Source organism: Equus quagga, chromosome 16 (assembly GCF_021613505.1).
Source record: "Equus quagga isolate Etosha38 chromosome 16, UCLA_HA_Equagga_1.0, whole genome shotgun sequence".
Lineage (NCBI taxonomy): Eukaryota > Metazoa > Chordata > Mammalia > Perissodactyla > Equidae > Equus > Equus quagga.
Genome location: NC_060282.1, coordinates 9,713,042 through 9,783,591, shown reverse-complemented (window position 1 = coordinate 9,783,591; position 70,550 = coordinate 9,713,042). Strand labels below are relative to the sequence as shown.

At 52.6% G+C, this 70,550-nt stretch overlaps 2 protein-coding genes across 4 annotated transcripts in view; one reads left to right on the top strand and one right to left on the bottom strand.

The window, feature by feature from the left end:
- Positions 1–11,386: 11,386 nt before the first annotated feature.
- On the top strand, positions 11,387–45,883 carry CCN4 (cellular communication network factor 4). Of its 2 annotated transcripts, none has more exons than XM_046642452.1 (5): positions 11,387–11,651; positions 31,323–31,602; positions 37,961–38,191; positions 41,681–41,874; positions 43,680–45,883. In XM_046642452.1, the coding sequence occupies exons 1-5, from the start codon at positions 11,583–11,585 to the stop codon at positions 43,977–43,979; spliced, it is 1,074 nt and encodes a 357-aa protein (XP_046498408.1). In that variant the 5' UTR covers positions 11,387–11,582; the 3' UTR covers positions 43,980–45,883. The 2 variants fall into 2 exon arrangements, with proteins under 2 accessions (XP_046498408.1, XP_046498407.1); XM_046642451.1 differs by having other exon boundaries at positions 37,961–38,224.
- An 8,039-nt stretch (positions 45,884–53,922) lies between these two features.
- Positions 53,923–70,550, bottom strand: part of NDRG1 (N-myc downstream regulated 1) — a 55,659-nt gene continuing 39,031 nt past the window's right edge. For both annotated transcript variants that reach the window (XM_046641571.1, XM_046641573.1), the window contains 8 exons: positions 70,251–70,307; positions 67,368–67,471; positions 66,822–66,878; positions 65,980–66,031; positions 64,715–64,762; positions 62,306–62,341; positions 59,051–59,102; positions 53,923–55,833 (listed from right to left, as the gene is read on the bottom strand). In XM_046641571.1, coding sequence (XP_046497527.1) covers positions 55,622–55,833; positions 59,051–59,102; positions 62,306–62,341; positions 64,715–64,762; positions 65,980–66,031; positions 66,822–66,878; positions 67,368–67,471; positions 70,251–70,307 — 618 coding nt within the window. In that variant the 3' untranslated portion in view covers positions 53,923–55,621. The remainder of the gene's footprint in view (positions 55,834–59,050; positions 59,103–62,305; positions 62,342–64,714; positions 64,763–65,979; positions 66,032–66,821; positions 66,879–67,367; positions 67,472–70,250; positions 70,308–70,550) is intronic.

Genomic DNA, 70,550 nt, shown 5'->3' with positions numbered 1-70,550 from the left:
CTCCAGAACTGTGAGAAAATGACTTCCTGTTATTTAAGCCCAGCCCTGGGTCTGCAGTACGTTGTCATGGCTGACTCATACTGTGTGGGCTCCCCGAGCCTCAGCTTCCCCAGCTCTACAATGGGCATCCTAATACCTGGTGTTGTGAAGTTATTGTGAGAACGGAGTAAGTCATGAATTTGAAAGTGCCTGGAACATGGGAGATTTCCCCAAATTCGACTTCCTCTCCCTTTCCTTTCTGTGACCCATTGCTCACGTGCTCTGTGTTATTGTTGAATGGCAGTCCACGGAACGGCTGGACCACTGTTGGTTTAAACACTCACCTTCTGTAGGGCATTTGGGTTGTTCCCAGTTTGGGGCTGTTGCATAGAAAGCTGCCCGGAGCGGCCCTGGAGAGCTTTCTGTGCAAACACCGTGTTCTCCTTCCTCTGCGCTGCCCCCTGCTTCCTCCTTCCTTTTCTTCTCCTCCTCCTCCTGCGTCAATTTCTCTTAAGTTGGTTTTGTTGCCCTGGGGCACAGACGGGGAGGTTAACTGCATTTTCCAGTCTGCGGCTCGATGGCTCCCGTCAGTGCTTCCAGACTCCTCTCTCGGTCATCTCCTTCCTCTTCCTCCCATTCCCCTCTCCCTCGCAGCCCCGGCAGCATCTCTAGCATGTATCTTGAATCCATACGTGTACTTGTAAAAAGAGAAGTGTGACCGTGTGCATCTGTCTTTAATTCACAGCAGTGGTGCCGGCCAGATGCCTTGTTCCCATTTCACATCTTTCGTTCAACTCTGAGTTGTAGCTTCTTTCCCTGTTGCTCTGTGCACATCTGTGTGTGGTTTCTGACTGCCACACGGGACTCCACGGTATGCATCATGCACAGTTTATTTCCCCGTTTTCCCAAGGTGGACACCAGGTGGCCTCCAGCCCCTCATCACTGCAAGCAAAACCTGGATGAATGTCTTCCCATGGATCCCTTTATAGTCCTTGGGAAAATGGCTCCGGGGCATATACACAGGAGTGGGGTTGCTGGGCTGTAGGACATATTCTTCTTCTATTTCATTTACTTTATTAAGCACTGCCAGATTGCTCTGCAGAACGGCTGCCCCAGCCTACACTGGGAGGGAGTGCGGCCGCACAGGCTTCGTTTTGAGTGGATCATCTCCAGGAAGCAGAGGAAGTGGTGGACGTGGCTTGAAGAAGGCAATGACTCCCAGCTCTTGGTCTCAAGCATCCAACAGTTGACAGAGAGGACCACTCATGGCAGACACCCACATTCCCCATCTAGAGCTTGGGAGAACTGGAATACAGCAGAATGTCATGTGTCTAGCATGTTTTTCTCTCTAGAACAAAGGGTGTAAACCAGCAGGAGGGGTGTGTGTGTATGTGTGTGTGTGTGCATGCATGCGCATGCTTCTACTGTGGTCCTGAAAGGAATCCTGTCGTTTGTAGCCACAGGGCGAGATTTCTGAAAGCTGAACCCAACAAATCCTGAGGTGGCTGAATTATAACGCAAATTCAACTCACAGCCTTGTAAGGAAGGAGGAATTGGGAGAGTGGGACCCTCAATATCGAGATGGGGACACATGGGCGTATTCTGATGAATCTGAGGACTGTGAACTCCCCAGTTCTATAAGTCTCCTTCTCGAGCTGAAACAACCCTCGCTCCCCATCTGAGAGGGTAATCTTCCCCTGTCTGTAGAGCTTAATACAAAATGCCCTGAGCTACCAGCATCCAGGGCTGTTGGTCCACCCCAAGATCCACCTGCACCACCTCTTACTCCTTCTAGATTTATAACCTGTTCCAATTTCCAGCAGCTCTAGGGGATATGATCTGTCACCTACCAAATTCTGCCAGTTTATATCAACAGGCACCTGGGTCATATACATTCAAATGATTCATAAGGATGTTGGATGAGTGTGAGAGGAATGCGATATTGGATCAGGCCTTATTTCTTGATATGAGCTCATTATCTAGAAATTCTGGATTCGGTGAGTCTGCTCAAGCAACTAGGGGTGGTTCTAAGTGTCTGTTTGACAGTCACTGAAACCTGGGCCCCAAGGTGGCCAAGATGGAGTGAAGTTGAAATGCCAGAACTTCCTTGGTGTTCCACAGTAGACTTAGGGGGATTGGATTTCTGGACTAAGTTTTTGATATAATTGTTCACCTGCGCCTGAGTTATACCCCTAGAAGTTTCCAGAGGACACGCCCTTCTCCAAGCCCTTGGGATATATACTGGTGAGCATCCTTGAAAGTGTCTGCAGTGGACGTCCTCTGCCAGCCAGTGCTGACAGTGGGAGGCATCCCATCAAATGGGCTTCTTGAATTTAATGAGGATGATGGAGTCCAAGAGTGGTACCTGCAGAGCCCGGGTGGATGTGGGTATCACAGTGGGCCACAGGGTCAAACCAAAACCTGATGGCTGATTAGGGACTGTTCTCTGACCCCCTCCCCTCCAACACACACTCCCTCCTCCCAGATGCTCACTGGCCCAGTTCAACACTCATTTGTGTAAACTCTAATGCCAGAAATTCCACAAACAAATTCCTAAGTGCAATAAATGGAATCCATTATTCCCATGACATTTGTGGTGGCTCTTTTTTCCCTCATTGAGTCACGAGTGATACAGAAGCTTCCTGGACAACATAAACCCTGAGCAGAACCTTGCAGAGTGAGTAAGAGTTTGCAGCAAAGAGCCTGCCGTAGGGCACCTGGGAAGAGCCGGGGCACGGGGTGCAGTCGGCCCCGTGGGAACTCCAGGGGCTCCAGCCTGGCCTGAGCTGAGAGAAGGGAGAAGGTGTGTGTGGTGGGAGATGAGGCTGGGATGTAGTCAGAGATGGTCTTGGGCACAAGGTTAAGGAACTTGGTCTCTCGTGTCTAGAAAAACCCCACTTCCTACTGGAGCTCTTAATAGTCTCCCTTTCTCCTGAGCAAACACTGCCTGTACAACAGAGACGCGTCACTCGAACACAGAGCCATGTGGCCTCGAAGCTGCAGAGTGGAGGCCTCCTCTTCCTTGCATAGATGAGGAACTGAGGCCTGGGGGTGGCGCTGATCTGCCCAACTCCCCTTAGGAAATGGTGAGCAACTGGACTCATTCTCAAAGCCCAGCTCCCCCGTGGGCCAGCCAGGAGAAGGCCCCAAGTTCCACCAAGGCCACCGCCCTCTATCTGTGTGTCCAGCCTCAGCCATCAAAGTAGACACCCGGCTTGTCTCAAGATGGCCACTCTCCTGGGGGAGACACTATTCCTGGTGACCCTAGGTCACAGGTCCTGCGTGCTGGCAGTGGAGGTGGTGAGACGTGATAAGGTTGTCCATTTATTTTGAAGGTGGAGATAACAGGGTTTACCAAGAGAGAAACAGAAAGGAGTGGGTGGAGGAGATTCACATTTATTGAGCCTTCGTTATGCCCCAGGCATTAAACTCAGAGTTTTCATCGATGTCACAGTGGTGGGCTAAACGGTGACAGCCAACAAGATACGTCCACATCGTAAACTCCAGAACCTGTGAATGTGATCTTATTTGGGAAAAGCGTCTTTAAAGATGTAGTTAAGTTGAAGATTTCAAGACGAGATCATCCTGGATGGTTTGAGAGGGCCCTGAATCCAATGACGAGTGTCCTTATAAGAGACACACAGAGAACAGACACGTGGAAGGAAGAGAAGTTCATGATGGAAGCAAAGACTAGATTCAAGCAACCACAAGCCAAGGAATGCCTGGGGCCACCAGAAGCTGGAAGAGGCAAGGTGAGATTCTTCCCCAGAAACTTTGGAGGGCGTGCAGCCTGGCCAACATCTTGATTTCTGATTTCTGGACTCCAGAACCATCAGGGAATAGATTTCCGTCGTTTCAAGCCACCAAGTTTATGGTAATTTGTTAAAAAGCCCTAGGAAACCAACACAGTTGCTTCATTTCATCCTCACGACCCCCGGCAGCCCATCTTTTCACCTCATTTTGCAGATGAGAAATCAGATGCTCAGAGAATGTAAACAGCTCCAAAGATGAATTGCTGGGGGAGCTGGAATCGGATTCAGATGGTCTGCATCCACGGCAGGTGCTTGCTGCCTCCGCCCTATTCCTCAGCGCGGGCTCTGAGGAAGCCCTCCCACAGATTCACCAGGAAGTGTTCATCCAGCAGCAAATTTGCAAGCCCCCCCCCCCCCAGCAGCACTGACTCAGAGCCTCTGGGTTGCCATCCTGGGACTCTGCACGTTTTAAAAGCTTTCATGTGAATCCCATGCCCGATTACTTTTGAGAAGGCCTAATCAACGCTAGGCTTCCTCAGAGGCTGGTTGGACGCCCAGGAGCTAAAGAGTGAAGACAGTCCCACCACCGGCCTGACCTAGCCCCCGCCTGGCTCCCGGGGTGTGGCTCAGATGCTGGGGTGTCTCCTGGCATAGTGGCTTTCAACAGGCTTTTCTGATGTTCCTTCCACAGGTGCTTTCGGAAGCCTTGGTGCCAAGGATGAGGGTGACATTAGGCTCTTTTCCACAGCAGGGAGGCCCACTGCTTCCCTGCCTGGAGCCCTGCTTCCTTGCTGCCCGCTGCCAACCCAAACCCAGCACCACCTCCACGACCCTGTGTGGACCCAGCTCTTCTGCCCAGGACTCCAGAGCCTCCTGCTCTGACCATTTGAGAGCCCACAAGCCCTGAGGGCCCCTTGTTCAGAGAGGTATAAACCTGGACTGGGCACCGGCATTCTGGGGTCCAAACCCCAGCTCCACCCCTCACGTGACTTTGGGTCATTACTTACCTCTGTGAACCCAAGTTTCTGCCTCGGTGAAATGTGGATGATGTTAGCACTGCCTCACCCAGTGGCCCTGAGGGGATGAATTAAAACATGGGGAGGGATTAAAACAACAAGGAGATACCACTACACACCTATTAGAATGGCCCAGATCCAGAACATTGATGACACCAGTGCTGGAGAGGATGGGGAGGGTGTGGAGGTACTCTCGCTCATTCACTGCTGGTGGGGATGCAAAGTGGTCCAGCCGCTTTGGAAGACAGGCTGATGGTTTCTTACAAAACTAAACATACTCTTACCATACGACTCAACCATCATGCTCCTTGGGATTTACCCAAAGGAGCTGAACAGTTATGGCCACACAAAAACCTGCACAAGGATGTTCATAGCAGCTTTATCCATAATTGCCAAAACTTGGAAGCAACGAAGAAGTCCTTTAGCAGGTGATGGATAAGTAAGCTGTGGTCCATCCAAACAATGGGATATTATTCAGTGCTCAAAAGAAATGAGCTGTCGAGTCGTGAAAAGACGTAGAGACCTTAAACGCATATCACTAAGAGAAAGAAGCCAATGTGAAAAGGCTACAATGGTATGATTCCCACTATATGACATTCTGGGAAAGGCAAGACCCTGGAGACAGTGAAAGATGAACGGCTGCCAGAGGTTGGTGGGGGGTAGGATGAATAGGCAAAGCACAGAGGATTTTTAGGGCAGTGAAAATACTCTGTATGATATTTTAGTGATGAACGTATGCCATTACACATTTGTCCACACCCATAGAATGTACACCAAGAGCGAACTCTGATGTCACTATGGACTTTGGGTGACTATGATGTGTCAACGTAGGTTCGTCCTTGGTAACAAACGTACCACTCTGGTGAGCGATGCTGATAATGGGGAAGGCTATGCGTGTGTGGGGGCAGGGGGCATGTGGGAAATCTATGTATCTTCCTTTAAATTTTATTGTAAATCTAAAACTTCTCTAAAAAAATAAAGTCTTTAAAAAAACCATGGCTAGGGCGAGCAGCCAGCACAGGGGAGCGGCCAGTGAAAGCTTCTCTCACAGCGATCTGAGACACAGAGAGGCACACACTGTCTTTGATTTAATACTCAGAAAAGCCCCATGAGGTAGACAGCACTGTCCTCTTATAAGGTGAGGGAGCTTTATTTTTATAACTAACATCTGTTGAGTGACTATTGCATGCAAGGCACAGGGCCAGCTCGCAAGGGGCATGGAGATGAAGAGTGTGCTGTGGTCCTGGAAGATTTTCCCTGCCGCCACCCACGGCAGCTACCTTGCATCCAGCCAGGAATCCTCAGGAACGACCGGCTGGACACAGAGGCAGAGGCCGTGCTGGAGCCCCACGGCAGAGGAAAGGGCCGGGCCCCAAGGCGAGGGTCGGAGGCTCATCAGAACTGGACAGCAGAAATACAGTGGACCTCAACGCCCTGCAAACCCAACCACTACTACTGGCAGGGAGCACACGGGTGACTGCCACAGACACAATGTGGAGCCGGGAAACCGAATAAAAGAGCATGAACTGCCTGCTTCCGCATGCACGGAGCTTCAGAGGAGACACAGTGACAGTGAATCCACCACGATGGAAGTCATCGCTGTGATTTCTGGACATGGGTGTCAAGTGAGGACAGGGGCACGAGGAAGCCTTCCTACCCTGATCTCGGTGAGGAGCACACGGCACACTCAAAGCTCATGTGTAAAATTTACCAAGCTGTACACTTAAGATTTGTGCATTTTCGCATCTGTTAGACTTTAATTGTTTTTAAAAGAAGAATGAGCAGCCCACGTGTCTGTCTGAGATTGCCCATGGAGCAGGCAGAGCCTGTGGGCCCCGTGCCCTGGTCTGGGAGGCCTGGAGACGCGAAGGATGCTCCAAGCCAAGGGCCCCCAGAGACCCTACAAGTTCAGGGCAGGAGAGGGTCTCCGGGAAAAGAGCTCAGGAGGTATTTGCTTCTGTTCCAAAGCAGACTGGGGTGAGCTGGCCTTGCCTTCGCTTTAGAAGAGAAGCCCCATCAGCTGCCAGGACCCTTGAGGAGTGAGTCAGACCAGGGGGCACTGCTTTCTCTGCCCTATCATCATCATTCCTTTTTCCTCATCTGCTCACAACCCCAATTAATTTCAGCAAAGGGTCCCACAGAAACACTCGCCCTGAGGCCTGGGAAGACTAGATTTCACGGGAGGGGGCAGGGACAGTGAAGAAGGAGGGACAGTGTGCTCCAAACCACAGCCATGCTGAGGAGAGGAGACTCAGAGGGAGCCAGCAGTGGGATCAAGGTGACCCAGGCCGGGGACCCAGGCAGAGTCCCTATGATGGAAAGCAAAGAAGACTATTAATAACAACCATTCATCCAGCATCTCCCACATGCTGAGCGCAGACTCAGTCTTCACCACAATGCTAGGAGGTAGATATCATTGTTACCCCCATTTTACAGACAGGAAAACTGAGGCTCAGGGACGTGAAGTGGCTCCCCTAAGATCTCCCAGCTGGTATGTAACAAAGCAAGAGTTTGATGCAGGCCCGCCTGGCCCCGAAGCCCTTGCTTTTCTCTCCACCTTCCCAGGTGAGAAGTGGGGGGTCCTGGAGGTGGAGGTGAGCTCTTGCCCACATCAGGCATGCCTCAAAAGAAGAGTAGCAAGCAGAGCAGCTGGAGGGGGCTGCCCAGGGGTTCCAGCCTCCCTGCTGGACCTAGCTGTTTAGGCTGGACGTGAGGAGAGTCACCCCGACCCCTTGGCCTCTGAGCAGACCTGGAGCCCAAGGTGACCCCTCAGAGGTTCTCCATTCTTGCTTGGGCCCCAGGAAGAGGGGCAGAGCCCCCTGCACCACTGAGCCAGCCCAGCAGGATGGCAGAAGGCAGAGCAGACCCACGTCCATCCTCCTCTTCCTTCCGAAGCAGCCAGGTTGTTCAGCAGCAGTGGCGTCTGCCACCCAGGCAAGGGTGCGACGTGACATCTGCGTAGCCCCAGGAACTGGCATCATGGACCGTGTGGGCTGCGCACACGTTCACGGGACAAACCAATGACAAACAGGCTGCAAGCAGATCGGGGACTTCCTGGGCCCCTGGTCTTCTGTGCATCTGGCTCTGGCCAAGGCAGCCTTCTGTTTGGCACAGGAATGCTCTCGCCTGGCCTCTGTTCTCGAACCCCCTCCACCAGCCCCTCTCTGGAATTTATTTGCAGCTGTTCCGGGAGGTCTGTGAGAGAAGGCGCAGGAAGCTGTGCTCGGGCTGCGGGAGGACAGACACACAGCTGGAGGCAGGGACCCCGCCAGGCTGGGAGAGGCAGGAGGGGAGGCCCCGTCTCCACTGGGAATGAGGCCCCAGCCCAAACCCCACCTCTGCCACAGCGTCCCTGACCTTCGCCATGCACATCTGAAGCACCTACTGTGTGTAAGGCAGGAGGCAGGACACAGACATGACCTAGTCCAGACCCTGCCCTTGAGGTGCTCCCAGCACGGAGGCCAGGTAAGAGTATTCGTCATAGATGAGGAGTTTTGTGGAGCACTGACTATGTGCCAAGCTTGATTAGTACACCTTGACACAGCGCTCACTCTGCGCCAGGAGCCGTTCAGAGCGATCAGTACCCTCTCATCCCCATTTTAGAGACCAGGAAACCAGCACACAGAGAGGTTATGTAACTTCTCTAAAGATACACAGCAGATCAGTGGCAGGAGGCAGGAGTCCAACCTAGGCCTGTGCAGGCAGCACTGAACCATCTGCCACACAGGAATGACATCAGCTATGGTGACAACGAACGAGGAGGCCTGAATCCCAAAGAAATCCCCCAGCAGGCCTGTAAGGGGATGTGTCTGGGCCTGTTGGTGCAAAGGCGGAGGGAACGTGAGGACCCCTCAGTAGGGAGATGGGATGAGGGCGAAACTGAAGATTGCACACTGGGGAAACCGAGGCAACAGCAGAAGCCACACACCAGGAAGCGGCAGCCAGAGAGATCTGAAGAATGTAAGACTGAGTGGAGAAAAGGAGACTGGATGGAGGCCACAGCATCTTGCCCTCCACCTACGGAAACACTCACGGGTGTGCAGAGCTCCGAAGCCCAGTCCGTGGTCTCGAACCTGCACTCTGCTCCGACTTCAAGCAATGTCCTTTCATCTCTGTGCCTCGATTTCCCCAGATATAAAGCAGGGGTGATATGAGCACCCACCTGCGAATGACTCAGAGCAGTGCGTGCTCCGAGCGTGATTATTAAATTAACAACCGCACCACATACATAGTACACACAGACAAATGGCACGAGTAGAAGACACAGAGCCTGCGGTCTGGGGAGAACGGAGGAGAGTCGTGGGAAGCAGAGGGAAATGGGAGTGGGCAGATGGATGCTAAGTTCGGAGGGGGCTCTGTGCAGGCTTGGCAGCGGGCCACGAACCCTCTGCAGCATAGGTAGAAACAAATTGCCCGCGACATTGGAAATAACAAACGCTGTGACGCCCCTGGGCCTCAGGCCTGGGAAAATGCAGGCCATCACCCCCAGCCCCACTCGCACATTCCTGCTATCTCTGGGCTTGCCAGGACCCTGCCCAGCTTCCTCTTTCCTTTACTCCCTGGCTCACGCTGTCGGCAAGCGGATTCTGAACCTACTGGGGGCTGTGCATTCTTCCCGGCACCTTGGGGAGCGCAGAGTGGCCTGAGAGACGTGGACATGTTTACCTCCCCTCCAGGCATTCCCTCCTGCCTTCACCGATTCGTACATCCCCTCACCCCCTCATGCATCTGCTTGGTTCATCCATTTGGCCATTCACTGTAAGTCTGTAGAGAGGAAGATGTGGGGCTGTCCTGCCCTCGGACCTCACAAGCTACGTGGGAGACAGTCCATAACTAAACGATGGCCACTGGGCTGGGGGCTGAGAAGGAGGCAAATGGGTTATTGAGCTAGAGACCAACCAGGGGCCCATTTAAGAGGAGTGATCAGGGAAGAGGGACCTGGATGTGGAAAACTAAAGACCCGGAGCCCATCCTGGGAAGAAAGACCTGGGAAATGGCAGATTCCCAACAGTGGTACCATCTCCCCACACACTCATCCATTCATCCGTGTGCCCATCCACGTGTCATTTATTCACTTATTTGTCTAACACATACGGCAGCTTGGTCTACCTGAAAAAAAATCATTTTGGAGCCACACAGGTTTGAGTTCTGATTGCAATTTTGCCATGCCCTAGCGGGATGGCTGGGGGAAGTTATTTGATCTCTACGTGCCTCAGTTTCCTCTTCTGTAGAGCGGGGATGATGATATCTAGTGGGAGACCGGGTGTGAGGGTGAACTGAAATGAGGATTCGGTGAGGTAACAAGGGTTCCCCGGAACATGGCGGATGATCCCTAAATGGCGGCTATTCTTCCCGTCACCACCAGCCGGTCTCTTAGAGATTGCCCAGTTCAGGTGCCTGGTCCTGGACCACCACTCTGGTCTGTATACTGACCCCAGCCATACACCCAGGCTGCATCACAAGTTCCCCCAAGATGCCTACCCCCTGACACAGGATGGACGTAGGACAACCCAATCGTGCCAGCCTAGGCCGCAGCGCATGCTGGTCTCTTAATTCACAAATACTGGGACACACCTAATTGTCTCCTTCGGGCCTCCTGATGACCCTATAGGGTAGGCACTAATGTGACCCTGTTTCTTCAAATGAGGGAAACTGAGGCACAGAGAGACTGTTGGTTGTCCAAGGCCCACGAGTAAGTGGCAGGGCTGGAGTGGCACCCCAGGCCTTGTGCCTCCTGACCCACTGCCCTGTCAGGGTCACCGTGTCACCTTTCTCCAGGTTTCGCTATACTGCAAATAGCAGCGGCCAGTGGGGCCAGCGGGGCTGTCAGAGGTTCTAACAGCAGGTATGAGCAGTCAGCATTTCCATCATGCTTTGGGCATCTGTTCCAATTGCTCCTCACAATCAGATGTTCTAAAACCCATCCCGGCATTCTCCAGGGTCCTCATGGCTCCATCACAGAGCATCAAGAGGCTTTGGCAGGTCAAGCTGGCTTGGAAGCGTCCGGTCCTGACCCTGTGCCCTGTCAGGGTTCAGAGACTTTGGTTTCAGCCCCAAGACTGCCACCAAGTTTGTGTCCACTCTGAAATCGCCTGGCGTCTCCGTGGGCAGACCGCTCCAGCACCAAAGGGCCTGGCGGCTGAGCAGGCACAGGGCACTCCCGCAAACGGCTCATTTACAGGGATGAGAACACCAGCCCCAGAGCCGAGCTCATTTGCAAATTCCTATCATTTCTAGATAGCTGCCCTTCGAGCCATCCTCCTTTGCTTGCAGCCAGTGAGGGAAGACTGAGAGATGACAAATCAAAACCAGAAGTAGGAGCAGCCCGAAGAAATGGGAGGGAGGTTCCTTTCCCAGTTGGGAGCCCTTTCGAAGCCCCCCCGCCTGCCTGCCAGCCCAGCCCAGTAACTCTATCTCCCCCTCCGCCCGCACCCGCCACCGTCTCCCCCTCCCCAGCTTTGTGAAACACCCTGGCAGGCTGACCCCAGCTCCTTCGGTGAGAACTCACCGCCCCCATGTGAAATCACAGCCCTGTAACTTTCCCTTTAAGAACTGTCAGAGCTGGGGAGGCCAGCCAAGCCCAGGCTGGAGGTGGGGACAGAGGGAAGGAAGAAAAAAAGAGAGAGAGAGGCAGGAAAAGTTTTTTCAGAGGAAAATGCAGGGCTTGTCCTTAACCCTGACGTCAGATCTTGCTTTAATAAAACCCCCCAAAGGCTGCGGGAAGAAGCATATCTGGTGCTCCTCATGGGCCAGGCCAGTCTCGGCCCAGCTCCCCCGAGAGGTGGCCGGATCCTCTGGGCTGCTCGGTCGATGCCTTTGCCACTGACTTCCAGGCATGAGGTGGTTCCTGCCCTGGACGCTGGCAGTGGTGACAGCAGCAGCTGCAGGCAGCGCCCTGGCCACGGTGAGTCCTGTCTGGAGGGGCTCGGAGAGGGGCCCCAGATCCCTTCTCCCCCGGGCTGCTCCGTGAGTGGGCAGGATGAGAGGGCCCAGACCGGACTGGTGGGGAAAAAGGCGTGGCCCAAGGTGAGGTGTAGGGCTGTGGGGGGTCAGCAGATCCCGGCAGGGTGAGGAGGAAGGGGCAGCATGCGGAGAAATAAAACAAGCAGGTCCTCTATGCCCTTCTTTCCCACCTGAAACAGCAGAAAGGGCACTAGGTGGAACTGGGAGTCAGGGGCCTGGACTCCAGGCTGAGCTCTGCCCAGATTAGCTGTGTGACCTTGGACTTGTCACTCACCCTCTCTGAGCAGCGTAAAGTAAGAAAGTTGTTAGGAGGTTTCTAGAGTCTTTGAGTTTGGAAAATGAGTCTCCAAGTGTTGGAGATACTATAAGGAGGGGAGATGGAAAATGCCAAGAAAAGTTGGAAAGGGAAATGCCAGCTTTCAACCAAAGCGCCTCCCTTGAGCAAACAGCACTTGGGCTGGTTTTCTACCCTCATCTGCTGCCGCCTTGGGCTTGCACAACCCTCTACAGTGCACGACACGTGCACATTGGGTCCTGAATATAAAGCTGCTGTTTCAGGGGCCTCCTGAGGGTTCTCTCTCTCCCACCTCCATCCCAGGAGAAGCCAGACACGTGGCAGCACCTAACCAGCCGCTGGCTCCGGGTGCAGAGGCGGGCAGGCAGGAGGTGGGCAGCTGGGAAGAGCTTCTGAAGTCGAGCTCCCACAGGCCGGCCAGGGACTGCTGCCAGGGTCAAAGCCAAGAGTCAGTGGGAAGATGGCAAGAAGGGTTTATTACACCCACTCACGCTGACAGCTTCTTTTGGGACAAATGTGTCCCATTCATGATGAGAAACTGAGGTTCGGGGTAAGCTACCTATCAGTGGGCTCGGAGACACTGGTTCTGATTTACCCAGATCCGAGGCTGATGAGCCGACCACAGGCTGGTTGCCTCGTGGGGTAATAGGTACCCTCCCGGAGCCCTGGTAAGCATCAGGAGGGCAGGGCGTGCGTCTGTGCGATTCATCGTTAAATTCTCTATACCTTGCGCCGTGCCTGCCCGTGGTGGGTGCAGACATCCCACAAGCAAAGTTCTGAATTCTATTTTACCAATGAAAGAAATGGAGACAGAGCAACGGAGGGCCTTGCCCGGGGTCTCACAGTTAATAAGTGGCCAGGGCTCAGACTTCGATCTTTTCCTGCCGAATCCCGCTCTTTCTTGCAGAGCTTCCCTTGTTTAGGGGAGACTGAGCATTTCCTGCAGGCTGGAGCAAGAAGAAGAGGCCAGACCAGCCTTCATCTCAGGGTCGCCATGGCCAGGAGGACAAGGGGTAGATGGAGAAGAGGTGTGAGGTGTAGGGCAGCTGGAGTCTGAGTGAGGAGGAGGAAGAGAGAAGTCTGCAGGTGGCTCTGAGTCCACAGGAGCCCCAGGGACCGCCACAGGGCAGCCAGCGCTGGAGAGGAGTCGGGTACAGAGTGCGGGCTCAGCGGAGGGGACCCTGGAGCCCAGAGTCCAGACAGACCCAGGCAGCAGCAGGCAGGGAAGGCTCCTGGGAGGAGACAAGGTGGCTCTCCTCTGTGCAGCCCCTGGCCAGGGCCATCTCTGGGGACGCGGCACTGCCCAGCCCACACTTGTCCCTGGTCTCGGGGCTCCCTGCTCACAGCCCAGCGCCAGAGCTCTCAGGGCATCCCTAACAGCCCCGGTGAGGACCACCAGCGCTTTCCTTAACGGCCAAAGCCCATGCATGGCCATCCTCCCCAAACGAACATAGAACCGGAATGCAAGTCCACTCAGGGTCCTGGGGGGCATTTTGATGAAAAAAAATGGCTATCGATGTTCATATGGAAGACAGAGTTTGTGCAAATTGCCAAGAAAACTTTGAGGAAGTAGAAGCCTGGCCCAATCAGATAGTAGAACATTCTCTGAAGGTTCTGCAATTGAAGAAGGAAGATGCCAACCCAGGAAGCGATAAATCGAGGAGCAGGACGGGGTAGTGAGCTCAGAAACAGAGCCAAGTACATTCGGGAATGTCATGATAAAGGGCTGTGATAAAGCTATGATAAAGGGACGCTGCAGATATGGCTTGTTTTTCCGTTGCTTTGTTCTTTGCTTCCATCTACGCATATTGAGTACCCAATGTGTGCTCAGAAAAAGGGACTACACATAGTAAGCCCTGCCAACCCCTGTGCCAAATACCATATATGTATATATGTAAGACCTTCCTCAGTTCATCTGACAGGCATGTATTAACATTTATTAAGCATCTCCTAAAACTCCCATAGTAATACCATTAAGCAGATATAATCATCCTCCTTTGTAGATGCAAAAACTGAAGCTCAGAGAGGTTAAGTAATTTGCCCCAGGTCACACAGCTAGTAGTCAGTGGAGTTGGCATTTGAATCTAGGTCCAGCTCTTTGCAGGGCAGCCTCCTGCCTCCTGGTTCACGTGCTTGTGCAGAAATGAGAAGCACACGGTCTCGCCCCTACAGAACTCACAGGCTAGTGAGGTACGTGACAGCACCCACATGTTGGAATGAGAGGTGACAGGGCGATGTCCTCCAGGAGAGAGGGGCTGGATGCAGGCTCTACCACGGCTGTGCCAGCTTCAGCAAATCCCTTATCCACTCCAGACCTCACTGTCCTCTCGTGTTTACGGGGGCTGACAACCTCAGCCCCACCCAGCTCCCTGCTGCTGGGGAATGAACGCAGGACCACCCGAGGGAGCCTCGCAGAAGCGTGTGACTGGGTAAATGCATGCTCTGCTAACAAATTCCTGGGCAGACAGGAGGGCTGTGGTAGTCTGTCTGCAGGTGAGACCCATACAAATGTATGTGGGATGTGCACAGATGTACATGTGTGTGCACGTGTCTGTGATCATGGCATGTCTGGGTGTATAAATGCCCGTGGTGTATGTGAGCGCCTAAGGATGCGTGTGCTAAGTGGGGAATGCAAACTCAGTCTCTGTTCCCGGGAACAACCGCAGGATAGGGTGGACCCGGGCATGTGGAGTATCCCTTTTAAAACATCACAGGAGCCTCAACAATATGCCTTCTTTATACCTCCGGTCCGTAGTTTGGATCTGAGCTAGCATTTCAAACCCCACCCCAGGCCTCACACCCACCAGCTGCCCGCTCAGAGCCTCTTCCAGGAACTCTGGGGCTCTGCTCCCAGCTCAGGGCCCCTCCCGCCCACCACTCGTCGGGGATGCTGGTGAGAGCGCGGCACCAACAGGCATTTTCCACCTGGGCAGGCACTTGGCAAGGGCTGGCCCTCTGGAATGGGCATGGGAGCAGGGCTCCTGGGGAGACCAGACCCCGACTTCCGGCTGGGCAGTACCCCAGGGCCCCTCAGCACACTCACCTCCCCCAGGTTTTAGAAAAGGCCCTGCCTGGCGCCAGCAAAGCAGCCAAATGCCAGAAGGCTGCCTTCGGCTTTGTACAAACAGAAACCCTGGGATTCCTCCCAGGAACCTCCGTCATCCCTCTGGGCAGCTGGGAGAGGTTGCTACACACACTGTGGGTTTATATGGGAGCAAGGAAAGTGAGCCAGCAATGGTCCAGGGTGGAATTCCGGTAGGGCCTGGGAGAGATGCCAACCACAGCCCAGGAAGCAGAGCAAGGTAGGGAGCATCAGATAGAACTGTGTAAGACTGCGATGGTCTAAGAGCTGGGTGCGGCGCATCTGTTCATTCATTTAACACCTTTCCAGCGTCCTGTGTCCCAGTAACAAGGATGGTAATCAGGGCTAACATTCATCAGGCGCTCACTGCATCCTAGGCACAGCATCCCGTGCCTCTGCATATATATATCGACTCCCTCGAAAACCACACACCGACACGGCAGGCAGTCTCATCACAGTCTAGCCCAGCTCTGTCCAGCCAATAGCCACTCGCCGCGTAAGGCCACTGAGCATCTGAAGTGTGGTTTGTCCCAGCTGAGCTGGAGGAGTAAAACACACACTGGATTTCAAAGACTTAGTACGAATACAAGAATGTAAAATTCTCATTATGATTTTTTTCTGACTCCATGTCAAATTGATATTCTTAATATATTGATTATTAATTGATATTCTTAATATATATATATTAATAATTAATTATTATTAAAATAAATTTCACCTGTTTCTTATTACTTTTCATGTGTTTACTAGGAAGTGTAAAATTCCATATAGGGCTCACATTATATTTTACTGGGCAGGGTTGGCCTGAAAATACACAAGTGTACAGAGAGGGACTACAACAGGTGGAGAGGGAAAATCATCAAGGGTTCTAACCCCGGCTCCTCCACTTATGAGCTGTGCACCCTTGGACAAGTAACCCAGCCTCTCTGAGCCAGTGTCTGCCTCTGTAAAAAGGTGTAATATTAGAACTCACTACTTGGGGCTGTTGGGAGGATTAAAGAGTGAAATGGAGATAAAGCACACGAAGGCCCCGCACACCCAAGGGGAAATGGGAGGGGACTCCATTGTTCCAACAGCAGTGACAGGGCCTCCCAGCTCGACTGGAGGCACTGGCTGCAGACAAGTGCCACGTCTGATGGAGGAGGTGTTTATAAAGGAGCCAGGCTCAGCACCAGGTAGGCCAGAGGAGGGGCAGACAAATTGGTGGGCTTCGCCAGGCTCACTGCGGGGATGTCTTCTGAAGACCTTAAGTTTTCTGCATCCTGGCCAGCTTCCCCAGCCCATTTAGAGGGAATTGATGAACACTTTTGGATTATTGTGCGGGAGAAAGAAATAGTAATGATGACAATGATGATGATGATGATGGTGGTGGTGGTGGTGATGGTCATGATGGTGGTGATGATAATGGCGATGACGGTGGTGAAATGATGGTTCTAATGGCAGTGGTGATGGTGGTAGTGGTGATGGTGTTGGTGGGAATGAAAACAGTGATGATAGTAGTGATAATGATGGTTCTGATGGTGGTGGTCGTGATGGTGATGGTGCTGATGATAATGGTGATGATAACGATGGTTCTAATGGTGATGATGATGCTATAGGTGAGATTCGCGCCTTCCAGCCCTGAATCAGGGTCCCTCGACACTGACTGTGGTTTCCACAGCCCAACCACTTACTTGTGCCATGGATGTTGACAGCCCCACTACGTGCCCAGCCCCTTCCTATTTCTAGCGATGTGATGACAGATGGTTGGCTCTGGCCCTACCATTGAGGACGGCTCACGTGTTGGAGACAGACTTTTACACTAGCAGAGAAGAATGTGTCGAGGAATCAGAGAGAGAATCTCAGAGGTCTACGGGAGAAAAATACCAATGCCAGGGCCCTGAGCCTGAATTCTGAGGAGGCCTCCAGGCACCTGCACGCTAACCGACACCTTGACGATTCTTAACGTACACTTGATTTCAAAAACCATTGCATTAGATGGACTCTAGCCTTGACATTCTGTTAGTCTGCCGTTTCTCCACGAAAGAGGGAGGTGGAGGACGGAAGGGAGATAGAATCAGAGGAGAAGGAACCAGGCCTCTCAAAATGTGAATAATGGACATTCCAGGGGATGTGATAAAATCTGTGCCCGCCCACTCTGAGGCCCCCAGTCTGGAGGCAAGTCCAGGCTTGGGACGTGGACTACGGATCTGCTAAGCCTTGGTGGGGTGGGAGGGGGGAGTGAGAGGAAGCGAGAGCCAGGCCCCAAAGAGAGGAAGAGAGGGGTCCGCCCGCAGGGAATCCTGTGTTGAGTCTCAGAGAGGAGAGAAGCGGTCTGTGCCGTGAGCCGGCCCTGGGCTGGATGCGGGAGCGGAAGAGGGTGTCCAAGAGCAGAGAAACTTTCTGAGAGAGCAGGGACTTGTAACCCTGCCTTGGGGCAGAGAGGCGGTAGCCTCGCCAGGATGGCTGGAAACCCAGGGGAAGAGCTCATTGCTGTGAATTTAGACAAGCCATGGCTCTCCCAGCGCCATTTTCTAATCTTGAAAATGAGGAGGTTGAGCTTGCCCCCGAACTTGCTTCCAGCTGGAGCCACCATAGAGTCCCAGGGTCCACTCCCTCATCACTGGGCGGGCCCATCATCTCACCGGCAGCAGGGCTCACATGCCATAATTCTTGTAGGGGGCGCTCGTGCTGCTGCCACTCTAGAAAGGGCTGCCCACGCTCTGAGATGTCCCTCGAGACTTGCTTCCTCCCTTCAAGATGTCCCAAAAACGTCCCCCTGTTGGCCCACGTCTCTCTTGGCAAGCCTTCAGAGTGTACCTCTGGTCTCATAAAAGTGGAAAGCACACCACAAGCTTAATCTCCAAGGGGTCCCCCATCTCCATGGCTCCCCAATCAGCCCTGGTCCTCAGCATCCTTGGGTGCTGCCTGCCAAGGACCAATGCCGGGCTCCCCGGGGCCTAGTGAGTCGGGCCAGGCAGGGGTCCAGGGTTCCAGAGTTTCAACATTTTCCACCACAGATGGTCCTGGATGCCTTGCAAGTTTGGGAAGCATCCTTGTAGATAACGGCTGCCATCAATGGGCTTCAGTCCCACCTGCCTCCCCCTCTCAGTAAATAGTGCCTCCACCTGACCCCATCAGAAGCCTGGGGCCATTGCCCACCCTTCTCTCCCTGCCCTGGGCCTGGCTCCCCACTCCTCCTGCCACAGCCTCCACTTCTGACCTTCAGCTGAGCTCTGCCTCCTGCAGCTCCAGGCCTAGAGGTCAAGCCCCTACACGGAGCTTGGAAGGAAGAGAATAAACTCTGCAGTAGGAATGATCTGGAGTAAACCAGAGTTTGAATTTAGAAGGGGATCATCTTGAGCACCTTGCTTAACCTTCCCGAGCCTCAGTTTCCTCCTCTGTGACCAGTGGACATCCACCTCTGAATAGAGTTGTGCCAAAGAATAAGCCGGGTGGGCACAGAGCCTGGTGCAGATGGGCACTCACGATGCTCGCTTCACTTCCTCGAGTCTGGCCCACATCTGTTTTCCAGCCCCATCCTTTGGGACTGCCTCCTTCACCTTCTCTCCTACTTCTAGGGCGTTCTCCTATGTGCTCAAGGGTCCCCACCTCTGCACGTGCCCATGCTGTTCCTTTGGCCTGAAATGCCTTTCCCTCCCTTCTTTGTTCATGAAATCAATGTCATTGTAACTGGTCCCCCTCCAGGAAGCTTCCCTTGCCTCCCCCAGGTGGAGCTGCCAGCATCCCACCGTGGGCACCCATGATCCCTGTTCTTGCCCAGGTGGAAGGAAGCATGTCACTCAGCAGAGCTCTCTGCTGGCCTTGCCCCGTGTATGAGCCGCCCTTCCTCACAGCCCCTCCCCGGCAAGGACAAACCCCCGGCCTTGGCACGTGCTGTGCCCTCCCCCACCTGGCTCATGCTTTCTCCCTCCTGGACCTGACAGCTTCCCTACTCAGTTCGCTGTCACCATATCTGCTGGCACATTACAGGTGCCCAAGGCACACCTGTCGGTCGAGTGAATGAATTAATAAACAAAACCAGAACAGAAGGATGATGGGCGGGGCGGATGTGTGTGGAGGGGACAGTCGGGAGCGGGGACCACCGCTGACCTCTCTGAAGTGGACGCTTCGTGCTGGGGAGGAGGAAGGAGGGAACCTAACGAGAGGGCCCGGCCTGATCGCTCGGAGGACTGAGCAGCGAGCCGCGGCCAGTGGGCTTGGTGCCTGAGCACAGAGCCAAGAGTCTCAAGACCCCCTCTAGTCCAGGCTCTGATTTTGTCTCTGAGCCTCGATTTCTTCATCTGAAAATGGGGACAGGAAACCCACTCTGCTCGTGCTCCAGGTAGGATGGCACAGTGGTTGGGGGTGGGGGGGAGTGGGTGGCAGCACACAGCCTGGGGTGGAGAGCCAGCTCCAGCACTTCCCTGCTGGGCCTCAGTTTGTCCCCTGTGACAGGGACTTAAAGAGAGCCCCTGTGATGGGGAGAGAGTGCAGGCGAGGCCCTGAGCACCCGCCGAGGGGGAGCTGGGGAGGCGCGAGGGAGTGGACGTCAAGGAGCTTGGGGTCAGTGGTGCTGTCTTGAGAGTTCCTCGGCAGCGGGAGCTGGGAGTGGGCGCTGAGTGGCTTTGGAGCTGCAGCCACCTGTCCTTCCAGCTGCTGCCCAGGTAGTTACACCTGCCCCCCCCCCACCCCACACGCATACACACACACAACACATGCACGTAAACACCCCAGTCCATTCCATGGTAGCCGTTTCTAGCCCTGCATTCCAAGGGACCACATCCTGACACTTGGAAACGTCAGCTCTTAAATGATCACAAGCGCCAACCTTGTCGAACCCTCACTGTGTGCTGGGGACCACACATGTCTCACTTAGTCACACAAGGGAGCCCCGGGTGGCAGGAGCTTTTAGCATCCCACTTCACAGAGGAGGAAACTGAGGCACAGGATTTTACGGATCCCCATGCCATCCAAGCTTCAGAAACACCACCGAGTTCCCCACGCAGGGCTGGCGGGACCCACTCCGGGGGGCACTAGGTGCCAGCCCCTTGTCCACCTCTGCCTCCTCTCCTTGCCTGAGTCAGGACGCAGTCTGGGAGGAGAGGGGAGGAGGTGGGTGGGGCTCTGGGCTGGGGGAGGGAGGAGAGACCTTATCTGAGGCCCAGCCACCCCGTGACCGACTGTCAGAGCTGGAAGGCGCCAGAGGGATCGCCTCATCCTGACCTCCCTGTGGGGAGGCCATAAGTCTCCCAGTGGGGGCTGGAGCCCCAGGCTTCCACCTCCAGGTACAGGGCGGGGCGTTGGAGCTGAAGGCTCCGTTTCCTCTCTCCGCTGGCCAGCTGCTCACTCCTCCTTTGTGAGCCCAAGGGATGGCCACTTCTTCCACCCTTGTTTGTACTGGCTGTTGCTCCAGGGCTGGCCCCCTCCCTGGTGACACCATGGCCTGGGACCCGGATGGCTCTCAGTTCCTTTTGGTTTATTGAATGAACCAGAAATTGGGCAAGAGTAGTGTCCCTTAGAAGTCACTGGAGGAGCATGGCACCCAGAGTCAGAAGAGCCGAGCATGTATTTTCTTGCTGTGTGTCTTCACCTCTCTGGGCCTCAGCTACCCCATCTGTCAAATTGAGGCAATCAGTGCGGACCTCACAGGGTTGTTTGGATCGTAGCCTGGCACGAGGGGTTGGCTGACTCAGGAAGGACCCCCATCTTCCCCCGAAAGAGTGCACCCCTCCCGGGCTTGGCCCTCAAGGTCCTCTGGCTGTGGCCCCTGCCTGCCAGCTCCATGTCCCAGCAACACTGACCACTGGTCCTTCCTGCACCATGCTGCACTGCTGCCGCCTGCACGCCCTTGTTCATGCTGTTCCTCAGCTTGGATGCACTCATCCTTTAAGACACACTGCAAATGCCTCCTCCTCTGGGAAGCACGCCCTACCCCGGGCCCTGCCCCTTCCCCTCTTGTCTTGCTCTCAGCATTCACCTGGACATTGCTGAGACACCCTACGGGGTGGCCCTTCGGCGTGATGCCTTGAGAGACCAACACTGGGTTCGAATCCCGGCTCTGCCATTTGCTAGTGGCCTTGGGTGAATTATCCGACCTTTCTGTGGCTCAGTTTACTCTTCTTTAAATTGGAGAAGATGTTTCTTAAAGCATCCTGCCTCTTAGGGTTATCACAAGGGTGGGATGGCTTATTTAGAGTGTAAACTGATAAAGAGGCTTCCAAGACAAAACATAGCACAACAGACAGGCCTCATTTTGATCTTCATTCAAGGAAATCATTTGATTAAAAAACTACATTGGAGACGATCAGTGAAATTTGAATATGGACCAGGTATTAACTAAAGAAAATCACAAAGTGCAACTCATTTTATTGGTGTGGTAATTGTATGGGGTTTATATATATATATATTTTTTTAATTCCTCATACTTCAGAGACACACTGAAGAATTTCAGGTGAAATCACATGATGTTTGGGATCCGCTTGGAAAAACTCAAAAGGGAAAAAGTTTGCCTGTAGGTGGGAGCAATAGATGAAACAAGACCGACAAAGTAAGTGTTGATAAGTATTGAAGCTGATACAGTCTGTGAGGTTCTATTCTTCTCCCAGCTTTTGTGACTATTTGGACATGTCCCCAACAGAGAATTATCATGTTTTCAATTTCTTTACCTCTAAAGTGCTGGCGGTAACGCCTGCCGCTTGGTGTGCGCTCTGCGGGGGCTCGCTGTTCTTAACCACGTTATCACTCCAGAACAGAAGTTAGGAAACGTTTCCTATAAAAGATCAGAGAGTAAATATTCCAGGCTTTGGGGGCTATAAGTTCTCTGTGGAATATTCTTCTTTGTTTTTTTTACAACTCTTTAAGAATGTGAAATCCATTCGTGGCCCTTATGAAAATTCCGCGGCCAGATGTGGCCCGTGGGCCGCAGTTTCCGATCCTCACCTCGGGGCACTGTCTCCTCGGAAGGCAGGACGTTCCCCGAGCCTGCGCTTGGAACTGAGTCCATGCTTTATAGGTGTTTGATGAACGAGTGTATGAGCACACACACGACAGCTTCTTATTTGGAAAGAAGCCTGGTGTCCTGCCCTTCTACGCTCTCCATGTATCATCGACTTCCTCCACCAGGAGCTTGCAAAACAGCATGTTTTTAAAACCAATTAGCAGAAAATCTCCAAAAACTTCCCACATCCCATGATGTGCGGCCTGGCCAACGCTGAGTCAGCCGCAGGCCCCGCAGCTCCCTGGAGGTCCCGCCATCCATCCATCAGAGCCGGAGCCTGGGCAGAGCAGGGAAGGCTCTGGGCAGCGCTGGTCCCCCAAACTCTCAGGCCAAGTGACTTCAGGGTTGGGAGCTCAGAGCTTTCCAAGACAGTGGTGCAAGCAGGACCCGGTTCCATGGCCCCATCTGGAGGGCGTTCCCACCAGGGGTGGGGGTTCAGACTCCTAGGGGCACACTCCTTGGAGGTGCTCAGAAAAGAGGGGTCCACCCACTCACATTGTGGCTGCCCTGGCCAGTTGCACCAGAAATTCAAGAACACAGTAGTGGAGAGCGCGGGTCCGGGCCTCCACAGCTCTGGGCCCAGGCCAGGGCCACATTCTCCCACTGCCCCTGGGGGGGGCCTCTCTTTGCAGTAAAGGAGCAAACAGAAACCGCTTCCAGGCAGAGCCCTGCTTCCCTAAGCCCCCAGGCCCAGAGGGGCGACTCCGGCCATTTCTGTCTCAACCCTGCCCCCTTGTGGGGCCTCTGGGTGCAGCCTCCCAAACACAAGCATCCAAGTGCTGGGAACATCCCTCCTGGTCACTGGGCGCCGGCCCAGGGCGTGCTGGTGCGGAGCTGGGCACTGAGGAGGCGGGAAAGGGCACGTTCTCCCTGGAGAGCCCCACAAGAGGCTCCCATCTCCTCTTCTGTGGGCCCTGGGCATCCTGCGACCAACTCCACGACAATCCGCACCACCTGAGTCGTATCTTTTGTGAGCCTCTGGACTGTGGGCTCCCTTCAGGTGGAGACCTTGTCTTGTTCTTCTGAGCACCAGCCGCACAGGAGATGCTTAGTGCACGTGTGTGATGGGTGGATGGAGGAATGAATGAATGAATGAATGAATGAATAGGAACGTGAATGAATGAGGGAGGGGTGCAGCTTGGGGATTGTAAGTGAGGGCTGCTGAGGGACAGTCCGGGGTCACAGACCACTTCCCAGCTGCCAGACCTTGAGCGAGTTACCTGAGCTCCCTAAACCTCAGTTTCCTCATCTGTGAAATAGGGCTGGTACCAGTAACTGCTCCTGAGGGCGCCAGAGGACGCTGTCCCCCTCACCATTGTACAAACGAGGAAACACAAGCTCAGAGAGGGTGAGCGCAGCCCCAGGTCACAGAGCCTTGGAAATGGGCTCCCACCCGGCAGACACCATACCCTCTCCACCTCCTCCGGGGCCCTGTTCAACCATGAGCCACACACACTCTCAGGAGAGGAGGCTCCAACTCCCTCATCAGAAGGGACATTTCGAGTTCCCCAAGTGGCACTCCACCACCAGCCTCCTACTTTCTGCTCTCATGCCTACCATCATGCATTTTTGTAAAAATGAAGTAAAACTGATGTGCAGAAGTCAAATTACAGATTTATGTGTTCCTAGGTCTATTTTGGGGGAGCTGGAAAACAGCATGAAATCTGTAGGCACTGCTCTTCTTTTTTTTTTTTTTTTGAGGAAGATTAGCCCTGAGCTAACATCTGCTGCCAATCCTCCTCTTTTTGCTGAGGAAGACTGGCCCTGAGCTACCATCCATGCCCACCTTCCTCTACTTTATATGTGGGACACCCACCACAGCATGGCTTGACAAGTGGTGCCATGTCTGTACCCGGGATCCGAACTGGCGAACCCTGGGCCCGTGAAGCAGAACGTGCGAGCTTAACCACTGCGCCACCAGGCCAGCCCCACCACTGCTCATCTTTAAACATCACCCCCAAAATACATGCGAGCATTTCCTGAGGGGCTTGCATTGTTTTCCTTCCCAACTTTAATCTGCTCCAGTTGGGCCAATAAATACTATCAAAAGGATCGAGTCATCGCTTTCAACCTGCCTACTGTCGCCCATCCTTGTCCCGAGGGCCAAGTAAGACGCTGTCTGAGTCCGTTCAGGCTGCTGTAACAAGATACCACAGACTTTGTGGCTTAGAAACCACAGAAATGTATTTCTCCCCGTCTGGAGGCTGGAAATCCACGATCAAGGCCAGCACAGTTGTGTTCTGGTCAGAGCCCTTTTCCTGGTTCACGTGGCATCTTCTCGCTGTGTCCTCACCTGGGGGAAGGGACCAGGGAGCTCCCTGGGGTCTCTCTTACAAGGGCTCTAACCCCATCCATGAGAGCTCCACCCTCATCACCTAATCACCCGCCATGGCCCACCTCCTAACACCACGACCTTTAGAGGTTAGGGTGTCAACATAAGAATTTGGGGGGACACAAACCTTCAGACCATAGCAGACACTTAGGGGTCTTATCCTTGGGATCTGCTCCTTTTTGAATTTTTCCCCCTTTCAGTCATTTTTCACAAAATGTTAAAGGCAAAAGACATCATTTTCAGTTGAGTGCCCATGGCCCACTCACCCAGCAGGGTGTCCCCTGTGAAGTCACAGACGGGGCGCGCTCTGTAGTCTGTGCGAGCTGCTGCGGGGAGGGCCATGCAGGCGCCAGTGGGTACCACACCCAAGTGAGGTTGTACAGGCCTCAGGCGAAGGAGGAAGTCAGCCTAGGGCCCCACACCCTTCCCACTCTTCCCCAAACTCTAAGGGGGAGGTCGCATTGCACAGAAATTGCCAGGTACACAGGTCAATATGCAGACTCTGGGCCCAGCCTGGAAGAACGGAAGCCAAATATTCCAAGGGGGGTCCGGGAATCTGTACTTTAACAAGGTCCGTGGCCCGTGGTTCTCAGCCTCTGCTGCATCCAGAACCACATGGAAAATCCCAGGGCCCGGTTCCCAGAGAACCACTTAAATCAGGATGCCTGGGGATGGTGCTGGACCATCGGTGTTTATTCATGCTTCAGATGGTTCTAACACCCAGTGAAGTGCGGGAACCACGCAGGAAGTGATTCTGGTTGAGGTCACTGCCCTGGGTTGTCGGGAGGGGTCGCTGAGGAGGGCAGAGCCGGGCGGGTGGTGAGGCCTGTGTCCTGGGCTGAGCAGGCAGGACGGGGCAGGAGCAGCTGGGACCGAGTGAGTGCTGGGCACCCAGCCCGGGAAGCCTCAGGGGATTGCCCCCACCCCCCTGCTTCCCCTTAGACACAGTGGTATGGGCAGGAGTCCAGTCCCAGAAGCACATCGTAAGAGAGACTTTTATGTGATCAAGCACAGCCTGGAAGCGCCCAAGGCCGTTCTCTGCTTCCCCTGGCCTTCCCTGGACCACATTCCCCTTGCTGTACGATTGTTTCCCTCTTAGCTTCTGCTCTCAGAAGAAACGGTGCAGGCCCCGCAAGCAGTGGGTTTGCAAACGTGCCTGTACCAAGCAAGGGGCAGGTGGGCATGCCATGCCATCTTGGACACGCAGGGTGGCTGGTGTCATGTGTGTGTGTGTGAGAGAGAGAGAGAAAGTGTGTGTGTCTGCATGAGAGAGAGAGACAGACAGACACACAGACACGGCCACATCTGGCATCTCATGGAGCAGGAGGAGCAGGGAGGACCCGAGAGAGGTGCCCACAGCTGGGCCGGCTCCGCCTGTCTGGGGCAAGGGGAGGCGGCGGATGGATGGGCATGAGGTCCCCCTGCAGCCGCGGCTCCATGACCAACTGGGAACCCCTGCGAGGTCACCATCACCACCCCCGCATCCCGGCTGCTGCTCGGGATTTCTTGGACAGGCCGTTTTGCTAGAAGCTGATGTCGTTGTGAATGTCCCCTGCCCGGGAAGGGGACACAGCAAAGTCGTCACTGGCCCACACCCCTCGGGGTACGGCTCGGGCGGGGCAGGAGGGAGGAGGGCCCGCGGCTTTACCGGTGGTTCCTCGGGGAGACGCGGAGGCTTCGCGCACAGAGCTCAGGGTCAGGCACTTCAGACTGGCACCCCTCTGCCATTCGCTGCCGTGCATCTGTGGCAACTTCCAGACTCCCCGAGCCTCAGTTTCCCCGCTGGTTAAGTGGGTCGGGCTGCAATTCTACAAAGGCTTGGTATGAGGAGTAACTGACAGAGCGAATGCAAAGCCCTTAGCACCGTATCTAGCATATTTAATGTAGAAAATAATTGGCATTAATTATTAAATGGGTCAATATTGGCCGGAGGAGCTCTTGAAATGAAAACACAAGTTCCTGGAATTGAAGGAGACTGGAAAAGCTCACACTATGGACACTGTGAGTTCTGGGGATAGTGGACGCGCTGGGTCCACTGCTCCATTGCTCACGCACTCAGCCACCAGAACAGCAGCTTAGGCTGGAGTTTATGGAGGAAGGGGGACTGAAACAGGGCGATGGGCCACCATGAGCTCAGCTTGGGCAGTGACATTAATGCCCAAGGTCATTACTTCTCATGAAATGCCGTCCTTGGGGCACAGACACCTCACATGGGGATCTGACTCTGCTCCCGGGATCCCGACAGCCTCTCCTGGAGTGCCCAGCCCCTGTGGAATATTTGTTTTGCTCAAGGGCTGATGGGAGCGTCTCCCCAAAGACCACAGGCGCACAGTCTTTCCTGTGGGGGTGATCGCATAAAACGGAGGAGTTAGGGGCTCAAGAGCTCTGGGCAAGGCAGAGCTTGGTTCCATCCTGATGGTGCCCCAGAAGCTGTGCGGCCTTGCACAAGTCACCCAACCTCTCTGAGTCTCCATTTCCTCCACTCTGGGGAAAATTAGCAGGCCTGCCTTGTGATTTGTTGGGGGGATTATATGAGATAGGGCACACAGAGCTCTCCGTATATGATGAACACTCAACAAATATTAGCTATGGTGATTGTAAGGGCCTGGGTGTGTGTGTGCACAGGGAAACAGATGGATGGCGTGTAGTCCCTGCCCTCAAGGGTGGACAGTTGAGTCAAGGAAATGTACATGGACTCTTTGATTCATTCTACAGACAGATGCTTACTGACACCTACTATGTGACAGGCTTTGTGAGTCCTGACGCCCTTCTACAGCCGCCAGCCCAAATAATTGTCTAGCTGCTTCTTGATTATCTCCGCTGATGGTATCCTCACTACCTTACAGCCAGTTTCTTCTATTAGAAAATTCTGCTTCACACCTATTAGTGGGGGAAAGCATGAACCCAACCGATTTGGGTTCAAGTCCAAATTCTGTCACTTACAACATATTGACCTTGGGCAAGTCACTTTCCTGATCTGTAAGATGGGGATAATGATACCGGCCACTGTGGGAAAGACAAAAGGAAATGGGCCAGAGGAACTGAAGCCTAGCTCAAGACTCACGCCTAGCAGTCACCAGGGTGATGGTCTGCAATGGACAGACCGGCTAGGATGCTAGAAGAAGCTATAGCCATGATCTCATTTGGCGCTTGCTCCCAGTACCTTGTGTGTATGGGGGGGGCGGGGGGGGGGGCAGCATCTAGCAGTAAGAACGTCATTGTGCAATGGAGAAAACCAGGCTCAGGACGGGAACTTCCAGAGTCGCATGGACAGTACGTGGCAAAGGCTAGACTTGACACGATACAGTGTATCTGAAAGATGGATCAGCCCCTATCATTCTGCTGCTGAAATCCTTCAAGAAATGACTGCAGCCACCTCCAGCCCAAGGCCTGAGACCTTAGCAAGGCATCCGAGGCCCTCCTTGACCTGTGCTGCCCATTGATGTCATCGGCGTCCATTCTAGCCTCCGCCTCCTCCCACCTCCTCCCTGCACCCTATACCAGCTCACCACACTTCCCCCATGCTCCAGAAACAAGTAGTTCTTGCAGCGCATGGCCTTTGCACATGCTGGGCCTTCTGCTTTGGTGCCTTCCTTGCCGCCTTAGTCCTGCTCATCCCTCACGGTCCACTTCCCACACCTCTCCGAGGGGCCCTCTGAGGCCCCAGCAGACACCGCCAGCCCTTCCTCCTTTGTGCTCCCACAGGCGGTCCCTCGGGGCCTCCCATTGCATCCCCACTGGATGCCCAGGGCCCGTGTGCCAGTGCCTGGAGCAAAGTGAGAGCTGACTAGAGATGGGTTGGCGAGCAGGTAAAGGGAGAGCGAATGAATGAACGAGTGGCTGCCACCTTATAGCACTGAGCACGCTGAACTGCAGTTACCATTTAGACGTCTGTTGGCCTCATGGCGCAGCGAGCTAACGAGGACAGGGACTGTGTCTTATGCACCCCCGCTTCCCTCGAGCCTGGCACAAAGCCGGGCACATGGTAGGTGTTCACCAAGCACCTGTCCATAGGATGCATGAGAGAGTCAACGTGCATTTCCCCGAGGGCAGGAGCCACGGGCCATCCTCCCGCCTCCCTGCACGCACACACACACACACACAGAGAAATGATTATAAGGAGTCTGCACTTACTGGTGACCTGTAGTCACTTCCCCTAGGGTGCCGATGTTGGACACGGCAGCTGGATTCAGGGGGTCTTGCACCAAAACCAGGAGTTCTGGTACCCACCGTGCCAGCTCTTCTCCCCTTGACGCAGTCTGGGAGGTTTCACACCACTAGATGGCGCCAACTGCAAGGCTAGCTCAGCAGACCCAGCACCCATCCCTCCACTGCCTGCAGGTCCCAGGACCGCTTCCCTCGTCCATGGGGCTTTCCCTTGAGGAGACCACATGCCCTGGAGCTCCTGGCAGGTACCTGTAAAGGAGGCTCCCTTCTGGGGATCCTCAACCTGGTATGGTGGCTGCAGGGCAGACACTGACCATGTGGGAAGGGGTACCCACCAGGCTGCAGCCCACCCAGCTCAGCTCCAAGTGTCCAGACCCCCAGCCCTGGGCTGGGCCCTATGGGGGCGGGAGAAGAAGTGCAGGGGGAAAGTCATGCCTTTGAGCGTCTGCCAGGTGCCAGCCTCCGCTAGTGTTTCCACATGCGCGATGCCGCTCACCCCCTAACAGCTCCTGGAGGGGGCATTATTGTGGCTGTATCACAGATGGGGTCTTTGAGGCTCAGAAAGGTTAGGAAGATTGTCCAAGGCCACACAGAGAGAACCCACTGCTGACGGCCTCACGTCCCATGCTGTTTTCTTGACACTCAAACTTAGAGCCCAGAGGAGTGGTTCTAGGATGGGAGGTCCTGAATATCAAGGGATGCCAAACCCCTTGTAGTCAACAATCCACCATCCATCTATCTCACCAGGCAACTTATGAAGCCCTGTTGGGTGCCGTGTGCCCTGTTGCAGGCACACAGGGAGCAGTAAGGCACAGACGCTGCCCTTTCAAGTTCACATTCTGGGTGGGGAGGCAGCACCTCTAACACGGCCTGGGAAAAGCACGGAAGGCTTCCAGGAGGAGAGGGGCTTTTTTATTTCCTCTACCAAGCATGTGTCCTGAGGGTCTGGGGACTGGTGAGAGATGGTCCACAAGTGTTCTTGTAGCTCTGGGCTGTCCACTGTCAGACCGACAAGGAAAAGCCTCTCCCCGCAGTCAGAGAGGCGGGTGTGTGTTCGGATGATTTTACTGATTTGGGGTTTGGGGTTCTGTCGGATCATGTTGTGTATTTGAGGAGAAGCAAATGAGGGCAGGCACCTAATCCTCGCAGGTGGACGCAGACCAGCCCTGCCGCCCCCACCAGCAGACCCGCCTGAACCCAAGCTCTCGGTGACAAACCTCAAGTCCAGGTTTGCCTGTGTGCCTTTCACGGCCCTGTATTTGTGGAGTCAATCTTTCCTGCACTTACCGTGTGCCCAGCCCAGGTCCAAGAGTCCATCTACAGCACCTCAACCTGGACCATCTCTCCCGGCCCCTGGTCCTCGCCGCCACGCATGCAAGGGAGGACTTCAGTCACCATGGGTGTTCAGAGAGGTCCCGGGGCTCCCCTGGGATGCCCAGCACACAGCCTCATATTGTAACAAATCACGTCTCAGGTCTGTCCCTCCCATACGCTGTGGGGTCCCCAGGCACAAAGAACTTTACGATTCCTTTTAAGCGCCTAAAACTCATAAGAGACTATGAGGTAGCTCAACAAACATTTGTTGAGTGACTGAAAGAGCCCAGGGGAGGCAAATGGAAAAGGTACAGACATGAGAGTCGGAGAGCCATTTGCGTCCAGGCCCTGACGTGGACTGTGTCATCCTGGATGCTATCTCTACCTCCTTGGTTCTCAGTTTCCTCCTCAGAAAAAGAGAGGGAGAATCTGTCTGCATATGTCAGCATCTGTTGTTCAAAGAAGGAAATGCAGGTCTATAAGTTCCAGGAGCAAGGTCCCTCTGGTTCGAGATGGAGGGGGTGGCCTGGGGCCCCACCAGCCCCGCCTTTGCCCCCTACAGAAGCCCTGGCCACCACAGGACCCGCTGGGAGAAGCCCTGGACAGGAGGCTCTTGGAGCCTTATTTCCCCTTCCCAGCTGGCCCGTTGTCGTGACCATCCTATTTGGATGAAGCTGAACCTACTGGCCTGGGGATGGGAGCAGGCTATGGGGACAGGGAGCGGGGCGGGGTCCCTTGTGCTTTGTGCAGAATAAAGCTCTTCTCTGCAGGGTTTGTGCTGCCAACAGGAGCAAAACACCCATCCCATGGGGCGGGGCGGGCCAGTGGCAAGGAGCTGTGAGGTTGTACACCTGCTGCCTCCTGCGGCAGCCCTTTCCTGGTGCTCCAAGGTGAAAATAATCACGATAACAGTCATAACAGTAATAGTAAGTGCGCCGGCTGAGACCCAGCATTGATGTGGGTCCACTGGTTCTGTGAGCCCTTGAGGACCCTCAGTGGAATAAAGAGCGTGGATCTTCAGGACGCAGAGAAAAAAGCAGTGGGAGCTGGGGAGCATCTCACAACGTGACATCAGAGGGATTTACTCCTCAAAGCCTCCGCTCCCTCATTAGTAAAGCAAGGCCGACTCATGCCCCTCCTGGCTTGTGGGATGTTCACGTAGGAGAGAAAACACACACAAGGCTCCGCAGGCCAGAGTTCTGACGCAGAATCCACCAGCAGGGGCATTCGGGCCATTGGCTTAACATCTCTGAACTCTGGGCTCCTCCGTCTTATTTGTTTTATCGAGGCAAAAGGAGATGGCTGGCTATTAAAAGCAGGGTAGAAAAACATAACTTTATGTAACCTTTTCAAACGCCATGAAGACGGGAAGGTGGCCGCAGGCCGTTTGGACTTTGGCAGCCCTGCCTGGCAGCCCCCTTTATCTCTGCCATTCCCCCGCAGGCTCTCTCTCCAGCCCCCACAGCCATGGCCTTCACCCCTGCACCACTGGAGGACATGTACTCACGCCCCCAGTTCTGCAAGTGGCCATGCGAGTGCCCGGCGTCCCCACCCCGATGCCCGCTGGGGGTGAGCCTCATCACCGACGGCTGTGAATGCTGCAAGATGTGCGCTCAGCAGCTCGGGGACAACTGCACAGAGGCCGCTGTCTGTGACCCCCACCGGGGCCTCTATTGCGACTACAGTGGGGACCGCCCGAGGTACGCAATAGGAGTGTGTGCACGTAAGTGAGACCCCCTCTCCTTCCAGCAGCCCCTAGCACCCCCTGCTCCGGCTCAGGGCCCCTCACCTTTTGCCTGGCCAGGCTCCTGTGCTGCAGGAGGTACCCCTGAGACCCACTCCAGTCCCTGATGGGAGTCCAGGAGCTGGGAGGGGTGCTTCCAAGGAGGGAGAGATGCTTGGCTTCCTGCTCTCTTCTCAATCCCGGAGCCACATCCACAGCTGACTCCAGGGTACAGCGAGCCACCCGGGAAAGACCTAAGTCTGGTTTCTTCTTGGTGGTGGGACCCTGTGCTAGATACCTATGGCTCCCGGGGGCTCCAGGACCCTGCAGAGTTCCCGGTATTTTAGTAATATTGTAAATGAAAGTAACACGGTTTAAAAATTTCAGGAGCCTTCAAAAAATAAAACTCAGCAGGCTGCGAGCACGCGCTCCTGCCACCCGCCCACGTGCCTCCCATGACTACAGTCCCTTAGAACATTTTAGCCCTTTCTTCTGCTGGTTATCACCATACAACATGGGTCTTCTGTTATACCTTGATTGGCTTAAAATATCAATTGTGGGTAATCCACTAATGATCCTGTAAGACAGCTGATGACTTAGCTCCTCCATCCCAGCTGACATCTCCCCATCTTCCAATATCATTGTCCTATTTTTAGTTATATGATTACCACTATTTACAATATTATGACTATGTAAATATTGTTCGGGGCAGCCTGAGATAAGAGTACTTGTCTGAATCTCTTTTCTTGTGAAGCCATTTGTTTTCCTGGGGTTATTACTTGCCTTTGTTTTTTCTTTATTCTTGATCTTTATAATAGTCTCCTATGGGGGGGCTGTTGTTGTTTGTCGTTTGTTTGCTCTTCAAGTGCTCCACCATGTTCTTTTTTGTTCCCAGAGACCTCCATTCTGGGACTTTCTGGTCTCCTGCTCATATCTGGATGGGCATTCACTTACCTTGAGTCATCTAAGCATTTATCCAAGATACACAACCCAGCATGACCAAGAGTGGGAACTAGGCATCATGACACAGCAGGCTAACTTCTGAAAAGTTACATGAACCCTCATAAACCCAAGTGCCCCTTTCTTCCCTTAGTGTTGAATCAAGCTTTCTCCATAGTTATCACACCCTAGAGACCCCATTACACACTCACACACAGCAAGCTCTCATCCTCAGCTAGCCCATATATTTCCCGAAGTGGGCTGCTGGTGAGGGTTACGCCCATAATTCCAAGTCAGACAGTCCTATCTGAGCCTCACGGTGAATTTACGAGCATTTTCTGCTCTTTTGTCATTGGTTCATACTTCAGCTCTCATACCAAGTCATCGGTCTTCAGCTTTCCAAGTAGCTACGTTGATTCTCCCATCCAGCACTTTTTTCCCCTTTACTCAGACTCATTATCGGCCCCACAAAATAGTGTGTTCAAAAAGAACCTGCAGCATCACCTGAACAGAGTCATCTGACGCATAGTTTAAGAAGGTTATTCCTGAGCCCCACCCCGACTTACTGATTCCAATTCTCTGGAAGCGGACATGGGAATCTACACCTTAACCAAACCTCCCAGGGGATTCTCACGGATGCTCCCGTTTGAGACTGACGGCTCCTATCCACCGGCAGGCACATCCTTTCTCCCCACATCCAGGTGAGCCAGCCTGGCTGAGCCTTCCTGCACTAGAACCACCTCCAGGCATATGAGATGGTCTCACCACCTCTATTCTCATTTATAGCTGTTCTTCAAGGTCATTACCAAGGTAATTCAGTTTGCTGCGATTATACTAATCTCTAGAGCTGTATTGACATCTTACCACGTGCCAGGCACCACACCTTTACAGGCATTCTCTCATGGACCAGAGGTTGCACAGGCCCAGAACTGCCTCTCCTGCCTGCCTTCCCCACCAGGGGCCTGAAGACCACCCTCTAAACCACCCCTACCCCCATCTCTGTATCTCATGTCCTTCTGTCACTCATCAGAGCATCTTAATTCCCCCTCATCACGAGTCTCTGTGTATTTCCTTTCCTTTTATCTGGAAAGAAAACTCCAGTCTGCAGAAGACTTTAATAAGTATTACCCTTGCCGAGGGTTCCCTGGTCATATAGGTTTACAGATATTGGAACAAAGCTAAACAATGTCACAGAACTTCTCAGAGGTTCTAAATGTTCACGTCCATTCCAAATTCCAAAAGGGGAGCTATCATTAGACTTTTCTTTTCAAACTTATTTGCCCAGTGAACACTTTGTCCGGGTAGATTTTTACCCACCCACGCATCCCCCCACACATACACACACATACACTCACACAGACACACACATCTCATGCATACATGGGTTCACACACACACACACACACACACGTAACTCGCTAGGGTCCTACTGAACATCTTCCTAGAAATGATGCCATCGTGTCTGAGCTTGTGAGACCCTAATGCAAGAAGGGAGAGTCCAGGGTCTGAAGGCTAGAGAGAGCAAGGCACCTCAGGACCAGAAGGGAAGGAGAAAGAAGAGTTCCCTTAAGTAAACACTCTTTCAGCAGATGGTCAACTCAACCAATGGTCGATCACCAGGACGGGCTGAATCTGCCTGGAGATGTGCGAGTAATCAGGCCAGGACAAGGGAATAAAAATGAGCAATTGCACCACTAGCTCATATAACTCAAAAAAGAGAATGCTGGGGACTCAGGCAAACCAGTGCACACAAGGTTTGGCTTCCAGGGATCACCTCTACTGGGCCCCGGCCACTGTGACCAGGCAGAAAAGTGAACTTGGTCTTGTCTAGTCTGCTCTGTTTTCAAGAGAATCCAAAAATCCAGATTTACATATGATTTGTAAATGTTGGCAACCGGTTCAAAAATTTTTTTAAAAACACTCTGTGGGCCAAACTAAACAGATCTGTGGGCAGAGAGTGACCTCTGAATTGGCCTGTTTGGCTATTTCGGTTGTACAAACACCACTCTGCATTTAATGCAGCTGGGTGGGGCCTGAGGGCAGTGTGGTTTGCCGGAAGCATCATGAAACTTACAGGCAGACAGACTTGGCTTTTGAATCCTGGCTCTGCCACTTACTGGCTACGTGACCTTGGGCGCGTCACTTAAGGAACTTGATCCAACCAACCTCGTGTGGTTGTTGAGATTAAACAAAGGGACACATTAGAGCCTCTGATGTGATCGGCAGCTCGAGGTCATTGTTTTCTTCGCTTTGTTTGAACTTTCCCTCAAAGACGTCATCTTAGCCTTGTCCACGGTCATCCCCAGAGTCGCGAGCAGGTCTGGTTGCAGGCTAAGACTCCCCAGCGGGAACAGTGAGGAAGCAGAAAACCCACACATGGTCTCTGGAGCTAGATGACCTAAGCCTGAATCTCAGCACCATGACTAACTAGTATGATGACACTAGGCAAGCAACTTGAGTATCAGTTTCCTCATCAAAGAAAATGCAACAAATAACGCCTACCTCTTTGATGGCTGGGATGTCCAGTGCCTGATACATGTGAAGAGCCCAATAAAAATGAGGGCTCACCCCACCTCACATCCATCCATCCACGCATCCATTCACACAGTGAACACAGGTGAGTGATAATACAACAATGGGGTGACAAGGCATGACCCACTGTCCTGCTCCCATGCAGCTGACAGTCCATCAGGGGTGTGGGGGATGAGGGGAGTGAGGGTCCAGATGGCAGAGCAAGGTGACTTGAATTCCTGGAAATCCTTCAATGAGAAGAAAGCTCACCAGGTCATGCTTGGACTTGCAGGTCTGAGATTAGATAGGAGATGGTAAAGGAAACTCAGTCAGCTTCACCTTCTTGTTAGCAGCTGGTCCTTCCACTGGTTAGAAAGAAAGTGAATGAGGAGGGGGTACTGGAGTCCGCTGATGAGCCCACACACAGCCATCATACATATCATACACCCCATTAAACATCTCATACAGCCATGACACATATCACACATCCCCGGCCCACCCACGCCCCAATCAAAGCTCCCAGGAGACTGAGAGCCACTTCCAGATGCAGTGGTTTCCAATCTTGGCTGCCAATTGGATTCCTCTGGGGAGCTCTGAAAACTACCCAGGCCAAAAAAGTAAAAACACAGAGGCCCAGGTCCACCCCCATATTCCGGGATACAGTTTGGGCATCAGCATTGTAAAAAACTCCCCAGCGGATGTGGTCGTGCAGCTGGTGGTGAGAACCACCGTGTTCGGGCTCCCAGCACTGCCCTCTCCATCCAGAGTTCCCACACCCAGAGGCAGGGATGGGAGCTTCGGCACACTCCCTTCTCCCCCTCTGCCAACACGCGCATGCACACAAGCACGCACAGCTTCCTGGAGCAAGAGGGTAGGTGTGGTCCGGTGACTCGAGGAAAGCAAAGATGAGTGATTCACCCAACGCCTCCTCTGCTTGGTTTTGTTTCCCTGTTTCCCCTCCCTGACTGGTGTCTGGTGGAAGGAAATGGGCTGGGGAGTCAGCTCCCTTGGGTTTGAGGCGCAGCTCTATCTTCACCAGCTGGGTGACCTTGAGCTGATGAATCACTTGACCCGCCTGAGCTTTCCTGTCTGCCAAATGAAGAAAATAAAGCTCTCCTGGTGTAATGACTGCGGGACGGAACGAGGGAACGTGTCAGATGGTGCCCGGCAGGAGATCAGAGGGTCAGGAAGTGTGAGTGCCTTTCCTTTGTCGGCTTCTTCCCTGCACCCTCACCCGCCTCCCAGGAAAACCGGCAGTACATGAACATTCCCACAGGCGAGTTGCTGCTGCCACTGCGCCACCAGCTCCAACACCCGGGGCGCACGACTTAACCTTGCCGAGACTCGGTTTTGCCGTAGGTGACAACGAAGGTGATGATGTGGTAGCGTTTCCACCCAGGCTGAAATCAGCAGAGCAAGAAAGCCTGACACAGAACAGGTCATGTGACCAAGAACAGAGACCGTACTTGAGAAACCTTCGCTTCTGTTAGACACTGGGATTGTTATTATTTAATAACCACCTCCAGGCAAATACAGGAGATAGGCGGCCACTCTTGGCGGACTGTGGATTCCAAACTAGCCTCCTGGGGTGGGCACCTTGCTGCCCCAGCTTTCTGCCTGCACTTCCAGACACTGTCCTCATGGCTGGTGGGGGCACTGGCCAGGGCCCGGCAGCCCCAGATCGCTCCTGGAACTCCAGAGCTTCATGACCGACTCCACCTGCTCCTCCCAGGAGAACACCTCCCTCCTCCCAGGGTTCAGGTCACAGAACTGGAAGTCATTCCCCACTCCTCTCCCTCTCATCCTCGCATCCCATCCATCAGCAAGTCCCGGCAGCTCTTCCTTCCAAATAGATCCAGAACCTGAGCTCCTCTCCTCATGGTTCTCGGTCCCTTCCTGGTCCAGGCACCACGGCCTCCCTCCTGGATTACCGGGGTGGCCTCCTGACGCTATCCTCATTGCCTCCAGTCTATTCTCAACTCAGCACCACCAGCATTCCGTGAAGAATCATTCCTATCATTGATTCAACAGTTCCTTATGGAGCGCCTACCGTGTGCCAGGCACAGTTCTAGGCTCTAACCTCTTTGCATCCTCCTCTGAGCCTACAAGGAAGCCCCCTCTCACCTCATCCCCTGCCCACTCCCCGGCCCTCTCTCACATCCCAGGCCTCTAAAGACCTGCTCCCCTCTCAGGTCTTTACACCCACAGACCCCTCCCTGCCTGGAAGGCTCCTCCCCTCCTCCCCATCTTTGCTGAAGCACCATCACCTCAGTGAGGCCGCCTCTGCCCCCTGATTTCAATCTGCATCTGCCCTCCCCCCGCCCCCTCCCCACTCCCCGTCCCGCTTCACTTTTCTCCCTGGCCCTGTCCCCATCGACATCCTAGACAATCTGTCTTCCCTCCGTCACCCCCACGGGAGTGTGAGATCTGGGAGAATGTGGCTCTTGTCTGTTTTGTTCACCCCTGAATCTCCAAAGCCTACAACACCCCCCCACACACACAAATATGCCTGAATGAGCGGAATCTGCGTTTCCAAGTGTTCCGATTGGTTTTACAAACCATGACCCTACAGGCAAATATCTGTCAGTAGGAGCCCTTGTGTCCCCCTTGTGCTGGGGATGGGACAGGACGCTAGCCGCCGGGGACCGTCTCCTGGCCGCGTGTATCCCCTCACTCTGGCAAGGGGTGTTCCTCAGTGGGTGGCAGCTGAAGCCATACAGGAACTCTGCACTCCCTCCGCTCAAAAGCCACCCAGCTCCCCATGGCTGCCTGGGCCCCGTCCTTTCGCCCCGCACCAGCCCCACGGTGGGAGGGATTCCCAGGGTCTGGGCGCTGGTGGGGCAGTGGGAGGGCCCCCAGGACTGGGTCCGGTGCCCACCGGGCCTGACCCTGCCACCTGTGTCCGCAGAGGTGGTCGGCGTGGGCTGCGTCCTGGACGGGGTGCGCTACAACAACGGCCAGTCCTTCCAGCCCAGCTGCAAGTACAACTGCACGTGCGTGGATGGCGCAGTGGGCTGCACGCCGCTGTGCCTGCGCGCGCGCCCCCCTCGCCTCTGGTGCCACCGCCCCCGGCGCGTGAGCGTGCCCGGCCGCTGCTGCGAGCAGTGGGTGTGCGACGACGACGCCGCCACGAGGCCGCGTAAGACGGCGCCGCGCCACACGGGTGCCTTCGGTGGGTGCAGGGCGCGGGGCGCGGGGCGCGGGGCGCGGGGCGGGGGACGCCAGTTCCTGGGGGCAGAGGCAGACCTCCCTGGAGCTCTGACTGCGTGTGATTGACACAAGCCCCTGAGTCCCCTTCCCCAGACCACCAGGCACCAGCAGCCCTGTGACCTTGGGAAGGTCACATCCCCTCTGGACCCTATTTCTCCATGGGTAAAATAGAAACACTTCCCTCTGTCCCGCCTGCCCTATGGGATCCTGGGAGCATAAAATGAGGAAGTGCTTTGTAAAGAACAAAGCCAGACACGTGCGATTCATGTTATCCTACTTAAGAGACTAGGTGGGGGTGTGAGGCGGAGGAGGAGAGGCGTGAACAGCAGGCGCAAGGGCGGGAGAGGAGTAGACGGCCTCCCCCTCACTATGGAGGATGGGTGGACAGGTGAGGCTTCAGCCGGGTAAGCCTGGCCAGAGGAAGCTCTGGAAAGGAAAACAGCCTGTTTGTTTCAGCTCTGCTCACTGGAGCCTAGCCCAGTGCCAGACTTAGAAGGTACCAAATCAGTGCTTGTCATAGGGATGGATGGATGGATGGATGGATGGATGGATGGACGGACAGATGGAGGAACAGACAGGTAGATGGATGGATGGGCTAATGAGGGTCTGAAGTAGGGCAGTGGGAATAGATGTCACAAGGAAGAGACAGATGCGAGAGGCATTGCTCGAGAAAACTGAAGGTCTGGGAGTCAATCCAAGGCATCGAGTGAGGGAGAGAGAGAGAGTAGAGGATGACCCCCAGGGTACATCACTGCCTAGGACAGAATATGAGAGAGTGCATTTGGGGTGAAGCAGATCTGTGCTGTTTGAGACAGGTGGAGTTTGAGGCAGGGCGCCCTGCCCTGGGCTCACCCAGAGGAGGGTCCCATGGGGGCAGCATTGGAGGAGGGAGACGGGGCAGAGACAGAGAGCTCTGGAACTCACCTGGAGCTGCTGGCGGGGTGGGATGGCCCAGAGATGATGGACGGAGGCAGACAGAGGGGGCCTGGGGCGGAGGTCTGGGGGGCTGACGGTGAGGAGTGGACAGAAGAAGAGGAGGCCGAGGCGGAGACAGGAAAGTCATGGATGTAAGAGGAAAACCAGGAGCGTCTGACGACGCAAAAGACGGCAGATGAGAACATTTCTAGAAGGAAAGCGTCTCCCAGGCAAGTGGACATGAAGGAATGAAGAAATGGCGATAGGGTTTGAGAGTTAAGCGGACTGGTAATTTTTTAAAAATTCTAAGTGCGTGAGATTGCCGAGGGAGACTGGAGAGCAGCGTTTCTCAACCTTGGTCCTGACACCGTTTTGGACCAGATAATTCTTTGTGGTGGGGACTGCCCTGTGCATTGTGGAATGTTTAGCAGCATCCTCGGCCTCTGCCTCCTAGATACCCATAGCACTAACCCCCCAAGTAGTAAGAACCAAAAATACCTCCGGATGTTGCCAGTTGTGCCCTGGAGGACAACATCACCCCAGTGGAGAACACGAGTGTACCCCTGGAGACACCACTGTTTAAGGGAGGAAAAGACGCTGAGAAAGGCAAATCCAAGAGGCAGGACAGAAACAGGAGAAAGAGGGTTTGCAGAAGCCAAGAGAGTGTTTCAGAGAAGAACAAACTGGAAAGCAGGAAAGAAGAGGGGAGAACAGGACCTGCCCAGACAATAGAGACCTGCCTCCTGGCTGCATGGCTGGGTGTGACTAGACCAGGAAGGAGGGCGTCCCCCCCACGCCTCACTTCAGGCATGCACCACCTCTGTGTGGGTGCCCCACAGGGGCTGAGCCAGCCCCATGAGCAAGCAGGCCCGTGTCGATGGAGCAGGTGGCAGGGAAAGCTCTGTCGCTAGCAGGCCCAGAGTGGCAGTCCCACCATGAACCCCCTTGGCAGAGCCACACAAGGGTCACAGGGGGATGGGCAGCAGCTGTCTGCCCATTGTGTGTGGCCCAGTGACCCCGTTCTGACCGAGTAGCCACAGAGCCTCTGCCTGCCTGCTGGGTGACCCAGAAACCAAAGCCCTTTCATCCTCCTAGCAAATCCCTTCCCACTGCTTCCCTCCCTCCAGGCCCACAGCCCAGCCCAGCCCCTTCTCTCCTCTTTTTTATCCATCTGCCAAACCTCCCCTCCTCTCACCCATTCACTCCCACGTTCGTCCATCCATGTTCCCTGCACACCTGTTAGCTCAGCTCGGAGGGGCTGGGAGCCAGCACAAGCCTTCCTTTCTCCTGCTCTCATTAGATGTCTTTTCTTTCCTGTTTTCCCCTCTCTTCTATTCCCCCGCTTCTTTTATGACTTTTCTCTCCCCTCCCTATTCTCTGTCTCTGCCCCTCTCCCTTTCTCCCCGCCACCCCGCCTTCCTCTCTGTCTCCCTCCCCTCTCTTCTCTGCTGTCCATCTGTCTGTCCACTCCTCCCTCTCTGCCTCTTCCTTTCCCTCTGGCTTTTGGTGGTAGCCCCCATGCGTCAGGGCAGGGCTGGCTTCCTCTCTGGGTCTTTCTCTTGTATATCTGGTTCCATCTTTCTGTGCGGTCTCCCCTTTGTCTTGCTGGCTCTTTACCTGCCTCCATCTGTAGCTCACGCCCTATCCCGCTTGTCAGAGAGTTCCTGAGCACTCCCCGTGTGTTCTGGATGCTGGGATGCAGGCATTCACAGAACCATCCAAGAGCTGGTGTTTAGTTGGCCGACACTCAGGTACCCACGCAAGTTCCCCCTCATTGAGGGCTTACGGAGGGCAGGGCCAGCTTGAGTGCTTTCATACCTGTGAACCCATCTTTTCCGCCCACAGCCCTGGGAGGAAGATGCTGTGATGCTGTTGCAAGTGGGGAGCCCGAGGCACAGAGGCGGAAGGGACCTTATTGGGAGTAGCCCAGCTACTAGGGGGCCTTGCTCACAGATGAACCAGGCAATTTGACTCTGAAGCCTGTGTGTCCCCTTAACCACTGTGCCCTCAGCATCACCCAGATAAAACATTAGGGACTACGGTGTAGGCACTCCCCTTTGACCCTCCCTGAATAGACTTCATCTCTTCAGAGTCAGGAACAGCGTCTTCTAACCTTTCATTCCCAGCGCCTTGTAGATACCTGCTGTATACTCAGTTGATATCCACACCCTTTTCTTCTCATACCAGCCCCACAAGGCAGATGTTATTGTCCTGACTAGAGACTGAGGCCCAGAGTGAGTTCTCTAGGATCCCACAGCTTGTAGGTGGGCGAGCAGGATTTGAACTCAGTCCACATGTCTCTAAAGATGGTCTTCCCTCCAGAGAAGTAGAAGGAGCTCAGAACAAGTCCTCCTCTGCCAGCTGGTTAGAAAGTCAACTTGTCCTCCTGTGGACACTTCTCCCCTCCCTGAGTTGCAGGGACCCCACCCCTAAGTGTGTCAGTGGTGGAACTGGGGGCTGACAGAGGCTGGAGACTCACAGGGACTCTGGTGCCCATCCGCAGCGGCCGCGGCCGAGGGAGAGCCATGGCACAGGAACTGCATAGCCTTCACGAGCCCCTGGAGCCCCTGTTCCACCACCTGCGGCCTGGGGGTCTCCACTCGGATCTCCAACGTCAATGCCCGGTGCTGGCCTGAGCAGGAAAGCCGCCTCTGCAACCTGCGGCCGTGTGACGTGCACCTCCATCCGCTCATCAAGGTGAGTCTCCCTTCGCGGGGGGAGGGTGGGGGGCAGTCACCTGGGACCTAACAGACAAGCCTGGCTTGGAGCCTGGCTCCTGACCTTCTTCATGGGGGCCGTTGGTAGAAGGGAAATAATTAAGCCCACCTCGTAACAGTTATGGGATCAAGTATATCATGGGGCTGGTGTTGGTGAATTTCACTCAACGGAAATGACGGTGGTGACCATACTATGAAAGTCAAGGTCACTCTGGAGAGAACCCAGGGACCCTCAGAGGTGCTCTCTTGTGATGATTCTCAGGGACCCTTGCCGACTGCCATTTTCCCTCTGCTCTGGGGCCAGCCCACACCCACGAGCGTGCTGGTGTGACAGCCACATGGCATGATAGGGGAGCCCTGGACAGCTGGACTCACATGCCCGTTTGCTGCTGACGTCCGTGGCGGTGGCCAGTTTCCTTGCCTCTCTGAGCCCCAGACCCCTCATTGGCAAAATGTTGGAGTTGATCCCAGATATCCCTTCCAGCTTTGATAGTCTAAGATATTTAAAGGGTCAAGGAGGTAGTGGGCCACTGAGACCCGATCCTCAGAGTTAGAGATGGAGCTGATTTGCCTAAATCAAGGCCTACTCGCCTGTGCCTCAGGACTGGTCATTTTCTTCCGCATCACGCAAAAGAAATAAAAGCTCAGCCCTGAGGCCATTTTTGGAGTGCTAATGGCTTCTTGGGGATGCTGAGGAGAGGGTTGCCCAGTAGACAAGACAGCCCGGCTTCCCAGAATCCTCCTTAGACATCAGACGTTGCTCCTTGTCCTCTGTGCTCTACTCCGGTCATCTCTGTGTCCGTCAGCTGGGTCCTCCGCTGTCTCCTTCTCCTGCTGTCTCTTCTTCTCCTCTCTGATTATTTTCCCTGCCATCCTAGCCTTTGTATTCTTGGTGCGCAGGAGCCATCTCTTAACAGAAAACATGAGAGGAAAAGTTACCGGCAGCAGGGAAACTAGAAGCACAGGTCCTGGGCTGCGTGAATTCACGGTGCATTCCAGGTGGAGGTGGGTTTGCCACAAAGCTAGTTCCAGCCCCTGCTGTCGGCTCACGATTCCCATCCAATTGTGTTTCCACCATTCTGTGCCCTAAGAGGGCTGCTTAGATTGTATAAGCTCCAGGCCCCACGTAGCCTGGGTCTGCTCTGTCCCCAGTTCTGGCACAGTGCTGGTACGTAGCTGACCCCGAGAACCAGGAGTCTGATGAGTTTTGTAAGTGCCCCCTGTGTGCCAGGCACAGAATTAGACTTAGAGACACAGAAAGAGCCCCACAGCCCTCTCGAGCGGCCCACAGCCCAGTGGAGAGTCAGGGCTACCTTTAAATAACGCCAATCCGGTTGACTAAGTTGCACAATAGGGGCAGGTGTGGAGGCTGTGGGAGGCTGAGGAGGAGGAGGAGTCAGGGTAAAGTGCGTCCCCAATCATAGGGTCCCTTGATGGTTCTGCCACTAACTACTGAAGGAGCTACAGAGGCATCCTGTGTTGGTGAAACTGTGACAAAGGACTGGGCGTTGGCAAGGCAGAAATGCAGGAAAGAAGGAAATTGCAGGCTGGAGGTAGCACCCAAGCGAGGCAGTCCCCTTCTGTGGTCCTCAGTTTACCCCTGCGTGGCGTGGCTGGGTCTCGCTGTATTTGGGGAGGTCCCTCCTAGCGTGATGATGCTGCGAATCTGAAAGTAAGCTGGAGGGCCCCCGCATGGTGCATGAAAAGAGAGGAATTGAGGGCTCAGACGGAGGAAGCTGCTTGTTCATCCTCTGAGCATCCCAACTAAAACCTCCTTTCCTGCAGGAAGGGAAGAAGTGTTTGGCCGTGTACCAGCCGGAGGCGCCCGTGAACTTCACCCTCGCCGGCTGCGTCAGCACACGCTCCTACCGGCCCAAGTACTGTGGAGTCTGCTCGGACAACCGGTGTTGCATCCCCTACAAGTCCAAGACCATCGATGTCTCCTTCCAGTGTCCGGATGGGCCTGGCTTCTCCCGCCAGGTCCTGTGGATCAACGCTTGCTTCTGCAACCTGAGCTGTAGGAATCCCAATGATATCTTTGCGGACTTGGAATCCTACCCTGACTTCTCAGAAATTGCCAATTAGGCAAGCACAAAACATGGGCCCTGGGGCCTGGCCCAATGCTTGCAAAGCAGCCAGCCCTTTGAGGCCCACGGGTGAGCCTTCTTTTGTCCCCTTCCCTCTCATTTCTAACTACTCTGATCCAGACCCTTGGCGCCTGTCCTGTCTCTGACCACCCCAATGACCCATTATGGTGCTGCTCGAGCCCAGGCCGTGGGTCCCTTCCTTGCCAGCATTCTCCACCCATGCCAAAGAAAGTGCCTGTCACCAGCTGTTCGGGACAATACCCAAGCTTGACCCAGCCTGTCCAAGCCACTGGAAGTCCTGCTGGATCTTGCACGAGTCCCAAAGAACAGAATCAGCTAGACATTTGGTGTCACTCATTCTCTCTTTAGATGCCAAACCACAAGACTCTTTGGGTCCATCAGAAGCGTAGACGGGGTTTAGGGATTTAGGACCATGGAACAGTGTATTGTTGGGGCCCTGCCAGGTGGCACTCTTAACAGACGGCCTGACCACAGTACATCATGTATCTCTGATTCCAAAGATTCATGCATCCAAAGGTCACCAAACGTGTGCCAAGTAGGCGAATGACGGTTTGGTTTTGTTTTTTAGTGGAAAATTGTATCCGTTAATCTGGGCATTGTCGAGGTTAAGTCTCTCTTTGCCTCTGCCCTGTGGAAAGTGCGAATTGAGTGCATCCCAGTCAGAGATGCGATTTGATAAACTTTATTCTTGTTTCTGGGGAAAGTCCCCAGTTGCTACTCCGGGGTCAGAGCAAGGCCAGCCAATTTGCAGAAGGAGCAATGGACCTACCAGCGAATCTGCTGCTGACAGACAGGGAGTTGGGCAGTTGGCCGGGCTCTTCCTTGCATCCAGATCCTCTGCCTGCCTGGGGGTTCATGGGACTTGATGGAGCCCCTAGGACGGCCTCTCTGACCCGTGAAAGTGGTGTCCTGGGATATTCCCCTGCTCTTAAGCAGCCTTGGGGGATGCAGCAGAAGCCCAGACCGGCCCCACCCGAAATGACCAAGACAGCTCCAGGCTGGGCGTGGGACAAACAAAGAAGCGGGTCCACTCTGCATGAGCCTGAGGTCGCAAGGGTGAATGAGCCCAGGTCACGTCTCTTTCTGCCACAGTGACCCATTTCACAGACTTTGGCTCTCCTGACCCAAATAACCCAGTTCTGGTGTGAAGACAGAGGTTTACCAGTTGTCTAGGAATATACTTAACAGGGATTAAAAGCCAAAAGGGGTTGAAGCTAAAAGGGAGAGAAGGTTGTTCCTAATGGAAATGAGGCTATTATTTATTTTGTTAGTAAAGTATAAATATTTACTGTTATAATTCTTTTATTTAGTACCTCCTATGTGCCGGACATTGTTCTTAGTGCTTTCCATACACTAGCTCATGGAGACTTTGCTTCATGTTGAAAGGTCCCCGTTATTGTTTCTGTTCTTACAAATGTGAAATGGAAGCTCAGAGAGGTCAAGAAGTGGCCAGAGTCACCCAGCTGGTAAGCGGGGAGTCAGGATTCAAATCCAGGTTGGACTGACTTTATAACCCATTATTTTTTCCTTACTTTTAGAGCTTCCAAATGTGTCAAAGCAGAAAAACATGTCAGAATAGGGGACTTTTTGCTCTCTCTCTTCACTCTTATTACTGTCTCTCTAATTCCTTTCCCAAGAGAAAAAGAGCATCTGACTTTCAGATAATTTAAGTGCCTGAGCATCCAAAGAATATGGGATGGACAAAAATCCATGAATACCCTATAGATTGTCCCTTCCTTCAAGTCAGAACCAGCTCGAGCCAGCCCTGATGGTCTAGCGGTTAAAGTTCGGTCCGCTCCCCTTGAGCGGCCTGGGTTTGGTTCCCGGGTGTGGAACCACACCACTCATCTTTCAGTAGCCATGCTGTGACAGTGGGTCACAAAGAAGAACTAGAAGGACTTACAACTATACACAACTATGTAGTGGGGCTTTGGGGAGGAAAAAAGGAGCAAGACTGGCAATAGATGTTAAATTAGGGCAAATCTTCCCCTACAAGGAAAAAAAAGTCAAACCAGCTCTCCTCACATATTTAAAAGATGCTTTTGTTTACCCAATGCTGCATATTAAATGATGCAGTAATTCATGAGGGAATCCTGTGTGGTGTGCAGAGGGATTCCTAAACAGGAAGAAAGCATTGGGAGTTGGAAGCATTGGGAGTGTCCCCCTTACTGTGAACTCCTGATGCCTAGCCCAGTGCAAAGCATACAGTAGTGCTCAGTATGTATTTGATGAATAAAAGAAATTTTGTATGTGTTCCTACTTTTATTCAATAGCTCTCTTCTTCCAAAGGTACGTGACAGTCTAATTTTTACCAGCCAAATTTTATTTGAAGTGCCGTAGGAAAAGAGACACTTCACATTTAAAGAAACGTATATTTTTTATTGGAAAAAAAAAAGAATTTTTGTGTGAAGAGAATTTACCCCACGAGTAATCCTTTCTAGAAGTCTGTGTGGATTGTGTTGGATTTTCTTGGAGTGAAATCACCTGCCATCTTCAGATTACAATGACCAGATGACAGCTAACCCCTTTTGAAATTCAGCAGCAACCCGAGAGCTAGGTTCTTACTGAATTTGCATCCCAATTCGGGAAACTGAGCATAGCTTCCAAGATCCTAGGAAGCCTGGCTGGAGGAACTGGGGGTTATCCAGGGAATGCATGGGATGGGGTGGCCAGAATGCCCCCGTGATTATGTGCTTTGAGAAATGGACCCGTCTCAGGCAGGCCCTGGAGGGATGGTCTCAGCTCCATGATTTGAAGTCATGGGGGAGGCAGTTTGGGCGCAGTGAGAGGAAGCTCTTTCCAGCACGCTGCAGTGGTGTGACCTGCTTCAAGGAAAGTGCAGAAGAAGAATCACCATGAGAAAAGTCCGTCTGTGGAGTGCGTACTTGGTGCCAAGCACCATGCTAAGTTTTAAATTATCTTACCACTTATCACAGCAATTTTGAGGAAGCGTCTCTTCCCCATTTTATAAATGGAATGTCTGAGACTCAAAGAGGCTGAAAAATCAGCCAAAAAAGTTGGAGCCCGAAGCCCAGCTTATTCCACTCTGCCTTGCTCTTGGGGAGGCCTCCAGGCAGAGCCTCGATGACCTCTGCTGGATGTCTCATCGGCGAGAGGGACCAACTAGATCAGATAGATGCCTCTCCAGCCGCTTGTCCCTCCGTGTTCTGGGATGAGGGGAAGGCGCGCTGACCTTCGGTGGAGAAATTCACATCAGTGCCTGGAGTGGATTTCTCTGGCGTGCTTTGGTGTGGGGACCTGAACTCATCAAAGCACTGGTTCCTGCTCAACCTTCTCACCAGCATTTGAGGAGCGCTCCCCAGGCCTCGGGCTGCGTGCTTTACACCACGTCTTATTTAATCCTCATGGCAAACCTAGGAGATATGGCAATGTGATCACTTCCCCATCTAAGAAAGGAGTCCTTTGAGGCTCCCAGAGGTTATTTGCTCAATGTCTTACCAGCTGTTGGACTGCAGACCAGGATCTCAAACCGAGGTTCTTCTGACACCTGAGCCAGCTCCCCCGACGTGAAGCCGGGTTAGCCTAACCCCCAAAATCAGAAGGTACAAGAGATGCTTTGCTGACCAGAGCTGCAATGTTAACTTTGAAAGTGATTTGGAGAATGATCAAAGAAACAAGCTCCAAGGGGTACGACTGTCTCTAATCTCATTAACATCGTGCTGTGTATACATAGAGGTGGTGGGAAAGCAACACAGCCCGTGACTATTGTGTTAAATGAGGTTACTGCTTTCTTAAGGACTTATCTTGATGCAGAGTAGCTGCAATGATGACCCTGCGCGGCTGGGAATCATGGATGGTCCGAACGGTCAGCTGTGTATCTGCACATATGCATACGTGTCTGTGTCTCTATCTGTATGGATATATCTCTTTTCAAACTGTGGCTTAATATTTGTCTTCCTACTGCCATTTTTGTAACTGAAAAATACACATGAAGAAATGTCTTGGAATTTCCCAATAGAGGAGGAAGAGCACTTGGGCAATCTGTCTTGTTTTACCACATTCCTCATTTTTCTTGTGATTTGGGTAGTGTGGAACGTGTTTGCTCAATGTTAACAGTTCTCATTGCTCAAATTCCCTGTTTATAGCTTTTCTCCTTAAAGCAATAAATCATCAGCAAAGTGATTTACTGGAGTTGGTGGGGTTTCCTGTATATTCAGTTATTGTGAGGACATTCAATAAATGTGCAGATGGTGGAAATTAGATATCAGTTTGTTGTTGTTGTTGTTTTTTTGCTGAGGAAGACTGGCCCTAAGCTAACATTCTTGCCCATCTTCCTCTACTTTATATGAGGGATGCCTGCCACAGCATGGCTTGACAAGCGGTGTGTAGGTCTGCACCCAGGGTCTGAACCAGCAAGCCCCAGACTGCTGAAGCAGAGCACGTGAACTTAACTGCTGCGCCACCAGGCCAGTCCCTAGATACTTTAAATATGGTAATAAAAATAACTAAAATTTGGAGATGCACTTAGAAATATGAATTCTGGCCTTCAGAAAAGACCAGGGCTACAAATATGTCCAGGCTGGAAGACACCTCATATAAATATAAAATGAAAATTTTAGCATTCACTCATTTATTCACTCACTCGTTCCTTTATTCAGCGTCTTTGTCTATCCCCAACTAGACTGTGGGGACCCTGAAGTCAAGGACCATGACTGCACCCTCTGAGCCCAGCACAGTGCCTGGCACGTGTCAGGGGCTGGGTAAGCAGGGGTGGGTGGATAGAGAATGGATGCATAGAGAATCTTCTGCCGCTGCCTTAGGAGCCAAGGGGAGTACAAAGAAGTGTAGGAAAGTTGCATGATGCAGTGGAAACGGTTCTGACTTTGGGAGTCAAGTGGCTCTTCATATCCTTCCTTCTTTACTGGAATTCCTCGCTTCACCCATCCCAGCCTCAGTTACCTCAGCTGTGAAATGTAGAAAATGAAAGGAGACACTGCCTTGTGGTGGTGAAGTAATAATTAGATGCCTGTTGCATGCAGAGTTTTAGAATGGAGCTTGGCACATACCTATTGTTAGCTGCGCCTCAGTTTCCCCATGAACTGGGGCTAATCAGCAAGATTATAGGAAGAACTGGAGTCCGTGTCTGTGTCTGTATATTCTACTTATTTAGCCTTTATTTCAAAATAGCAAATATACAGAAAAAGCGTCACCAGTCTTCAGTGGAATGCTTTTTTACTTTAATCATAGGCTACTTGATCCCTTAAGTTTTTTATTTTGTTTTCACTTTATGCTATAATTCAATTAAACACCCAGCTTCTTTAAGGTGGGAAGGATGTCACACTTTTCTGTGTCTCCCAGAGCCAGCGCAGTACACGGCACGTGCCCAGCTGTGTGGACAGATGTGCCGATGGCCGAGTAACTGAAGGGAATGGCACATTCGATGCCTTCCGGCCAGAACTCCCTCACCTATGGCCCCCAAAACGCAGGATGCTGTTAGAATAAGGTCAAGGGGAGAATCCGTTCCAATAAAAACGTAACTGCCGCAGGAACTGTTTCCAAGAGCACTTCTATCCTGAAGCATACCTTTTCCAAAACTGGAAGTTCCATCATGGAGCCTTACAGATGCCTCTGATTCAGAGAAATGTGTGGCCTTTGGGAGAAATTTCTGATGATACCAGGTGGTTGAAGTTTTGGGAAAATGGGATTCAGGGCAATGGCTAGAGCATTTTATTATGAAGGTAAAAAAGCACATAGTAGAGATGCCCAACATGTTGTCTTTTGTCCCCACTAATGAAATAAAAATGTAAAAGTATCCTTTGTATTCAGAGGTCCAAGTTGCAGCTGAACCTGGGTTTATTTTCAAAAGATAGAACTAAGCAAAAATGACTTCTAAAGAGATGAAAGAGCTGGCACCAAGCCCCCTACAGTTTCCTATAAAGTAATGCACCACACAGCCACGTTTCAGTAAATGATGGACGGCATACGGGATGGCGGTCCCATGGTCCCATAAGATTAGCCCCATACAACCTAGGTGCATAGTGGGCTGCAACATCTAGGTTTGTGTAAGACACTCTGATGTTTGCACAACAACGAAATCGCCTAATGATGCATTTCAGATAACGACACACCCCTGTCGTTAAACGACACAGGACTATATTATATTCTGTCGAGAATGTTTCCAGCTCTCTGTACTAAACTTGACTGCTCTTGTTTCTCTCACGATACTAACAGAGTGGATTTCTTAGTCCATGAAAAGGGGAAGGAAGCTACTAGAAGCAGACTCATGGATAGCAATGCGAAATTTTCAGCCTGCCAGCAAAGGAGGAAACAGAGGGATTAAGAACTAGATGGAAGATATGGTAAAAGCAGGTCATGGAGTCTGGGTGGGACTGTTTCATGGAAGGACAGACATCCCCGCAGACAGTAAAAGCCTGCAGGTCATCCACAGTGATATTCTGCCATCCCAAGGCATCCGTAGGTGGTTGCATTAGTCATGTCCTCAGGGAACCGCTTTAAAAGGCAGTGAGGGATGTAATCCATTTTAGAAATGGCTGGACAAGCCATTTAATCTTCCTGAACCTTGGCTTTGTTATCTGTGAAACAAGGAAAACTCATCTTCTCAGATAAAGAATTAAACAAAGAAACTATAATACACGCTAAACATTACTATGAGCAGAGGGTGTGTTCATCTATTTATTTACCCCAAACCTCCTGGTATGTGTTGGGCAATTCTGCTGGCCCCAGAGATACAAAAGAAATGCTAGTGTCGAGGGAAAAGGACACCTAAGGGGATGTGTGAGCTAGAAATGCTGCATGTACAACAGAGGCCATCTCTGCAGGGGGCCACTGTCACTTCATCAGAGCTTCCTGGGTAGGGCGGGGCATTCAGAAAACACTTCTCGGAGCAGGCAGGAGGAAGGGCCTGCTCTGAACAGTGAGTTTGGCTGTTCATTGATTTAATCGTGCCAAGGACCTGGCAATCCACCTGCCACAACTACAGCAACTACTAGGAGCCCCTGCTGCGTGAACCTGCTCATGATCGTTTGGCCAGTAAGTGGACGCCTGAGTCAAGCTGGGCCAATTAGATTCTTCCCCTTAAGAGGCCCAAAGACCTGATTGGTTCCAGGTCCGAGAACTGGAAGGTCCCGTAGCCCTTGTGTTAGGACAGATATTTGATGCTTTGGAGACACAAGGAAATCTGATTTTAGGAAGGAGGCTGGGGGCTGGCCCCGTGGCGCAGTGGTTAAGTTTGACACACTCCACTTCGGCGGCCTGGGTTTAGTCCCTGGACATGGACCTACACCACTCCTCAGCCGTGCTGTGGCCGCGACCCGCGTATAAAATAGAGGAAGAGGAAGATGGGCACAGATGTTAGCTCAGGGCAAATCTCCCTGGGCCAGGCGGGAGGAGGCTGATCTGCTCACTGGGCCCCCTCCTTAATCCCATCTCCAACTCCATAAGCCCAGGCTTCACCGTCTGCCCTTGGATTCCATATGGGACACAGTTGAAGGGTTTCTATGCAGCCTGAGAAGCCCAAGGTAAATAGGTAACCAGATGGCTTTAGGCTACACCTAGGGACCAATCCTATGACTAGCAGTGAGGCTGCGTCTGGGAAGGGGCAGCGAGGAAGGTGGCGGATGGAGGTCTCGGCTGTCCCTACGGATCCTGCACGGGGTTCATCTCAGTGCACACTTAGTCTCTCAGCTGCTGCTGAAACCCTAGGGTGTGGGACTCGAAACCAAAACAAGCAGCTAGAAGAACAGAAATAGATCCTCAGCTGGCAAAACAGCTTCCAGGCGTACCATCTCGAAATAGCATCCGATACATGCAAACACCTGTAACATTCCCTCGGTGGAAGCCTGAGCTCCAGGGAGCTGACGGTGGCCGGTCCAGGGGTCTCTGTGCCACCCCTCACCCCAAAGCTGACGGATGCACCCACTGGTGATTACCTGCTGGCTCTTCCGTTTCTACGTCCCCAACTCTCGACTCTCACACGAGACCTGACACAGAAAACGCACTTACTGTGAATGTCAAATAAATATGAGCCCACACGCTCCTCCTCCTGCACCTAAAACAGGGCTTCTTAACGTGGGGTCCTCAGACCAGGGACCCACGGATAAAATTCAGGGGCTGTGTACTTGGATAGAGAAAAAAACGCAGCTTTGTTTTTACTAACATCTAATTGCAATTAAGCATTTCCTTCTATCTAAATGTAAGCCACAAACCCTAATTTGTCACCATTGAAATCACATATTTCTTCTCACACTTGTGGCAGGTGTCCAAAATATTATGCTCGTCACTGCTTTGAAATTATGTTGAAACCTGCCTCCATGTTACTATTTAACTTATTAATTGATAAAGAAGTACATGTCACTATATCACACAATTGTAACATCTGGATAAGTATACTTTACTATAAGTGGCTTCTTTTATAATCATATGCATTTTATTTTATGCATTGAAAACTCTTCCTGCGATGCACAGCACACACCACCCTCTACCTGGGTCTATACTGCAGGTTCCTCACTAGGGGCACACCTTCCACCCTCTGTGTTGGTGTCCGTGCTGGCCCCTCCCCTAGGAAGTCCCTCTCACCCTTCTGAGCTGAGTCAGCTGCTCCTGGCTATTCCAAATCTGTCTCGGAAACAGCAGGGCCTGTGGACTAAAGCACGTCCCCTCACTGCACGATGATGCAAACTTCAAAAGTGTTCCAGCTAATTACACACGCTAAGAGACACCTCAAGGTAAGTGAAGAAAAACCAATATAAATCACAGCATGATAGCTGTTTAAAAGGGGGAGGGAGGGGCTGGCGTGTGGACTGCGTTTAGGGACCTGCTTCCAAGGAACAAGTAGGGAAAAGCAGCAGTAACTGGGCAGTGGAGAGACCGGGCAGACCCCACCTCTGCCAGGAGATCAAGGTTAACCTCATCGGCGACAAATCATGTTGACCTGTCACGCTGATAGCGTGATGTGACGAGAATGGCATTTCCCCTCTGTGGTCTGCATTCCCAAAACCCATAACCCGCATTGAGCCAGGAGAAAAACACACAAACGTCAACGGAGGGACATTCTACAAAATGCCTGACTGGTGCTCCTCAAAACTGTCAAGGTCATCAAAAGTGAGGAGTCTTGAGGAACCGTCACAGGCCAATGTAATGTGGTATCCCGGGTGAATCCTGGGACAGAAAAAGGACAACAGGGACACACTAATGAAATCCCAATAACGTATTAAGCTTTGTTAATAGATCAGGGTTGAAGGTGCCACAGTCACATAAGATGTTACTATTAATAGGGGAACCTGGGTGTGGGGTATATGGGAACTCTCTGCACTCAATTTGTGACCGTTCTGTAAATTTTAAACTAATATTAAATAAAAAGTTTAAATGAAAGTGGGAGGTTATACTAAAACCTGTTGTGTTTCTAATTTTTTTTTAAGTGCCATAGAAACAAGCATTACAGTGGCTGTCATTGGGTGTGAGAAAAGGAGTGGTAAAATGTAAAATAATGTCTCCCTCCACTTATAGGTTGAAAGCTTTAGCCCCTTACCACTGCGCTGTCCAGGCTATTGAGCACTTGAAACGGGGCTGGTTTGAATTGCGATGTGCTGTGATGTGAAATACACACTGGTTTTCTCAGTATGAGGAAAAGAATGTGAAATAGCTCACTAATTGTTATATTGATTCTGTGTTGGAATAGTGATATTTTGGATATGCTGGGTTAAATGAAATATATTAAAATTAATTTCACGTGTTTCTTCCAACCTTTTCAAATGTGGCTACTAGAAAATTTAAAGTTACATCTGTGGCTCACATAATATTTTTATTGGAAGTGCTGCTCGACAGCAAAGAAGTGCAATGGCGAGGGGCAATGTGGCAGGAGGCCCTGGTAAGGACAGCCCTTCGCCATGTTGTGATGCTGCACGCACCCTCTCTCGGCAGAGGAAAAAGACACAAGCCACTGCAAAGTTACAAATTTATTGGTCTGGAAATAAATACAAATATTTCATTAAGAAAATCTTCTGGAAAGACTTGTACACAACAGTTTCTTGTCTCAATTCAGCCGCTCCTGCCCTGACCCCTGACCTTTCTGCAGAAGCCAGGGAAAGTCTCCCAGGTGGTGCGTGGCAGGTAAACCGAGTCATTGCCCCTCAAGCCTCCTAGAAGGCTTGACTACTTCCTTCTACCCACTTAAGGGTCCCGAAATCACCAGGCCCTAGCGGCTGATTCACAATGTTCCATGCGCTCTGATCAAACTTCCTATAAGATCCTTGGTTAGCCAAAATGAAAATCAAAAGGCAGTAGGACAGGAACTTGGCAGCTACGCCCACGTTGCCCAGGAATGTCAGTGGTGCCGCCCCATTCAGCAAAAGGAGGTTAGAGGGGCAGGGAAGAGGGCGAGGCAGGAGAGGGAAGGAAATGCCACGGAACAGACATTCCAGAATCCTTGCGTCTTCTCAGCCACCACTCCCCACGTGAACCCCACCCCTGCAAGAGCCAACAGGTCCAGCTGAAAATCCAGGAATGTTCCCAGGGCAGAAACGTTCAGCCGTCAAGTTCAGATTCAACCCCGGGTGTCCAAGATTGGAAGCTGGATTTAACTCAAGCACACAAGATTCTTGGGAACCGGGGTGGGATCGACTGAAATCAGAACCGCACCAGATGCCATCACGACCACAGGAATCCCATACATCTAGGAACCCAGAGACCACCCCCACCCAACACCCCTGCCCCCCACCCCCCAGCTGCGTGGAGCCCCATCACAGCCAGGTACGGTTGTTTGAATGTTTCCCTCCACTTCCAAGAAAGCAACTATGGATCTAAATGATCTTCCCCATGAATGAAATACCCACTCGCTCATTTTTGGGGTGGGAAGCAGGGGCTGTGGAGAAGGAGGCAGATAGGAGAGCCAAAGTCTTCAATCCATGACACCAAATGTTTGCTGAGACTCTTTCTCTGCAAAGCCAAGAGACGCTGGATTTCGTTGTGCATTGAAAGGATGCTGGGAAAACAGGCCTGTACGCCTCGGCATTAAGGGTGTTATATATGCACGAAATTTAAACATCGATTTCATCAAGTTAACGACCTGGATTTGCCTTTCCGAATGCTTCCAGCCTGCACATGTATTCCACCTTTTTCCCCTGCTTCCTGTTTGGCCTAGTTAAAAGAGCTACCCTGCTCACCCCCTCCCCGAGCCAGAAAAGGGTTTTGTTTCCAGAAACTACACCAGTTTTTCCTTAGTTGGAGAGGAAACCGGAAGTCGGTGGGCGGGGCTTCGGAGCAAACGCCCCTCAGAAGCAGGATGCTTGGGTTAGTCTAGGCTTGGACTTAGGAAGTGTTTACGGCTATGTTTCTCGTTTTTGGTAATTTGGCGTCTCCCAGGGAGGGTAAGAGAGTGGTCACCAGGCCACTCCTTTAATGAAAACAGGACACTGAGATGCTTTTCCCTGGGTCCACCCCACCCCGCCCCCGTCAGAAAGGGCGGCCTCGACAAACCCAATCTCACTTTGTCATCACCAGAGCTCACTCTTAGAAAATAAGCCTTGGATTAATACCGAGTTACTGCGGTGCGGCAGGCAGGGGGCGGGAAGGGGCTGGAGGAGGGGCAGCTACAGCGATCCCGACCCCAGAGTCCAGGGGGCGGCCATGCACACTGGCCGCCTAGCAGGACACCTCCATGGACTTGGGCCCCGCGTTGTTCCCGGTGGCACCGGAGTTGGGGGTGATGTCGAGGCGAGTGCCCTCGCTGGTGTGGGAGCGGCTGCGGGTCCCCTCGCTGGTGTGGGAGCGGCTGCGGGCGCCTTCCAGGGATGTGACGCTGGAGCCCGAGGCCGTGCGGGAGCGCATCAGGCGGGTCATGCTGGCGGAGGGCACTGGGGAGAGAGGAGAGAGCCTGGTTAGGGGACGGGAGAACCCCTAGGGCCACGTGCATGCTAGCAATGGCGCCTCCTCCTGCCCATCCTGGCCGAGCTCCTTTGTGCACTGTCCATCCTCTCAGCAATCCAGCTGCTGGGCTCGCTGTGTCTATCCGCTCACAGAGGTGGAGAGCCAGGCTCAGATGGGGTAAGGACTTCCCACAGTCACACGGTGGCTTGAACCCAGAGCTGGGTCTGAATCCCAATTCTGCCATGTGCTTAAGAGCTATGTGATTTTGGGATTATCCCATTCTGAGCGCCGGGTCCCAACTGTAAAATGGGAATTCTAATACTGACTCCCTAGTCTGTGCCCGTGTGTATGCCCACCCCCGCGTCAACAATCGCTGGAGCAGGGAGGGCAGTCAAGGTCAGCCGGGCTAATCCCTGCTCGCCACAGGTGGGGAAACTGAGGCCACACAGCAAGTTTGCAGCAGAGCTGTCAGTTGTCTCTTCCCTTGAGAAGCCTGTGAGCTCTCAGGAACTGTCAAGGGCACTGTCCACTCTTTGGGACTTAAAATGCACATGGCAGGTGGCTGATAAAGTGGAATGAAGACAAAACCATCCCCTCACCTGTACCGGGTTGATTAGTGTCCCCCCCCCCAAATTCATGTCCACCAGAACCTCAGAACGTAGCCTTATTTGGAAATAGAGTTTTTGCAGATATATTTCATTAAGCTGAGGTCATACTGGATTGGAGTGAGGTCTAATGCAATGGCTCGTGTCCATGTAAGAAGAGGAGACAGAGACAGACACACAGACACTGTGAAGACAGAGGCAGAGAGATCAGAATGATGCAGCTACAAGCCAAGGAGCACCAAGGACTGCCAGCGGCCCCCAGAAGCTGGAAGAGGCAAGGAAGGATGCGTCCCAGAACCTCGGAGGGAGCATGGCCCTGCACAGACCTTGACCTTGGATTTCTAGCCTTGAGAACTGTAGTACTGTGAGAGGATAAACTTTGGCTGTTTGAAGCCATCCAGTGATTAACCAGGGGATTAACGGCAGAAACTAAGATGCCACCTAACTGAAGCATCATTGCCAAGGCCACATGGAGTGACGGGCACCACAGACGCAAACACCTGATGCACACACATGTAGGTGGGGCTTACATTACTCGCTCGTTGGCCATATGCATTGGCTTTCTGTGGCAGACACCCACAAACAGAATTAATCCTTGCTGGGATAGAATTTTCTTCTCAAAGAGCTAGTTTCTGAATCCAGAAAGAATCGGGATCAATCCCACATCTATCGCTCCTGTACAGCCACGTGCCGCTTAATGATGGGAATACATTCTAAGAAATGCGTTGTTAGGCGATTTCGTCGTTGTGCGAACGTCATATAGAGTGCGCTTACAAAAACCTAGATGGTGTAGCCTACTCCATCTAGGCTCTTGGTACTAATCTTAGGGGACCACCATCGTATGTGTGGTCCATCATTGACCGAAACGTCGTTATGCGGTGCATGACTGCATTTTCTCTGAGCCCCTATTTCTCAACCCCAAATCTGCAAGTTTTACTGACCTCGAAGGGCTCTGGTGACTGTAGAACGGTGTCATGGATGCAAATGGCTAGTCACACCTGGCCCAGCATCCGAGGAGGCCCTCAAGTGATCACTTCCCTTCTCTTTGGCTGATGCCTCTGGACTATAGCTCTTCCTGCTGTCTCCCCTCATAACCTGCAGGATGCTTCGGCTTTCTGGGAGTAGAAGCTGGTGTGTGTGTGTGTGTGTAGGGGAGGGACAAGGTCTGCGCTTTGCTTCCTTTCTCCCCAGAATACACTTTCCAAGCAGAAATCCAAACCCCGGGCACATCCAAGACAAATGAGTCCCGGGTCACGCCCTGCAAGGTAAACAGAGGCTGCCCAGCAGCTCTCTCCAGTTACGCCTTCGCTGGCATGGCACGTCGCCCACGGGGAAAGCACGCCCAAGGGCAGGAGACCCACAGGCAGATGTTTTCTGCTGGAAGAGGGCACCTTGGGACAAGGATCCTGCCCGAAGCATGTAAGTCGGGTTCCCCTGCTCTCAGCCTCGCTAGAAACTAAACATAGCTGAGGCCAAGCTTAAGACTGCGGTCAGTTCACCAAACATAACATCACTATTTTAAATGAGCAAACAGTTTAAGTCTCAGAAAAAAAACGGAAGAGACTAGCCGTTCAGACTTCCTAGTTAAGATGTGCACATAAATGGGAATTCCGAGCGGTAGGCAGGAAGAGCCACAAGAGCCACATCAAGGCCAGCGCCACAGCCGTACAGGGATGAGCACCAACCGTGGCCGCTGCCCGACAGAGGGCTGCACCTTGGCACTGTCTGTCCTGGCCCTGGGGCAGCATTCCTGAAAAAGCGCTGTATGTGTCTAACAATATACCATCACCACAGCACAAGAAGCTGCACGTTCTTGAATTACACTTCTCTTTGTCCTTCCGCTCCCAAATTTAATGATTTAGCAAAGAAATGCTCTGTCTTGAATATAAGCGACTTTGTCACCCACTTACTCAGAGCTTTACAGTCCGAACTTTCACAGATCCCCACTCTGCTCTTTGCTTAATCTCTCAAAGCCTCAGTTTCATCGATTGTAAAATGGGGATAAGAATTATCTCATAGGATTATTGTGATGGTTAAATAAGAAAAATAAAGGATTTACTAATCTTTCATCATTATCACCACCATCATCACTATCTTCAGCATTATCACCATCACCACCACTGTCATCATCACCATCATAATCACCACCACCACCACCACAATAACTACCACCACCATCATCATCATCACTATCTTCAGCATCATCACCATCATCATTATCATGACTACAATCGGAAATCTCTTAAGAAAGCATGTATTCAAAATTAAAAACATTTTCATGGTTTCACTGTTGTCTTGGTGCTTAAATGGATAGTCTTCACCTAACCCTAAAAACCTTCCCTGGTGTGAAACAACTTCTGTTCAACCACAGAGGGAGAATCAGCCACCAAGGGATAAAGGAGAGACTAGAACCCTTGGTGCAGTGCCGCCCACTGCCTCTACACCTCAATATTTCTTCCCCTGACCCACCCAGTTTGCAAAAGCCTGCAGCTGGACAAGGTGATACAGAATACTCATCCAAACTTGGCTCAGGGCACCACATCTCCCATTCCCACACCTGCCCCTCAACCCACCGCATGCTGGGAAACGCCATACTTACTGTATCCCATGCCCTGCACGAAGTACTTGAAGGCCTCAGCAAGCTTGGCTGGCTGCAGGAGGAAAGAAGGGAGAGCGCAGTCAGTCACTGGAGGTGGCCACATGGAGCTGTGCCTTTGGTCACCTTCATGAAAGAGCATGGCCCAACATAGAAGGCCACCATGTTGATAGGACAATACACAAAGGTAAAGGGAACACTATGGGATAGCGTTGGGGACCAAAATTAGCTTTGACTAGGGAGGAAAAGTTCAAGTTGACTTCATAGCTGGGGGAGCTTCGTCAAGTTATATGACGTGTCCGAGCCAGTTTCTCCACCTGTAAAATATGGGCAGAGTGCCACACCCACATCTGAGGGTTTCTTTGAAGAAGATGACATTCGATAAAGTGATGTGCCCAACTCAGCATCTAGAATGTAACAGCATCAGCATCATGTGCATTCTTTGTGCCAAGGGCTGTGCGGCATTATCTCGTTTTCTCCTGACAACAACCTCATGAGGTTGGTACCACTTTCATATACATCTCATAGCTGAACAGACTTGGAGAGGTAAATAATCCATCCAACGTCCTACAGTTAATTAGTGGTGGGTCCTGAAGATCAACCCAGGGCTTTCTAAACCCCATGCTCTCAAGGCAGTGCCCTCTCAGCCTCAGTAGCAGGCTGGCTGGCTGGCTGGATGGATGGACGGATGGAAGAAAGGATGGTAGATAGACAGATAAAAAGGAAAGAAGATGGATGGATGGATGGAAAGAAGGAAGAAAGAAAGGAAGGATAGAAGGAAGGAAGATAGAAAGATAAAAAGGAAAAAAGATGAATGGATAGATGAATGGAAAGAAGGAAGGAGGATGGATAGATTGATTGAAAAGAAGGATGGATGCACAGAAAGAAGGAAAGATGAATGGATGGAAGGAAAAAATCGAAAGAAGGAAAGATGGAAAGATGGATGAATGGATGGACTGTTGCACAAACTAATTGATTGATTAACTGGGCTACTTGATGTGAAATGAGTTGAGAATGCTGAGAACACACCCAGTTCTGCCAATTACTCTCAAAATTTTAATTTAATCTAAAGTAGGAGCTGAATGCTCAACTAAAGGCCATATTCACAGTCTAATTGCCTCCAGCTCTCAGATGCAATGCCCTGGGTGTGTTCTCCTGAGAAGTCATCAGCGGAGGCCGTGTTCCCACCCACCTCCACCAACTCCTGACACTATTCCACAAGGAGCTGAATGACATTTAAAGGAGGGGCTGTGCTCAAATTGCCCTCTGGGGTTTGGGTGACAATGGTAAGAAAGTGACAAGAGTTGCAGGTTGGGGCTGCAGAGAGCCAAGGACTCCTGTGTTCAAGAAGGCGAACAGAAATAAGAATGCGGACTTAGGAACGAGAATACCTGGGCCCAAATTTGGCTCCCCTGCGTGACCACGGGCAATCTCTCCCATCTTTTAACCTCACTTCCCTCATTCTCTTCCTCGTTCTCTTCCTATCTCTAAGGACTGTTGCAAGGATCAAATGGAATGAAGGGTGGGAACGCTGTTTGTAAACATGCGCCCAACTTGTCAGGGCAGAAGGATGAGGGATGACACAGTACTTGGTCCTCCTTGGGCTGGTCACCTGGAAGCCTGGGCTAGTTCAGCTCCTGCCATGATATTTACAATGTGTTTTCATTCTGGCCAGGGCTAGATCTGTTTTCATTTCAACCAGAGAAAGGAAGAAAGGAAGGGAGAGAGAAAGAGTGTGGAGAGGGAGAGATGGAAGGAAAAATGGCGCCTCTTCTCTCCAGCCAACTTAAGGCCCTGGGTGGCACTGTCCTAGCAGGAGACTCAGGAGCAAGCTGGACTGAGAACCGGCTCCCCCCTAATGTGCAGGTATTAACCCACACTTACGTCTAACCAGGGCTCTGTTGGGAGCCCATCTGTTCCTTCTGGCAGCTGGGACATCCCACCCTTCTCTGGCTACTCCCAGCTATCAAATGGGCACGACATAACAGCAGATAAAAAGCTGAAAATATTTTTTGTTCTTTTCTAGTGGGTGCAGAGGGAGACGCTGTGGAAACAGGTGCAGAGAAGCGAAGAGAGCCACCAAAGGCCACTTATGCTCATACTTCTAGACTAAAACACTGCAATGAGATGGGACCCAGAGCAATGAGCCAAGATCCAGCATCCGCCTGATACAGAAATCTGCTCCTGGGGCTGCCCCGTGGGCCCCTCGGCCTCTCCTTCAGACTCCCGGTGGAATACTTCACAGCCCCAAAGAGAAGACTGTTTTTCTGTTGGCACAGCTCCAGCTCTAAGAATTATATATGGCGCCCAGATGGACGTCTCTGCCATGGCCATGCACTGGGGCCGTGGGAGCCAAGACTCACCCTTTTTTGTCCCACAACCCTCGAAATGGGCGGGCCCACATGAAAACAATCAAGGAGCTGATCGCTTCCACACGGAGAGGCACCACATGGAATAGTGAAAACCCAGAAAGGACCTAAATGTCCAGCAATAGCGCATCAGGGAAAGAAATTATGGGATATCTGTACAATGGCGTTTTCTGCCACCATTAAAAATTAAGACACAGAACATTTTTTCACCAAATGGAGATATCCCTGAGATGTGAAATTATGTGGGCAGGTGAAAAACATACCTGCCACATGATCCCGATTTTGCTTAAAGTAAGACAAAAATGTATGAAACTATATCAGAAAGGAGACTAGAGGGAAATACTTTCAAGTTTGTAACAACAGTAATCTGAAGTTGGGGCACTACAGACATGGTTTTTTAAATTATTATTTTATCCATCTGTATTTTAAAATTTCTTGATAAACATGTATTACTTTATAATTAGAAAAGCAGAAGCAATAAATATCAGTGATTAAAAAAAGAAAAACTTCCCAAAATATACACACACACTGCTTTTCATCTCCTCTCCGCCCCCTGCTCTGGGCCTGAGCTCCGGGAGCCCAGGGCTCCAGCAGAAGCCCGTGGTCTCTGGGGTCAGGTACACTGACCTTCTGGTCCACGTTGCCAGGCTGTGTCCCCTTGGCAAACCCCTTTACCCCTGTGAACGCCAGAATCATCTACTCTACAAAGGCTTCTGGGCAATCCCATAAATCCTCACATGCAAACACCTTTTATAAACAGTGAGCATCCACAAACTGTCATCAGATGTTATGGCCAGATGGGGGACAAGCAGGCAGGGAGAGAAAAGGTACTAACAGGTCTCAGAGGCACATGCCTCCCCACCTGGGGAGCCGCGACAGGTGGACTCACCTGGGAGATCTGCGGGAGGCCGCCACAATCCGCCATCTGGGAGAGAAGGGAAGCTGGTTAGTGCCGAACACCTGGGCGGAGGCGATCCTTGCTCTGTGAACCAGCTCCAAGTGGCGCCTACCCTCCGCTGCCCTGCCCTGTTGAGGGGGGACTGGGCATGTTATGGGCAGAGACACCCAAACCCCAGCCAGGAAGGCTGCTGTCATCACTATCCGTCTTGGCACTGAACTATCTTCTTGGCGACCACTGCTTGTAGCTTATGACAAGCCAGGCACTGTGCTAGGCCCTGTAGATAATTCCTGTCTGTTCCACAAGAACCCTGGAAGGGACGAATGCACCATTTCAGAGGCAGAAACGGGCCGGAGTGCCTGAGGAACGTGCAAGTTTCCATCCAGGGCCTGTCTGACCAGAAAGCATTCACAGCACGGGGCTCTGGACATACATCCTCTTTAAAGACTCCCTCGGAAGGAAACTGCTAGATTCGAGACTTCGGGCCTGATTGGGGGTCTTCACTGGCCTCCCTTGATAAATGCTGTAACTCCCAAAGTTCCCGTTCCATCCCATCGCTGCTTAAAGCCAGTCCGGGCATGTGTGAATATTTATCGAGGGCTCAGGCTTGGGGGCAGCAGGGTGAGGATGGGCCAGGATGGGCGAGAACGGCCTGGAGGGTGACAGGACTGGAAGGTGTGAGTGAGGGAGGGTGGGTGAGGCTGCGCCGTCCTACAGCCCCGAGTCTCAAAGCCAGATCCCGAAGGTGAGCCTCGCGGCCACGCTAACCCAGGACCACCGTCCAGACACCAGAAAGCAGTGGCAGGATGCTGGACTAATGCCAGGGGCCACACAGCAGGGCAGGGTGGGCAGTGGGGAGAGAGTGTCTGGAATCAGGCTGAAACAGGTTCTGATCCTGGATCTACCGTCAAACCAGCCACCAGATCCCAGACAGGTCACCTACCCTCTGTTGTGGGATGTCGGGTGAAATATGTCTCCCCCAAAAGATATATGCAAGTCCTAACCCCAAGGACCGGGAAATGTGATCATATTTGGAAATAGGGTCTTTGCAGATGGGATTAGATGAAGATGAGGTCATACTGGATTAGGGTGGACCCTAAATCCAGTGACTGATGTCCTTCAAACGAGAGAGAAATCTGGACGCAGAGACACACAGGGAGAAGGCTGTGTGACAATGGAGGCAGACTGGAGGGACGCGTCTGCCAGCCACAGAGCACCGAGGACTGCCAGCCAGCAGGGGAGGCTGGGAAGGGGCAAGGAAGAATGCTCCCTCGAGCTTCAGAGGGAGCTCAGCCCTGCCCACAGCTTGATTTCAGACGGCACCCTCCAGAACAGTGAAAGAACGGGTTCCTGTGGCTCTCAGCCTCCCGGTTTGTGGAACTTTGTTCCACCTGAGGACACTGGTCCACCCTTCTCCAAGGCTCTTTCCTCGTCTTCCTAACAGCAGTGACGGGGCCATCCCCATCTGGGTCTGTATCTCTGTCCATCTTTTTCCCGGGACAGCAGCCTGGATGCTGCGGGAGTCCAGACACAGATGTGTTTGGACAATCTAGACAAAGGACGCTCACTTTGTCCCACTTTGCAAAAGCTAGCCAATTAGCAGCCCCCTCGGGCCCGAAGCCCAGCATCTTCCAGTCTCGCAATTTCCTTTTGAGGGAATCTTGAAAGAAAATGTAAGGGAAGAACAAATTATAGGGACCAGCCCCCCCAGGAAGCACCAGACACCTCGCTCGTGCCTTTCAAAGGCATCCCGCTTTCACAGGGGGAGTAGAGGGTACAGCTTCTTGTCCTCCCCCATACAGGGGGCGGCCTCATATCACACAGGCCCCTCCTGGTCACCTGCCCTCCCAGGGGGACAACCAGAAAGGTTCCTGCTTTCATGCTGCAGCCTGGGTCACGGCTGCCACAAACACCACATGGGTTTGGAAGGTACATCAGTCCCCTCGAACAGGGCACTGGCAGGGGCTGCGACACAGACCCCAGATCCAGCTACAGAGAGAGCAAGCACACATGGGTTCAGATGACCTGTGGGGAGAGGCCTCCCTCCACAGCCTCGGGGGTCCATTCTCTCCTATTCAACAGGCAGGGCCCCTCTCCAAAGCACATCCTGGCCCTACTCCCAACCGAGAGAGCCCTGTCTGCATGCCTCCTGGTCCACCCCTTGCCAGAGCACCACAGTGGCTGCCCGTGGACTCATGGGTCCTGGAGAGAGCTCTTCTCATCTTCGTGGCCTTGGGTCACCAGCCGGTACCCAAAGATGTTTGTGAATAGACACACTAAATAATCATTTCCAGGGATTCTGACCACCAGCTTTGCCTCAATCAGACGCAACTCAATTCTGCAGAAACTTGCAGGTTTCTAAGACAGCACAGACACAGACGCCCCTCATTCTCCCTGTACCTTGAGCAGAGTGGTCTTCGTCGGGTCCAGTTTCGAGTTGCACTCCACCTGGACAGGGAAAGGGAGAAGAAATTTGTGAATTTTCCACTTGGAGCCAAAGTCATAACCTCTCCCCGTTCCCTGCTGCTCTGCCGCCATCATCAGAGATTCCAGCTCTCCTACTGGAAGAGAAGAACGCACGCTCTGGGATCAAACATACGTGGCTTTAAATTCCAGCCCTGCCGCTGCTAGCTATGAGACCCCGGACAAGTTAGTTCACTTCTTTGAGCCTCAGTTTCCTCGTTAATAAAATGGGGATACTATCTTTTTCAAAGGGTTGTTATGAAGATTGGCTAAAATGTAGGAGGTGCTGCGGAAATATTTGCTGAATGAATGACGCCGTTTAACCAGCTGCTGCCAGTGATTCTGTAGAATGGACAACCCCAGTCTTCACAACTATTCTTCCTATGAAATCACATCCACCAAACTGGTTTCTCTCTGCAGTCTGTCAATGACTCTCTTGAAAGTGCATCCAGAAGTGGGCACAATACCCACACGTAAACTGTGATATTCAAAGTGCTTACTAGACAACTATCACCTCCCTTGATGGGAACAATATATCTCTATTGATGCAGCCTATGATTATGTCCAATGGGTTAGATCCCAAGAAACTCATGGTTCATTAAAACACCCCAGATGTTTACTAAATGAACATTTACAGATGCTGCTCTGTAGCCCACCGCATAAGACATGTCCCCACTCTAGGACTCTGCTCAATAGCCCCTAAGTCTCCAACGTCCCCAGCTACAGTGATGTTGGAAAAGTAGAGCTCCTGCTTTGCGTCCACAACATCACAGGTGGGAATGAAGGGGTGAAATGAGCCAGAAAGCCTCGCCTAAGCCCCACTCCCCAGGTGCCCCTCTCCCAGTTGACCAGGCACCAACCAGGTCTGAAAGCTCCACCTGACCCCCAAATGGGAGGAGAGTCTCTTGGCCAGGAAGCCGAGTGGCAAAGATGCCCAGGTAATCAAGCCAATGAGGGGCAGACTGGCAGGTAAGGGGCTGGGAGAGGAGACAGTGGGCCCACTGCCAAGCGGCCGGGGCTGGCAGTCATCAGGGACAGAGGCTGATGGCTGGGCTCTCTACCCAAAGGCCAACATGGCATTTAGAAGACGTGCCCGCCCTGATGGGAGCAGAGGAGGGGAATAAGGCGGGCAGGGAGACGTCACGCAACGTCTTAATTTCTGCAGAATTAAGCACAGAAACCAGCAGTTGATTTCTACATACCACAGCATCCACAGCAGGAGAATTGTCGCCAACCACCAACAGAGCAGGACACCTGGGGGCAGGAGAGATGGCAGGTTAACACAAGGTTCATTTAAAGACTCTCACACGCCCAGGCCTGCCGGGCTGGGACCAGAGTCCCAAAAAAGTGCATTTTGGTTTCCCCAGTACCCTTTGCTGTTTTTACTTCCTTCTCCCTCCAGGCTCTGCTTTGTTCTTAGGCTAAAACTGGTTAGCAGTCGTTTACACCTTAGTATAATTTCAGCCAGACAATTTCTGTGCCCTGATATTTTTATTTTCAAGCACCCTCTCCTCAAAGAAGGACGGGTAGGATTTTGCCAGCAATCAAGATGAGAAGACAAAAAGGACATGTCTGACAAAGGAAACGGCATGGGCCAAGTTCAGGTGTCAAATAATATGGTTCACTTAAGGAACTATAAACAGACACGGTCATTACTGGTGGACACAGTTTGTCGCATCCACAGCCGTCTTGTCCTCCCAGCTTCATAGGGCACCTTAGGGTGGGTTCATTTCCAGGCTCTGTGAAGCAAAGACTGACGCTGCATTTGATGTATGGTAGGGGCTTAATAAATCCTGTGCAAAGCATGAACATCGTTCCTTCTCTGAGATCAGAGGTCCCAACCCAGGTCACCGGGGCCCCCTAGGAACTGAACGCCTGCACAGGAGCAGGCCAGCGAGGCTGGGTTGGGCCCAGTCCCTGGGCAGAATACAGCCGATTCTCGCTGATGGCGACACCCTAGCACACGTCCGCCAAGCCCAGAAAGAGGCCCTGCCAGCATGGGTGGGCAAGACCAACAGACAGCGCGGGGGAGAGAGCAACTCACTGCAGCGTGACGGTGTGCGCTCCGGGCATCGGCCGCTCGATCTCCAGGTCCCGCCGGCTGCAGGCAGCAAATGCACCATTAGCATCCGCAGACACCCCCCCCTGGAGGAAGCCCCTCCCACCGCGCCCAGCCCAGGGGGGTCCTGCCATTGACCCTTCTGGCAAACCCCCCACAAGCCAACCTGTGCGAGGTCATCTGGCTTTGGGGAAACCTCTTAGCTCTCCCCACCGCCGGCCTCTCCTAATGGTCAGCCACGGGCACAGGCATGTCCTTCCTCCCAACCCTTTGAGGGCTCGGCTGCGTCCACTCGTGCCTGCGGCCCGCTGGTCAGGCGTGGTGGCTCAGCTCCTTGCAAGGAGCTCAAACCTCGGGGAGGCACCTTATTTCCCTGGGCCCTTAGGGTACCCCTGTCCTGACAATCAATTTGCTCCAATTCAGGGGCTGCATCTTCTACTAGTTTTGTGATCCCGCCACCTCGCCCCCCTGTTCCAGACCTACAGCAGGGGCCCGACCATGGCCGTGGTGCGGCCGCCGGCAGCCCCATACCTGTTGTAGGCGTTGATGAACAGGTGCAGGTTGCCGGGGTTCATGTCGTTCACGATGTGCTGGCGGTAGGTGTGGACCACCTCCACGTTACTCTGCATTTCCTCCTGCAGTCAGAGAGGGGGACATGCCCTTCACTGGGACTGGGGCCCTGCACCGGTCACGGCCGTCCCCATCCTCCAGGTCACATAGGTACACAGGGAAGATAATCCTATCTGATGCACAAGGCTGCTCCAGAGCCCAAGGAAACCTTTGGAAAAGCGGAAGCCACTCCCCGGATGCTGACTGCTGTCTGACCATCAGCTGCAGCACAAAGGAGCCTGCAGGGCAAAGCAGGCTCTTCTGGGCTCTGACTTAGGGGGTTCTGATTTGAATTAGTCCCCCTGGATCTGGAGCGTGGCTCCCTCACTGCCCCTTTTCACGCCAAGTGCCTTAACCGCTCTGAGCCTCAGTTTCCTCAAAGAAAAAGGAGGAGGGATAATATTTCCTATTCTATCAGGTTGTGGGGTTTAACACAGGTTGTGCACCCAGAAGCCCCTTGGAAACAGTAAAAATCGACACAACTGTTAGCAATGATCGTTACTTAATGGGGAGAGTTGAAAAGAAGCTTTTCACGCTTGGAAAATAAAACCAACTCATGCAATGGGAAGTTGCCGGAAAGAAGGGCCATCCGGATTCCCGGGGGGTCACCCAGAGCCTTGCAGAAGGTCGGCCTCTACCTTGCCTCTCCCCGGCTCCTTTCCGAACGTGACTCGGGACAAGCCAGCAAGTTATAAGCTCGCTCTGGTTCTCATTTGTACATCGGTGGATGCTGCAGCTTTCAGAGAACATCCCGATGTGATCAATGACACCAGAGCAGGAGCCGGAGGGAGCGAGGGGGCCAATGTCAAGCCCCAGCCGCTGCCAAAACCATCCTCGATCATTTAAGCAACAGAGAGGCCAACCGGCTGTTCAAAGGCAAATCAGGAAAAAATAGGCTGAGGAGCTGTGCTGGGGTTTCAGATCAAAACACAACTGAAGCCACATGGGGGCACCAACAGATACCCCAAGTAATTTGGGGTTCCATCAGACCAGACTCTCACCCTGGCCTTGACACCCTCCCCCTCCAAGGAAATACAGACACCGGCTCTGCTTCCTTCCATATCCCTATGAGGTTCCGATCATACACTCAGGGTGGAGAAAGTGTATCACCAACTCTGAATAGCAACGTGAAAGAGGAACGAAGACCGCAGTGGGCTGAAGGGTGGCCCCCAAAGGCCGTGTCCGTGTCAGATCCCCCAGGCCTGCGAGTGTTCACTTATTTGGAAGAAAGGTCTTCGCAGATGTAATAATTAAGTCAGGGATCCTGAGAGGAGATCGTCCTGGATTATCCTAATGGCTCCTGAATCTAATGACAAGTGTCCTCATAGGAGAAAAGCAGAGCGAGATTTGAAACAGACGCAGAAGAGGCGGCTATGAGAAGAGAGAGGCAGGGACTGGAGTGGGCAGCCACGAGCCCAGGAATTCCGAAGCTCCCAGAAGCTGGAGGAAGCAAGAAGGATCCTCCCCAAGAGCCAGTGGAGGGAGTGTGGCCCACCCGATGCTTGATTTGGGAGCCCTTTAAGCCATTGAGTTTGTGGTGTTTCATTACAGGAGACAGGAAACTAACATAAGGACCAAACGCAGTGGGCACGCTTCGCCAACCCCACAGTGAACATCCGCATCCCTGGGGGGTCATATGGTCACACGCCTTAGCTGGGGAGCAGGCAGTGGGCGGTGGGCCACCCTCAGTGAACAGAGCAAGTCACCTCGAGCTGGACACTGAGGGGTTTTTCAGTGTCTGGGCTTATGTCCAGGGGAGACACAAAACTGGAGTCAGGGGTCGTGCTGGCGGGGCTGAGGACGAACGGGGCTTGGCTGGGCCCACCCTCAGCGGGGTCACTGCAGTACACCCCATCTGAGAGCCAGGCGACAACAGAAGCACAGACAGACAGACAGACAGGGTCGTGCTCTGGTTACGGGAACGCGCTCTGGAGCCAGACTCATAGGTTCCGATCCCAGCCCCCCTCTCCCTGCCTGTGAGACCTCACACAAGTTCCTTGACCTCTCTGGTCTCAGTTTCCTTATCCACAAACTGGTGAGAAAAACAGTACTTCTCACACGGGTCCTGGAGCTCCTGAGCAGATTCCATGAGTTAATACTTGTGTTAATACTCGCCTTAGGACTGAGCCGGACACACAGCAACCGCCATGGCTGTGTATGTTACAGGCTTTATCAGCAACAGTCCAGAACTGGAAATAACCCAAATGTCCACCCATAGTGAAGGAAAAACCAACTGCGGTCCATCGACACCACAGAATAGCACCCAGGATTGGAAAGGAGTGAAGAATCAATGTACCCAACAACAGAGATGGGTCTCAAAATAATTATGCTGAGTGAAAGAAGCCAGATTTTTTAAGAAAAGAGTACATACTGTACGATGCCATTTATATAAAAATCTAGGAAATGCAAATTAATCTATAATGACCGAAAGCAGATGAGAGGTTGCCTGAGGAGGAAGGAGAGGAGGATTACCAAGGGGCACAGGGAGCTCGTGGGGGCGATGCAGATGCTCAGCATCCCGATTTCAGTGCTGGTTTTATGGGGGCATTCTTATGTTAAAACCCTCAAGTTTTACGTATTCAATATGTGCAGTTTACTGTACTTCAATAAAGCTGCCAAAAAGCCTTATGTTAAAAAGAGAGAGAATGAACGGCTTGTGACCATGAATTAATAATGGCGAATTATTTGGTGGGTATCCGCACGAGGCCCCCACCAGCTCGTGTCTTGTTCGTCTCTATGCCCCACGTGCAGGGCAGCACACAATAGCTCAGTGCGAACAACAGAATGCCAAGCCACGCTACTCACCTTCCCGAAGAGGTGGGACACCACCATGTCTGGAAGCGCTTGGGTCCATCCGGAGATCTGGGAAGAACAAGACCAGGTGGGTTCAGAAAGCAGGCGCTCGCAGCAGCACGAAAAGGCCAGCAAGGTCAGAGTGGCAGTGCTGGGCTCCCCAGCACTCAGCTCTGAGGACGCTCCCTTGATGGGAACTTGGTCACCTGTCTCCAGTGACCTACGAGCCCTAAGGCTCCTGGAAAGCAGGGCCTGGGTCTCTGTCCACTCCTTGTCCTCAGAGCCCATGTGGAGATGATGGCCCATGAGTGC

Excerpts from the sequence above, each read along its gene's own strand:
- CCN4 (XM_046642451.1), top strand. The coding sequence starts at position 11,583 with ATGAGGTGGTTCCTGCCCTGGACGCTGGCAGTGGTGACAGCAGCAGCT. Across the intron at positions 38,225-41,680 it reads GCGCCACACGGGTGCCTTCG|CGGCCGCGGCCGAGGGAGAG; the intron begins GTGGGTGCAGGG and ends GCCCATCCGCAG. Across the intron at positions 41,875-43,679 it reads ACCTCCATCCGCTCATCAAG|GAAGGGAAGAAGTGTTTGGC; the intron begins GTGAGTCTCCCT and ends CCTTTCCTGCAG.